Source organism: Bos taurus, chromosome 13 (assembly GCF_002263795.3).
Source record: "Bos taurus isolate L1 Dominette 01449 registration number 42190680 breed Hereford chromosome 13, ARS-UCD2.0, whole genome shotgun sequence".
Taxonomy (NCBI): domain Eukaryota; kingdom Metazoa; phylum Chordata; class Mammalia; order Artiodactyla; family Bovidae; genus Bos; species Bos taurus.
Window position 1 is genome coordinate 43,760,901 of NC_037340.1, and position 60,948 is coordinate 43,821,848.

Sequence of the window (60,948 nt, forward strand, 5' to 3'; positions counted from 1 at the left end):
CGGACACGACTGAGCGACTTCACTTTCACTTTTCACTTTCATGCATTGGAGAAGGAAATGGCAACCCACTCCAGTGTGCTTACCTGGAGAATCCCAGGGACAGCAAAGCCTGGTGGGCTGTCGTCTATGGGGTCGCAAAGTCTGACACGACTGAAGCGACTTAGCAGCAGCAGCAGCAGGAGGACTAGTTCAAGGTGTAAATCCAAATGCTCTTAGAAAATGATTTGAATTCAGTAGGGAAGAGAAATGGCGGTAGCCAAGACAAACTCAGAAAGAGTGAGGAAATAAAAACACTTTACATTTTGCATCACTAGGAAGGGATAATCAAAAGTTTAATTATGGACATATTAAGGAATAAAAAGTAAAGATCACCAAGAGACCTTGGTGAATCAAGCAATTTGAAAATAAGATTTTTAGGGTGTTTCCAGGAAGTTCCATGCTATTCAATTTTATTGGAAATGCAATTTGCAAAGTTTTTTTCCCCTTTCTGTGGATTGTCTTTTTAGTCTCTTGATAATTTCTTTGATACAAAAACATTCTGAATTTTGACAAAATTTATTTATCTACTCTTGCCTGTGCTTATTATGAAACATCAAATCTAATATCCTGAAGCCTTCCCTCTAGTTTTTCTCCCAGGAGTTTCATATTTGTGTCTTGTATGCTTAGATCTTTGATGCATTTTGGTGTGTGTGTGTGTGTGTGTTTGTGTGGTTTTGTGTGTGATATAAGTTAATGGGTAACTTCTTTATTTTGAATATAGATGTGAAGTTTATTCAGCATTGTTTGTTAAAAAGACTGAATTTCCCTTGTAAACGGTCTTTGCAACGTTGTCGATTATCATATATTATGTTTGTGTTTATTTCTGTATGAGTTCTATTTCATTAGTCTTTATATCTGTCTTTATGCCATTACCCACAGTTTTGATTATAGTAGCTTTGTAGTTAATTATGAAAGCTCAAATTGTGAGAAACCAAATTCTGTTCTCTGTTTTTTCTTTACTTTCTACTTTCCAAGATTTATTTCTTCGTTTTCAAATTGTTTTGTCCATTCAGGGTCCTTTGTAATTCCAGATGCATTTTAGGGTTAGTTTTTCTACTTCCCCTTCCTCCAAATAAATTTGGCATATATAAAGTTCAACTGAAGGTGTAGATCACTTTGATTAGTTTTTTCATCTTAATATTAAGTCTTTCATTCATGAAACATGGTTGCGTTCCATGTATTTTTGTCTTTACTTCCTTCAAACAAATTTTATATTACTAATCATTCTTTTTTTTTTTGCCTTTTTGGTTATTTCCAAATGCATTATTTTTTCATGTTTTTTTCCCAGTGGAATTGCTTTAAAGTTTTTCTTTTCAGATTGTTCATTATTAGTGTATAGAAATGTAACTGACTTTTCTGTTTTGAAATTGCATCCTACACCTCTGCTAAAATTATTTATTAGCTGTAACAGTTTTTTGTTTTATCTTTATGGTTATTACATACATGATCATGTCATCTCAGAACAGAGATAATTTTACTACTTTTAAATGCATATTATTTTTTTTTATTACTGTAGCTGAAACTGATGATTGTTTGTTTACCATGAGTGATGAAAATTGGTAAAATTTTATATTATTGATCTTAACCAAAAATGCTTTCAGTCTTTTATCACTGAGTCTGATGTTGTGGTTTTTCATGTATAGGCTTCATTATGTTGAGAAAGCTTCTTTCTCTTTCTGGTTTATTGAATTTTTTTTATCATAAAAGGATATTGAGTTGTGTCACAGTCTTTTTTCCACATCACTTGTTATTATCATGTGATTTTCCCCCTTCTTTTTGTTAATATGGTGTATTGCCTTTACTAAAATAAATATGTACACAGTTGCTGCCCAGGGAAGAGTCTCATTTGGTCATGGTGTATAATTTTTAGTATGCTCCTGAATTCAATTTTCGAGTATTTTATTGAGAATTTTTGTAGTGATCATCATGTGAAACATCTGTCTGTAGATGATTTTTCTGTAGTATCTTTGTCTGGGATTGGTCTCTGGCTAATGCTGGCCTGATAGAATGTGTTGGAAAGTATTCCTTCCTCTTCAATATTTTTTGGAGAATTTAAGAATGATTGCTGTTAATTCTGCTATAAATGCTCAGCAGAATTTACTAGTGTGGTCATCTGGCCCTGGGCTTCTCTTTCTTGAGAGTCTCCTAATTATTGATTCAATCTGCTTGGTAGGAATAAGTCTACTCAGGCTTTCTGTTCCTTCAGGATTTTGTCTTCATAGACTGTGTGTCTCTAGAAAATTTCCATTTCAACTACATTATTCAGTGTGTTGGCATACAGTTGTTCACAGCATCTCTTTCTATTTCCTCATTGGTCTTCTGTCTAGTTGTTTTATCGATTATTGAAAGTAGATATTGATGTCTCCAACTAGTGCTATAGTGCTGCCTATTTTTCCCTTCAATTCTATCTATCTTGGCTTCATATATTTTGGAACTCTGATGTTTGGCCCATCTATGTTTGTAATTTCTCTATATTCTTTTGGATTGACCATTTATCAGTATAGAATATCCTTCTTTGTCTTGTCTTCCCTGGTGGCTCAGAGGTTAAAGTGTCTGCCTCCAATGCAGGAGACCTGGGTTTGATCCCTGGGTGGGGAATATCCCCTGGAGAAGGAAATGGTAACCCACGCCAGTATTCTTGCGTGGAGAATTCCATGGATGGACAAGCCTGGTAGGCTACAGTCCATGGGGTCACAAAGAGTCAGACACGACTGAGCGACTTCACTTCACTTTCTTTGTCTTGTCACAAATTTTATTTTAAAACCTTTAAATTTTGTCTGTTATATACAGAATAATTATACAAAGAAAGATCTTCATGGCCCAGATAACCATGATGGTATGATCCCTCACCTAGAACCAGACAACCTGGAATGTGAAGTCAAGTAGGCCTTTTAGGAAGCATCAGTGTGAACAAAGCTAGTGGAGGTGATGGAATTCCACTTGAGCTATTTCAAATCCTAAAAGAATGTTGTTAAAGTGCTTCACTCAATACGCCAGCAAATTTGGAAAACTCAGCAGTGGCCACAGGACTGGAAAAGGTCAGTTTTCATTCCAATCCCAAAGAAGGGCAATGCCAAAGAATGTTCAAACTACCACACAAGTGCACTCATCTCACATGCTAGCAAAGTAACATTCAAAATTCTCCAAACCAAGCTTGAACAGTATGTGAAAGTGAACTTCCAGATCTTCAAGCTGGATTTAGAAAAGGCAGAGGAACCAGAGATCAAATTGCCAACATCCAATTTGCTCATCAAAAAAGCAGGAGAATTCCAGAAAAACATCTACTTCTGCTTTATTGGTAACACTAAAGCCTTTGACAGTGAAGATAACAACAAACTGTGGAAAATTCTTCAAGAGATAGGTATACAAGACCACCTTACCTGCCACCTGAAAAATCTGTATACAGGTCAAGAAACAACAGTTAAAACCAGACATGGAACAATGGACTAGTTCCAAATTGGGAAAGGAGTATGTCAACGCTGTATATTGTCACCTTGCTTATTTGACTTATATGCAGAGTATATCAGGCAAAATGCCAGGCTGGATGAAACACAAGCTGGAAACAAGACTGCTAGGAGAAATATCAATAATCTCAGATACACAGATGACACCACCCTTATGGCAGAAAGTGAAGAAGACCTAAAGAGCCTCTTGATGAAAGTAAAAGAGGAGAGTGAAAAAGCTGGCTTAAAACTCAACATTCAAAAAGCTAAGATGATGGCATCCGGTCCCATCACTTCATGGCAAATAGATGGGGAGAGAATGGAAACAGTGAGAGACTTCATTTTCTCGGGCTCCCAAGTCACTGCAGATGGTGACTGCAGCCATGAAATTAAGACACTTGTTCCTTGGAAGAAAAGCTATGGCCAACCTAAGTAGCATATTAAAAAGCAGAAACATTACTTTGCCAACAAAGGTCCGTCTAATTAAAGCTCTGATTTTTCCAATAATCATGTATAGATGTGAGAGTTGTAATATAAAGAAAGGTGAGGGCCAAAGAATTGATGCTTTTAAGCTGTGATGTTGGAGAAGACTCTTGAGAGTCCCTTGGACTGCAAGGAAATCCAACCAGGCCATCCTAAACAGTCCTGAATATTCATTGGAAGGACTGATGCTGAAGCTGAAACTCCAATCCTTGGGCCACCTGATGCAAAGAACTGACTCTTTGGAAAAGACCCTGATGCTGGGAAAGATTGAAGGCAGGAGGAGAAGGGGACCACAGAAGAAGAAAGCATCATTGGATGGCATCATCGACTCAATGGACTTGAGTTTGAGAAAGCTCTGGGAGTTGGTGGTGGACAGGGAAGCCAGGCGTGCTGCAGTTCATGGGGTTGCAAAGAGTCAGACATGACTGAGCAACTGAACTAAATTGAGTGTGGTCACACTAGCTCTCTTTCAGTTACTGTTTACATAGAATGTCTTTTGTCACTTTTTCCTTTCAAAGATTTGTGTCCTTAGATTTATAGTGAATCGCTTATAATGACAGAAATTTGATATATTTTTTAAAAATCTACTCTGACAATATATACTATTTGAACGTGGAGTTTATTTTATTTACATTAAAAGTAATAACTGATAGGAAAATACTTTTGTCTTTTCATATTTTTGGTGTGACTTAGTTCCTTATTTCCTCCATTACCACTTTCCTTAATGTTCAGATGATTTTTCATAGTGACATCTTTGGTTCTCATCTCTTTTATATTTATGTTCCATATACTCTATTTTATTTTCTTTGTTGTTACCATAGGAATTATATATAACATTGTTAAGTTATAATAATATATTTTGAAAAGAATAGAGAAACACAGTGAGAACTTCAACAAAGAGCTATAAAATATAAAAAAGACTCAATGAGAGCTGAATAACACAATAAATGAAATTAAAAGTACATTAGAAGGAGTTAACAACAGGTTAGCCAATACAGAATAATGCATAAGCAACCTAGAAGACACAATAATGGAAATCACTCAATCAGAACAGTAAAAAGAAAAATCAATTTTTCACAAGCATGGTCTCCTGGGACAACATCAAATGTAGTAACATTCACAGAATAGTAGTCCTAGGAGAAGAGTGAGAGAAAGGCACAGAAAAATGCATTTGATGAAATTATGACAGAGAATTTCCCAAACCTAAAGAAAGGAGAATACATCCAGGTGCCAGAAGTACAGAGAGTCCCAAACAAATTAAACCAAGGAGACCCACACCAAGACTTAAAACTGTCAAATATTAAAGAGAAAATTTCAAAGGGAGCAAGAGAAAAACAGTCTCATATAAAAGAATCCCCACAAGGCTCTCAATTGATTTGCAGCTGAAATATTATAGGCCAGAATGGAGTTACATAATATATTTAAAATACTGAAAGGATAAAAATATCTACAACCAAGGACCTTCTACCCAGTAATATTGTCATGCAGAACTGAAGAAGAGATAAAGAGTTTCCTAGAGAAGCACAGCTGAGATCCTCACTAAACTGACCCTACAGTAAATGATGTCAGTCTCTCAGTCATGTCTGATTCTTTGCAACCCACCCCATGGACTGTAGCCCACCAGGCTCCTCTGTCCATGGGATTTCCCAGTCAAGAATACTGGAGTGGGTTGCCATTCGCTTTTCCAGGGGATTTTCCCAACTCAGGTATCAAACCTAGGCCTCCTTCATTGCAGGCAGATTCTTTACCATCTGAGCCACCACGGAAGCCTGTTTTTTTCTTTGAAAATAAAAGGCTATTTCCTTATAGAAATAAGGAAATACAGAAAGGGGAAAAAAAACCCATAGCAAAAGCAAATATATGGCAAAAGAAGTGCATGCACCACTTAAATAAACTAATAAAAAGGATAGAAGACTTTTATATTTATATTCCAGTTAAGGGATAGACTTGAAGATATAAAACATGACATCCAAAACACAAAACACTTGGAAGTGATGTAGATCTTTTGGTGCGTGTGTGTTAGTCACTCAGTCGTGGCCGACTCTGCGACCCCATGGACTGCAGCCCACCAGGCTTCTAGGTCCATGAGATTTTCCAGACAAGGATACTGGAGTGGGTTGCCATTTCCTTCTCCAGGGGATCTTCCTGACCCAGGGATCAAACCCGGATCTCCTGCACTGCAGGCAGATTCTTTATCAACTGAGCTACAAGGGAAACCCAGATCTTTCAGGGTATGCATGAACTTAAATGACATCTGTTTTAAATAGATAGATACAGTTATAAAGGACAGTGTTTTCAACTATCAGTGGTGGAATAGCTAGATATCCACATGCAAAAAGAAGTTGGGAGTTGACCTTATAGAAAAAACAACTCCAAATGCTTCTGAGATCTAAACACACAAAATATAAATATGAAACTCGCAGAAGAAAACCTCTGGAAAAAGTTTCTCATTGTTGGATATGGTCACAATTTGGGGGATTTGACACCAAAAGTACAGGCAATAAAAGAAAAAAATTATCATTAGTCTTTATGCAAATTCAAAACTATTTCTCACTGAAACAAATTACCAGAGGGGGGAAAGACAAACCACAGGATGGAAAAAAAAAATCTTTCAAATCATATTTGTGATAAAGCTGAATAGAATAACATTTTCTGTCAACACTTTACCACACATTGTCTTTGCTCAACTGACAGATATTGCATGGTATCCCTTAGTCATTTTTGTTTACTATTTCCATAATATTATTCTTGGTTATGTCTCCCTATTGATACAACATTGGGATTTTTTATATCACTTTACTTGAGTTTATCTTGAATACCACCTCTTCTCTCCTAAACTCAGAATGTTTTCTATAGTGTTTGGATTTATGTCTTGAAATAATCCTTGAACTAATCTTCGGCCATCTAGGGTTTGGAGTTGAGGTTCTTGCAGATCTCCTGTGGGTCCCCCTGGGTTCACAGCAGCTATGGGGCCGTGACCTCATGGGGTTGTCCCAGGGCTGCAGTGCCAAGTGGATGATGTGCACGGGTCTCTCCAGGGAGGACCTCTGAGCCCCTGTCCCCATTCCTCATCTGGGCCCCTCCCGGGGACTCAGTCCTGATCTGACGGCTTCTCTTCCCTTCCCACCCAGCTCCGTGTGGACAGTTCTTTACAGCCTTGGTGTGGACAAGGCTTCCTGCTAGAGTCGTGTGTTTTCAGGAGATGGAACCCTGATGTGTTTCTGGGGGAGCTGAGCTCAGCGTCCTCTTGTCCACCTGGAGCTCCTCCCCAGGACAGTGTGTGACACTCACTGTTCACTAAGTGTGGCTCCTGTGACTGTTCAGGAAGAGTCAGTGCCGATTTATTTTCTTCCTTTCCTAGACCATGGTTTCTTTTTTCTTTTTTTCTTTCTTTCTCCTTCCTTCCTTCTTTTCTTTCTGCTGTGTGGTGTGTGCATTCCTGTGTGTGTGTATGTGTTCCTGGGTGTGTATGCATTCATCATTGGGTACTTGAAACAACAGGAAACTACTCACTCTTGGTTGATTTCCTCCACGTCATGACTGGCCTTCACTAGTTAACTTGGCACGCTCCTTGTCCTGGGATTAGTCCAAAGGAAAGCTAAGGGCTGCTCAGTTTATTTCTGAGCCAACATCTTGCCTGACCCATGGGTGGCTGTTTTATTCCCATGAATATATGTCTGTTTTTGAATGCCCTATGTCCCCCAAATCCACATGCCAGTTCTACTCAGGGTTTTACATGGTCTAGTCTATGTCGCCACCCTTAATCCTTTGTCCCTGGTCCCACATATGTATAGGCCCCCTGTAGCTGTAATGAGACACTCCAGCTGCTCTTCAGTTTAAGCTTGTTTAGGTAAAGCAGACATTCATCTTCAGGCTGTCCCCAAGTAGGTTGGAACATTGCATTAAGGTTTTCTGTGATCACTCTAGTTTGAGGGAGCTGAGTCACTGCTCTTTACAGATCAAGACTGCACTGCCCCAGGCAGGAGGATGGTACAGATGAGTAAAAACCCCACAAAATGTCCTTCCATCCTGTTCTGGATTTTTCATAACTGTGTGTTCACTTTGTTGCCATAGATTTTGTTTGACTGTTTTCTAGAGCTCATATGACATTTTTCACCTGGGTTCTGATTGTTTTCTCATGTTTCTAAGGGAGAATTCAATACATCCTAGCCCACCATTTTGCTCACATCACTCTGTTAAATTTTGTTTAGTTTCACAACATTTCACGATATCAGTGCCTCACATTTTCCGGTACTTATCCCAAAGTTGTTACAATTTAACTTGCTTACAAGTTTTTCTTTCATGGGTAGGGCTGAGCAAAATAGCAAAGTATGTAAAATATGTATAATTTATATTATGATAGCTTTCTAAAAGTTATATAACTAAGTTCAAGGTATAAACCCTCTAAGAGTCAGTTTGCACACTGCACATGGTATCCAAAAACTGGCCAGAATGTGTGGTTTTGGTGTCCTTTTCAGGATTTCACCACCGTCAGGTCTGTAAAGTAAAATAATTTTGCTGGTGGTAAAAATAAAAGGCAAATTTATTTTCATTACTCAGCCATTAAAAAGAATACATTTGAATCAGTTCTAATGAGATGGATGAAACTGGAGCCTATTATACAGAGTGAAGTAAGCCAGAAAGAAAAACACCAATGCAGTATACTAATGCATATATATGGAATTTAGAAAGATGGTAATGACAACCCTGTATGAGAGACAGCAAAAAAGACACAGATGTATAGAACAGTCTTTTGGACTCTGTGGGAGAGGGGAGGGGGGATGATTTGGGAGAATGGCATTAAAACATGTATAATATCATATAAGAAACAAATCGCCAGTCCAGGTTCGATGCAGGATACAGGATGCTTGGGGCTGGTGCACTGGGACGACCCAGAGGGATGGTATGGGGAGGGAGGTGGGAGGGGGGTTCAGGATGGGGAACACATGTACACCCATGGCAGATGCATGTTGTGTATGGCAAAACCAATACAATATTGTAAAGTAAAAAAATAAATAAATAAATTTAAAAAAAAAGAAGTTTTCATTCTTTATGAAGGGATATGAGTTTGAGTGAACTCTGGGAGTTGGTGATGGACAGGGAGGCCTGGCATGCTGAGATTCATGGGGTCGCAAAGAGTCGGACACGACTGAGCAACTCAACTGAACTGAACTGAAGATTTTTTAAAATGCTTATTGATCACTCCTTTAAATTGTGTGATTCTCTGTATGTGTGTATTTGTACTGTAAGATTCAGCTTCATACTTAGAAAAATGAAAAAAGATTGCTATGTGGAAGTTTCTAGTCTAACATACAGTTTATACTTGTTCAGCCAACCTCATCAAAATGTATCCTAAGATTATACTGATAAAAAAAACCAAGCAAGTTAACTGGCTTTAATTCTCTTCTTACTCCATGGGAACTGATTTACTCATGCTCCTCCTACAATGTATCTGCTAACATTGGACAGTGCAGCTGTGGCGTTACCTTCCTATTACATATAACCTGTGAAGGCAGAAGAAAAAAAAATCAGTCTGCTTACCCAGAGGAGCAACAGGCAATGGAAACCCAATGCCAGAGGGTGAAGCTTAATGATGGCCACTTCATTCCTATCCTGGGATTTGGAACCTATACACCTGAGGAGGTAAGAGTAGTGGTTTGGGGTTGAGATATAAATAGTAGTGGATGTAACATGAGAGGAAGGGGACTTTGGTTGTCAAGCACTGAGCTCCTGTGTGACTCTGGGAGGATCACGTGGTTCCACTAACCAGGCTAGAACCGTGCCCTGTGAAAGAGGAGAGAGCATCCAGTCTCTACCCTGCATCAGGGTCTGAGGCTGTGCTCACCTTCAGATTACTCTGGGTTCCCCTGAAGTTTCCATCTCTTTCCCAGCTTGGCGGAAGAGGTGAGACTCGGCTGTCAAGAATGCTGACTGTCAGCTGCTTTGCTTTGAGGAGCATTGTAATGGTGGGGTTTCTCTGTATGTTTCATTAATTCCAGAACCCTTTCCTTCTTCCAAAAACACATGACCCAGAGAAGTATTTGAGGTAGAAGATCCTGAAGATGAGGTGACTGAAAACTAATGGGAGAGAATTGCTTTTCTATTGTGAAATACCTGCTCGGTGCCAAGCAAGAAACACTCCAGTTGTGTTTTGACCTGTACTTCTGTTTCTGCTTGGAAGCTTATTCTAATGGAAAGTATAGCTTCATTAGAGGGGATAAGCTACACTCTTTCAGGAAAGATTTCAATTGTAGGGTTTGTATTTTATTTTTACTATACTCTTCAGCCCTTGTGCATAAGAGAGCCTAGTGGACAAGACTCTAGACTGGAAGCCAGAAAATTGGCTGCCCATCTTTTCCTTAAGAGTATGTGGTATGTGGTACCTCACTGTTTATCGCAGCACTGTTTATAATAGCCAGGACGTGGAAGCAACCTAGATGTCTATCAGCAGATGAATGGATAAGAAAGCTGTGGTACATATACACAATGGAGTATTACTCAGCCATTAAAAAGAATAAATTCGAATCTGTTCTAATGAGATGGATGACACTGGAGCCTATTATACAGAGTGAAGTAAGCCAGAAAGAAAAACACCAATACAGTATACTAACACATATATATGGAATTTAGAAAGTTGGTAATGATAACCCTGTATGCAAGACAGCAAAAGAGACACAGATGTATAGAACAGTCTTTTGGACTCTGTGGGAGAGGGCGAGGGTGGGATGATTTGGGAGAATGGCATTGAAACATGTATAATATCATATAAGAAACAAATTGCCAGTCCAGGTTCGATGCAGGATACAGGATGCTTGGGGCTGGTGCACTGGGATGACCCAGAGGGATGGTACGAGGAGGGAGGTGGGAGGGGGGTTCAGGATGGGGAACACATGTACACCTGTGGCAGATTCATGTTGATGTATGGCAAAACCAATACAATATTGTAATTAGCCTCCAATTAAAATAAATAAATTTAAATTTAAAAAAAAGAGTATGTGGTTGTGATGAGGAACTGGTCCTTAAACTTTGAGTCCCACTTTTTTCATCTACAAAACAGAAGGAAATATTCAGAAATACTTTGGAGATAGAAGACAGTGCTTGTTTGTTTTTTTTTGGCTTATGTGGCAACTTTATTGATTTGTCTCTACACAGTATCTTTTTTTTTTTTTTAACTTTACAATATTGTATTAGTTTTGCCAAATATCAAAATGAATCCACCACAGGTATACCTGTGTTCCCCATCCTGAACCCTCCTCCCTCCTCCCTCCCCATACCCTCCCTCTGGGTCGTCCCAGTGCACCAGCCCCAAGCATCCAGTATCGTGCATCAAACCTGGACTGGCGACTCGTTTCATACAAGATATTATACATGTTTCAATGCCATTCTCCCAAATCTCCCCACCCTCTCCCTCTCCCACAGAGTCCATAAGACTGATCTATACATCAGTGTCTCTTTTGCTGTCTCGTACACAGGGTTATTGTTACCATCTTTCTAAATTCCATATATATGCGTTAGTGTACTGTATTGGTGTTTTCCTTTCTGGCTTACTTCACTCTGTATAATAGGTTCCAGTTTCATCCACCTCATTAGAACTGATTCAAATGTATTCTTTTTAATGGCTGAGTAATACTCCATTGTGTATATGTACCACAGCTTTCTTATCCATTCATCTGCTGATGGACATCTAGGTTGCTTCCATGTCCTGGCTATTATAAACAGTGCTGCGATGAACATTGGGGTACATGTGTCTCTTTCCCTTCTGGTTTCCTCAGTGTGTATGCCCAGCAGTGGGATTGCTGGATCATAAGGCAGTTCTATTTCCAGTTTTTTAAGGAATCTCCACACTGTTCTCCATAGTGGCTGTACTAGTTTGCATTCCCACCAACAATGTAAGAGAGTTCCCTTTTCTCCACACCCTCTCCAGCATTTATTGCTTGTAGACTTTTGGATTGCAGCCATTCTGACTGGCGTGAAATGATACCTCATAGTGGTTTTGATTTGCATTTCTCTGATAATGAGGGATGTTGAGCATCTTTTCATGTGTTTGTTAGCCATCTGTATGTCTTCTTTGGAGAAATGTCTATGTAGTTCTTTGGCCCATTTTTTGATTGGGTCATTTATTTTTCTGGAGTTGAGCTGTAGGAGTTACTTGTATATTTTTGAGATTAGTTGTTTGTCAGTTGCTTCATACCATGTTCATGGATTTGAAGAATCAATATAGTGAAAATGAGTATACTACCCAAAGCAATTTATAGATTCAATGCAATCCCTATCAAGCTACCAAAGGTATTCTTCACAGAGCTAGGACAAATAATTTCACAATTTGTATGGAAATACAAAAAACCTCGAATAGCCAAAGCGATCTTGAGAAAGAAGAATGGAACTGGAGGAATCAACCTACCTGACTTCAGGCTCTACTACAAAGCCACAGTTATCAAGACAGTATGGTACTGGCACAAAGACAGAAATATTGATCAATGGAACAAAATAGAAAGCCCAGAGATAAATCCATGCACATATGGACACCTTATCTTTGACAAAGGAGGCAAGAATATACAATGGATTAAAGACAATCTCTTTAACAAGTGGTGCTGGGAAAACTGGTCAACCACTTGTAAAAGAATGAAACTAGAACACTTTCTAACACCATACACAAAAATAAACTCAAAATGGATTAATGATCTCAACGTAAGACCAGAAACTATAAAACTCCTAGAGGAGAACATAGGCAAAACACTCTCCGACATACATCACAGCAGGATCCTCTATGACCCACCTCCCAGAATACTGGAAATAAAAGCAAAAATAAACAAATGGGACCTAATTAAACTTAAAAGCTTCTGCACAACAAAGTAAACTATTAGCAAAGTGCTTGTTTACTTTGTAGAGCAAAGTGGACTGAGGGGAGGGAAGGGTTTAGGCTATTTTTGAAGCTCACTGGTTCATTACTCAGTACATCCCTGAATGCCCCTGCATTTAAGTTAAACAGGGACTAGAGCCAAAAGAGGGCAATTAGACCAAGGATCTACCTCCTTGAAAAAGGAAAGATTCTAAGTCACATAAAAACAAATGGAATATTATTCAGCCTTTATAAAAGAAGTTATCCTTTTGCCACTTGCAACAACATGGAGGAACCTGGAGAATATTAAACTAAGTGAAATAAGCCAGAAGTAGGAAGACAAATACTGCCTAATCTCTTTGTTGGTGGAATCTAAAAAAGTGAAACTCAGAAGCAGAGAGTAGAGGAATGGTGATCAGAAACTGAGTACATGCAGGGGGAAATGGCAAGATAATGGTCAAGGATACAGACCTTCAGTTATAAGATAAGTTCTGAGATGTAATGTAGAGCGTGGTAACTATAGTTTAAAAAATGGATTGTATTCATGAGATTTGCTAAGAAACTAGATATTAAGTATTCTCCCCACAGCCAAAAGTTATCCATATGAGGTGACAGAGCTGTTATTAGTTTGATTGTGTTAATCATTAACAATGGATAATTATATGAGAATATTGGTTTGTAAAACTTGAATACATACAGATTTTATTTGGTGTATTCTATGTGGCTTCACTGGTAGACAGAGGTCCCAGAAGATTTCACCTGGTTTCTTGATGCTTTTCAGCTCAGTTCAGTTGCTCAGTCGTGTCCAACTCTTTGGAACCCATGGACTGCAGCACGCCTGGCTTCCCTGTCCATCACCAACTCCTGGAGCTTACTCACACTCATGTCCATCAAGTCAGTGATGCCATCCAACTTTCTCATCCTCTGTTGTCCCCTTCTCCTCCTACCTTCAATCTTTCCCAGCATCAGGGTCTTTTCCAGTGAGTCTATTCTTCACATCAGGTGGCCAAAGTATTGGAGTTTCAGCTGCAACATCAGTCCTTCCAATGAATATTCAGGACTGATTTTCTTTAGGATGGACTGGTTTGATCTCCTTGCAGTCCAAGGGACTCAAGAGTCTTCTCCAACACCATAGTTCAAAAGCATCGATTCTTCTGCACTCAGCTTTCTTTACAGTCCAACTCTCACATCCATACATGACTACTGGAAAAACCAGAGCTTTGATTAGACAGACCTTTGCTGGCAAAGTAATGTCTCTGATTTTTAATATGTTATGTACATTGGTCATAGCTTTTCTTCCAAGAAGCAAGCTTTTTTTAAATTTCATGGCTGCAGTCACCATCTGCAGTGATTTTGGAGCCCGAGAAAATAAAGTCTCTGACTGTTTCCATTGTTTCTCCATCTATTTGCCATGCAGTGTTGGGATCAGATGCCATGATCTTGACTTTTTGAATGTTGAATTTTAAGCCAGCTTCTTCACTCTTCTCTTTCACTTTCATCAAGAGGTTCTTTAGTTCCTCTTCACTTTCTACCTTAAGAGTGGTGTCATCTGCATATCTGAGTTTATTGATATTTCTCCTGGCAATCTTGATTCCAGCTTGTGCTTCATGCAGGCCAGCATTTTGCATGATGTACTTTGCATATGTTACATAAGCAGGGTGACAATATACAGCCTCGACGTACTCCTTTCTTGATGCTTTTACCAGGTACTTTATACCTTTGTGGATTTTGCTTCAAGCATCTCACAGTGTGAATTGTATCCATGAATACCACTTTATGCTAAGTATTACAATTTTTTCCAGAAAATCACTGAATCTGGAGTTTTTCTTGGGGTCGTTTGATACCTGTGATCAACCACTGATCACCTGGGATTGAAGGGTTCCTGGTCATCCATTTAATCACCGACCAGGAAAGTTCAGGAAAACTGTCATGGGTTCATCACCACACATGCAGAATGAACCAAAAGCACAAAGAAAAGTTGATTATTGGAAAGATCAAAGCTTGTGGCTCAGCAATTTCTTAATCATGGGGATGTTTAATTCTACCTTTGTTGCTTATGTAGGTTCCTAAGAGTGAAGCTCTGGAGGTCACCAGATTCGCTATAGAGGTTGGGTTCCGCCACATTGACAGTGCTCATGCGTACAGAAATGAAGAGCAGGTTGGCCAAGCCATTCGAAGCAAGATTGCCGATGGCACTGTGAAGAGAGAAGACATATTCTACACTTCAAAGGTGATTTGTGTGTTGTGTGTGTGCACGTGTGTACAACTAGTTGTATGCAGGTGATAATTATGTAATAGGATCAGTAATTAGGTGAATGTTGTTTACTGATACAGCTTTCTTTCCACACATATTTATATGTTAAATGTAGTTTCCTCCTCCCCTGCCCAAAAATAGAAAGTGATACCAACTTTTTCTTTGCTGCTCTGTTCAAATTTTCAAGTCACTTTCCTTCTCTGAGCCTAGACCAGAGGAGTGTGATTTAGTATGGTCTAAGGATTCATACAGAAGTGTGAATAGATTATAGCTTTTCTTATCATCTGGGTGAGTTTCTCAAATTTCTTCACATTCTGAATTTCAGTTCTCAACTCTAAGAATAAGAGAGAACATTAGGAGAGGGATTTTGTATATTCCACAAGATCTAGCCAAAGTGTCTTGAATTATGTTCTGCTCATGTTAATATGTTCAAAATACTTTTTTTTCTACAGTTATGTAAACAAAATGCTAATTAATTCTGAGAGGACTGGTTGAATTAGACTAAGTTTGTGCTTTTACGCTGTATTAAACACAATTCAGATGATAGGCATGGTAATTATTTTATAATGTTATTTATCTTGATTAATTTTATTCTATTATGAATGATGTACTGATGATAAATTCAGTCAAATAAAGTTTGCATGGGTGGGTTAGATAAAAAATGGAACTCAAGAAAAAAAGGAGCATTTTTCCCAGTAGTCATCCATTTCTAAGCAATAAAAATGTTTAATCATTAAATGAAACAAGACAAACAAAATGACCTACTGCCTTCATTTAATATAACTTCTATTATTTAACCTCTGCAGCTTTGGTCCACATCCCTTCAACCAGAGTTGGTCCAATCAGCCTTGGAAAAGTCACTGAAAAGCCTTCAACTGGACTATGTTGATCTCTATCTTATTCATACTCCAGTGCCTCTGAAGGTTGGCAATTTGTATGATCACCTCTATCTTATTTCATGTGTCACAATGTCTATCAGCTTCCATGGATGGTTGGCTTAAGATTTTTCATAGTACTTTTTTCATAGTACTTAAGTATTTTTCATAGTACAGTGTAGGGTGTACTCTACACTGAGGAAAGTTGAGTTGTAGTATTCTTAGAAATGGGTCCATTTTTCTATCTCTTATCATGGCATTACTCTTGGTTTGTTTTATTTTCACTGAACATTTTTGATCGGTGGCAAATATGGCCTTTGGGGCCTCAAGACTCATGGTCATGAACATTTGAGAGCATGTCTAGATCTTCCACATTCCATATCAACCTAAGGAGAGCCTTGCTGGTTCATATGCCTGCCCTAGGGCACCTGATGCTCAAAGGGAAAAGGAAGTCTGATATTTAGCCCAGGTCAAGTTTGCAATTTTAATGCCAGAAGTAAGGCATAACTTACAGTCACTCCCAGTGCAATGGAGGTATTTTGCAAGAGGAAAGTAAAAGATGCAGAAAAAAATTCAAGTAAGTCATTGACAGTCCCCATTAGAATGGAGGAAAATTGTATTTATCAAAATGTAAGTGTAAGAGATTAGTGGAAAATTGCCTTCTAAACACATTTCTCAAAACTCCATTTGTAAAGCACTTTGCAAATATTAGTATCTAGAATGTTGTAAACCTATCTCATAGAGGTTTGATGCCCTGGTCCTAGATGTGCCTGGCTGTTTGGCTAAGTGTGGGGAAATCGTTTTGTAACACCTCTAAAATGACTGCTTCTATTCCAGCCAGGGGAGGAAATTTTGCCAACAGGTGAAGATGGAAAACTGATACTTGACTCAGTGGATCTCCGTCACACGTGGGAAGTGAGTCCAGGGAAGAGAAAACCAGGGGAGGAGCCAGGAGATAGGGAACCTCCTCATTTCTTCCACCTGTGAGAATGGGCTGTGGCCCATCAGACTCAGCAGTTCATGAATCTAAGGGCTGGGATGCTGGGGTTGTGGGGAGGAAACCATTGCTGAAATGTTCACAGAGAAGAACAGTGGAGAAGAATTTGGGATGGTAACATAGGCATCTATTGTTTTCCATGTATTATGTCTTCTCCAGGGTTTTTCTAACTGTAATTCTTCCTGTGTCATGAACTTTTCCATTTTTTCCTTCCTTATAATCAATGCTAATTTTTGACAAGAGACACTTTTAACAATTTTTTTTCAGCCATTAACCTTGTTTTATTGCCCATTCCAAGTGACTGTTCATGACTGTTCACCACCCCTCCCTCCCAGGCCCTGGAGAAGTGTAAGGATGCAGGGCTGACCAAGTCTATTGGGGTGTCCAACTTCAATCACAAGCAGCTGGAGAAGATCCTGAACAAGCCGGGGCTCAAGTACAAGCCCGTCTGCAACCAGGTGAGCAGACTTGACTCCTCTCCCTCCTGCTCTTCACAACCTCCTTCTTACACTGGAGCCAGATGTCTGTCTGGCCTTCCCTCCTGTTCATTTGACCTTTGTGGACATAGGATTCTAGAGAGCAGAGCCTCTGCCTGGACAGTGTAAATAGAATCCATAACAGTATCTCTGACTGATAAAGTCTGGGTGGAAAAGGCGGGGCGGGCTTCCTGCTAAATTGTGGGTAGGAACTGAGGGAAGTGAAAAGGAGTTAGACTCAACACCCAGAACTTAGAGAAAGGGGTTTTTCCCCTGAGCTTAAAGCATGACCAGAAATCAGATGTCACAAAGCATCTCAGAGGGAACTATGTACATTAATGAAACATGGAACAGGAAGTAAACAAAGAGAAAAATCAGCTGAGATGGGTGTTAAGAGTTTGTGTGGAGTTTGAATGCCTGAATCCTTTGTCTTGGTTTCTCTGCATTTATGGGTCTTCAACCAAGTTTGCTGGAGGCTATTAAAGTTCATCAAGTTTGATGGATGAAGTTAAAGGCTTATGGTGATACTAACCACTGATGAAATATTCATTCAGGAATACTTACTCAATCGTAGAGCACACCTTGTGATTTACTCAAGCTTGGACTGGTTGTCCCATCAATGTCCATCACGAAATTAACTGATTAAACTCACTTTTCTATGTCTGTTTCTGTTCTCGAACTTTTTTTGGTTCTATTTTTTACCTTATTGTGGTAAAAGAAGACCATGAGACCTAACCTCATAGCAAGTTTTGAAGTATTCATATAATACAATACAGTGTTGTTTATTATAGGGACAGTGTTGGAAGCAGATCTAAAATTCATTCATCTTGTATAATTGAGACTTCACATCATGCTTATCAGTTCCAGATTCCCCCCTCCTCCTAGCCCCTGGTGACCATCTCTCTGCTGTTTAATTCTAAGTTTGACAGATCTAGATATGCCGTATACCTGAGATGTGATACATATGTCATGTAATCTTCACCCTTCTGCAACAGTCTTATTTCATACGTACCATAATGTCTTTAAGTTACAAGTTGGAGTCAAAGAAAAAGAATCTTATATGGAAAGTGTAGCTTACACAATTCAAGAAATATATATATATATTTTAGTTATAAAAGTTAAGAAATTAATGTGATTCTGGTATCAGTTTTACTTCCATGTTTTTATTGTGAAAAATTTCAGATATTAGAACAGTTAAGGATACAATAGTGTGTGTGTATATATATATATATATTTAATTCTATGGATTTATATAATAAATATATATATTATGTTTTGACAACCTGGATCTGATATGGTTCACATGTCACTTTGAGTCATATTTTTCATGGTTTTTAACCTAGAATCGTCACTGAATCATTATGTCATGAAGATAGCGAGACAAGTTCTCAACAAACACACTGTATTTATCATCATTATTTTGTGACATTGATTAACTTGTTTGTCTGGTTCTAGTTTATGTAAATTAGTATTTAAATCTGAATTCCTTACTACATTTGACAAGAAAACGTCCTTTTACTTTTCCATTCTCCATAAATCTTTATTTTTTTTAACTTATTTTAACTGGAGGCTGATGATTACTTTACAGTATTATGGTGGTTTTTGCCATACATTCACATGAATCAGCCGTGGGTGTCCTTGTGTGCTGTGCCTCTCACATACACCTGAGTAGGAAGCATGTGATGACAAGTTGTCCTTCTGTGAATAGTGGTATTTTGTTCTCCTGGTAAAACTACTGGTAGCTAGATTTTTTGTTTGGAAGTGTGTACTTCCCTGTTGAAATTATCTAGTCATCTTTCGGATAATAACTTTCATCAGAGGAATTTCGATTTCCCCCAAATTTTCACAAAATGGTTGAGAATCCTTCAATGACTCCCATATGCATTAATTATTTAATTGGGATATTTTTCAATATTTTCAATTTTAAGCAATATTTTTAATCTCCTGACCTAACATTTTATTGTAAAGACAAAATTCCTTCATTAAGTCAACATAAAATGCACTTATTCCTGTAAGACAGGGTAAAAACTTAACTCCTTCCCATTAATTGTCAGTTTCTGAGAAAGGATTTATTGTACTACTCACCATCCATGGAAGAAAATAGTTTTGTTCTTTCTCCCGCTCTCATTACTAGAGCCTCAGGGATTTTTATTTATTCTGTGTGCTACATTTGTTTTCACTCATAATTCTTTTTGATGCTCAAGTTTACCCAAATGCCACCAGTGGGACCTCCCCCTTCCATCACACTAGATCCCCTCCCATCACACTAGGTCCTATAGTCCCAAGATTCTAACAGCTCTTTTTCTGTCTCCAGTCTGGAATTAGACATATGTCTTGGTGGTGTTCAGCGGTATTTAGTAACCAAGATCTGGTTCCTAGAGTTGCTTGTTCTCAGGAATTATTACTTTTTTTTTTTTAATCTTTTCAGGAAACAGAGATAAAATTTGTTTTTTTTTTTTAAATCATTATTGAGGTTGATGTTTCCAGTTGTAATTTGATTTGCACAGGTTTTTTTTTTTTTTCTTTAGCATATGTAATTTTTACTTTTATGCTTCCTCTGACATATTACCTTTTCATATAACTTGACAACTCTTCTCTGTTGGTGTTCTACAGGTGGAATGTCACCCTTATCTCAATCAGAGCAAGCTGCTGGAGTTCTGCAAGTCACACGATATTGTCCTGGTTGCCTATGGTGCTCTGGGGGCCCAGCGGTCATCAAAATGGTATGAACATTACTGAAGGCCACAGGCAGTTACTCTGAAAATCAATTTTTTTAAGTCTTTACTGAATTTGTTACAATACTGTTTCTGTTTTATGTTTTGGTTTTTGGGCTTCAAGGCATATGGGATCTTAGCTCCCTGACCAAAGATCAAACCCTCAACCCCTGAACTGGAAGATGAAGTCTTAACCACTGGTCAACCAGGGAAATCCATAAAACTCAAATTTTGAGAAAATATTTTTATAATAATATACACAGTGTTTTTTTCATACTGTTCATGGGGTTCCACGGGACTGGAAAAGGTCCGTTTTCATTCCAATCTCAAAGAAAGGCAATTCCAAAGAATGTTCAAACTACCTCACAATTGCACTCATTTCACATGCTAGCAAAGTAATGTTCAAAATTCTCCAAGCTAGGCTTCAACAGTACATGAACTTCCAGATGTTCAAGCTGGATTTAGAAAAGACAGAAGGAACCAGAGATCAAATTGCCAACATCCTCTGGATCATCAAAAAAGCAAGAGAATTCCAGAAAAACATCTACTTCTGCTTTACTGACTACACCAAAGCCTTTGACTGTGTGGATCACAACACTTGGAAAATTCTTAAAGAGATGGGAATACCAGACCACATGAGCTGCCTACTGAGAAATCTGTAAGCAGGTCAAGAAGCAACAGTTAGAGCTGTACATGGAACAAAAGAATGGTTCCAAATCAGTAAAAGAGTACATCAAGCCTGTATATTGTCACCCTGCTTATTTAATTTATATGCAGAGTACATCATGCAGAATGCTGGGTTGGATGAAGCACAAGCTGGAATCAAGATTGCTGGGGAAAATATCAATAACCTCAGATACACAGATGATACCACTCTTATGGCAGAAAGTGAAGAAGAACTAAAGAGCCTCTTGATGAAAGTGAAAGAGGAGAGTAAAAAAGTTGGCTTAAAGCTCAACATTCAAAAAACTAAGATCATGTCATCCAGTCCCATCACATCATGGCAAATAGATGGGGAAACAACAGAAACACTAAAAGTCTTTATTTTGGGGGGCTCCAAAATCACTGCAGATGGTGACTGCAGCCATGAAATTAAAAGACCCTTGCTCCTTGGAAGACAAGCTATGACCAACCTAGACAGAATGTTAAAAAGCAGAGACATTACTTCTCCAACAAAGGTCCATCTAGTTAAAGCTCTGGTTTTTCCCGTGGTGATGTATGGATGTGAGAGTTGGACTGTAAAGAAAGCTGAGCACCAAAGAATTGATACTTTTGAACTGTGGTGTTGGAGAAGACTCCTGAGAGTCCCTTGGACTGCAAGGAGATCCAACCAGTAAATCCTAAAGGAAATCAGTCCTGAATATTCATTGGAAGGACTAATGCTGAAGCTGAAACTCAAATCCTTTGGCCACCTGATTCAAAGAACTGACTTACTGGAAAAGACCCTGATGCTAGGAAAGATTGAAGACAGGAGGAGAAGGGGATGACAGAAGATGAGATGGTTGGATGGCATCAGTAACTCAATAGACATGAGTTTGAGTAAACTCCAGGAGTTGGTGATGGACACGGAGGAATGGCATGCTGCAGTCCATGGAGTCGCAAAGAGTCAGACACGACTGACTGACTGAACTGAACTGAGCTGAATGCAGTGCTCTGGAGATAACATTTAACTGATGGGAAGAGAAGAGAAATGGGACATAATCCTTCTGTTTTGTCTTACAATCACAAGCCAAATTGATTTTTTTTACATTTCATGTGTCTTGTTGTATGTAGATTTTAATGCAAGTGTCTCTGCATTGAACACTTAAGAGATAAGCTTAAGTCATGACTTACTTATTTTTTAACAAATGAACATGGTGCTAGTAATAAAAGTTTCAAGTCTCCCTCACCTTATATCTAAACTCAGGATAAGAAATGTACCTCCTAGGGACTGCAAGGAGATCAAACCAGTCAATCCTAAACGAACTCAGTCCTGAATATTCATTAGAAGGACTAATGCTGACTGAAGCTCCAATACTTTGGCCATATGATGTGAAGAACCAACTCATTAGAAAAGACCTTGATTCTGGGAAAGATTGAAAGCAGGAGGCGAATGGGATGACAGAAGATAGGATGGTGGGATGGATAACTGACTCAATGGACATAAGTTTGAGCAAGCTCCGGGAGATAGTGAAGGATAGATAAGCCTGGCATGCTGCAGTCCATGGGGCGCAAATAGGCAGACATGACTGAGTGACTGAATAACAACCCAGATCTATGATGATCAAAAAAATCACAAATTGAATCATTTTAGTGAAAATTTGTTTGTAGGAGTATTGCACAATGCAAATAATGATGAAATCTCATTTTTGGACTACTCAATTTTTATCAACACTTCAGAAAAGTGAAAATTAAAAACAAAAAAACATTTCCCTGTGTCCATCTCTTTTTATTTTCTTGCCTTTGTACTTATTTTAGAGCTATGATTATTAAGAAAAATAACCACTGAGAAGTAAAACAGAAAAAAGAAAAAACCCACAAGTTTGGCAGTACTGGTCTCAGCTCAAGCATGCATCCAAATGACTGGGAGAACTTTGTAAATGCAGATTGGGAAATGACACAGTTGAGATTCTGATTCAGTTTGTCTTCAGCTAAGCCATAGAATTTGTATTTCTAACAAGATTCCAGGTGATACTGATGCTTCTGGTCCCTGGACCACACTTTGAGAAACACTGGTCTAGAGTAGACCTACTTTATCTGTTTGAAAAGCCTCCTTAGAAACTGAGTATTCAATTTCAACTCCTCAGCATTTCTGAATTTCCTTCCAGGGTGAACCCAAACTACCCTATTCTTTTGGAGGACCCGGTTCTTTGTGCCATTGCCAAAAAGCACAAGCAGACCCCAGCTCTGGTTGCCCTTCGCTACCAGATACAACGTGGGGTTGTGGTTCTGGCCAAGAGTTACAACAAGAAGCGGATCAGAGAGAACATACAGGTGATGATAAGTGGGGCTGTGGGCAGAGGGCTCCTAAGCAGTATCCTTCACAAGGGTCATTCTTTGTCCAGCTCTCAGACTATCCTTGAATGAAGACAAGTTACCTGTTTTTCTTGGTGCATGAATGCCTTGTGTGTGTTTCTGATGGTTTTCTCCTCCTGCTGTGGCAACAAGAGAGGTGGCATGGCTGGAGAGGGTTCAGGTTGGACAGAAAATAGAGATTTTAGTTCCAGCACTCTGTCAATTTATTCCGTCACCTTGTACAAATATTTTCTTCATTCTCAATTGACAAAATTACATTATTTGATTTTTGTAGGCCATTTAGGCTGCTCTAACAAAATACTTAAGATCGGGTGACTTAGAAACAACTGAAATTTGTTTCTCACAGTTCTAAAGCTGGAGATCTGAGGTCAGGGTGCCTGTGTGATCAAGTGAGGGCCCTCCTCCAGGTCACAGGCTTTCCCTTGTATCTTAACATGGTGGAGGGGGCATCAGAGCTCTCCCAAGTATGTTATATGAATATGACATTGTTTAAAGCTCATTCTTGAGGGCTCCACCATCATGACCTAATCACCCTCAAAGGCTCTAATTTGTAATACCATCTCAGTGGGGTGAGGTCCCAACATGTGAATTTGGGGGCATACAAATTACAGCAGTGATCCTTAACTTAACAAATCATTGTGGTTTTGTTTTGCATTTTCCTAAATACTAATGTTTCACTTTCATGCATTTAATCTCCTTGAGTTTCTGCTTTTGCAAATTTCCTGTTCAAGACTGTGCCCATTTTTGCAGAGTTGTCTTTTGATTTGTGTGTAGGAGACCATCATTGTACCCTTAGTCATAGCTGTACATGAAACTCTCCCCAGTTTCAAGATTTAATGCAGAGATCAGTTATGTGTGTCTCTTGATTCTGTGCTTCGGTAAACAGCCTGCACTCAGCTGTTTGAGTCCTCTTGGCTGGGCTCTCGTGCATCTGCAGTTCAGTGCAGAACAGCTCAGCAGTTCTGCTCTAGCAGGTGGATGTGGCTCTTGTCAGAGGAGCCTGAACACTTCTCTGTATATATTTTCATATATATTTGGCTTAACTGTGGCAACTAACCTGTTCTTCATCTCAGCACAGCACTATGCCCCCTCATCAGTGAATGGGGAAAAATCTTCTTCATATCTGGGATCAGAACTGACTAACCATTTTTTCTGGGAGCAGGTTCTCAGTCTGGAGTGTCCAAAGACTGTGTATTTGGGAAAAGAGGATTTTAGTTTGTTTTCTGTCTCAAGTGATTCACTTAGAAAGACTGATGTACTGTAATGTTTGTAAGGTGGACAGAGAAGGAGAAGGTGTAGGAAGGAGAGATGAGAACTCAGCAGAGGCTCCCAGGCTTGTTCACCTGAAAGCTGAGGACAGACTCGGCTTCCCTGTTCCCTCTTCTTCTCCCCTTCATGGAAACTCCTCCAGTCCAGAGCGGGAGGCCAGCTCCTTGGAGGAGCAGTTAATGTTATTCTTCCTTCCTTCCAGGTGTTTGACTTTGAACTGACTCCAGAAGACATGGAAACAATTGATGGCATCAATAGAAACATGAGATATTATGAATTTCTACCGTAAGTGACTTGCTGATGTTTCACACACTGTTTACTATAACAGGCAGGTCAGCAGGGGAATGAGGATTTTTAAAAGCTTAATTCTAGGAAGACAGTTCTGATTTCCAGTGTAGGAGTAAACCAGATGCTTCCTGTAGACCTCAGAGGTTTCCCCCAGGGTTCTGTCTCTGACCAATAGAAATGTAATTGCGGCCCATGACAGCCCATCAGTAAAATCACCAGTTGACATTGTGGTGAATTCACTACTTTGTGCTCCTAATTACTGTGCCTGGTGTACCACCTCGCAGGGCTGAGGGACCCAGTAGACACATGGAGCACAGTGCCTTGCACTTTAAAGCTCTATGAAAAAATGTTCATATTTAATTCTTTTTAAAGTTGGGTGAAATGATCAGATTAATAGTGACTGTGTAATAATGAATCTGTCCTGGATTATATTCATGTTTGAAATTGAAAATGAAAGTGTTAGTTGTTCAGTTGTATCCGACTCTTTTGTGACCCCATAGACCGTAGCCCCCCCAGGTTCCTCTGTTCATGGAATTCTCCAAGCAAGAATATTGGAGTGAGTTGCCATTCCCTCCTCCAGGGGATCTTCCCAACCTAGGGATTGAACCCTGGTGTCCCATATTGCAGGCAGATTCTTTACAGTCTGAGATACCAGAGAAGCCCATATTCATTTTTATCCTAACACAATTGTAAAATGTCATGTCAATGTTTTTATGGAGGGAAGCCCTTGAAGGGCAACATGCATCAGTGCTGAGAACTCACACTGGACCTGCCTCCACCCCTTCCTTCTAATGTCTGGTAGATTTTCTCCCTAAAGGACATTTCTTTTCCATGACACCATCCATTTACGTCATGTTTATCTCTTCATTGGACTTTTCCCCCTATTACAACTCCCACGTCCTTATCCTTGTTGTCTCACAAAGCTGAATTACCAGTAGATCATGAGCTTAACTAACCCTCTAGTGAGTGACCACTGTGTCCTTAGCAGGACACACCCAGGTAAGATCATCTGGGTTTCTGGTTTCCTGAGTCAAGACTCAACCCATTGTAGCCTTTGTCCATCACGGTCCATCCCCTGGGGAGCCTCCACCTCCTGGACTTTGACTTATTTACTAATGCAGAATTCCAGCTAAAACTGCAGAAGGATCCCAGGATTGAAGAGCCTGAAGACTAATGAGAGAGAAGTTGGAAGGGAGTTTAGAGAGAAGGGAACACAAATTAGTGATAAAATGAAGACACTTTCAAATGAAAGATCTCAAAACTCCCCTTCTTGTTTGTAAAGCTATATCATAATTCTAAGAAAACAAATGATAAATGAATAACATGTGTAAAGCTACTTTTCTATACTCAAAAGATTTTAAGTATAAATCTATGTTCTCCCTCCTTAGTCTTGAATGCCTAGACTTATTTATCTTTGTGACTTTATGTCAACAACACAGCTCTTGGCACATGAATTTTCTCAGAATACACTTTTTAATGAATTGAATAGAAAAGGACAAATTTAGAAAGAAAAATCAGAACATGAGGAAAAAACAGAAAATAGCAGTAATACTAACAAATGAATAACAAGTGTTCTCATAAGTTATAAATTAAGAAAGCAGTTAATCATATTTAGTAGTTATGATTATTTAGGTGTACTTGGTATCTCTTCAATAAATTGGAAATTCATTAATGAAAGCACCCTGTATTGGGGGAGTGATGCTTGATATTTTCTTTTGATGGATGTATGAAAAAAAGAGCAACTAATTCTTTAACTGTGATTATTCTCATCGTATTGGGTCAAAAGTTACACCCAGGACTGAAATAACCTCCACAATAAACCATAAGTGTTGTGCTATCATATAAATTGTAACCTGAGTCAAACTACCTGTCACTGCAGAGTGAATATTACACATGAATGTGCCGTGTGCACATGGAGCAGATACCTGCATATGTGCTTGTTGGGGGAGAAGGAGGGACGTGTTTTGTAGATTTCAAGTTTTAGCCCATCGTGACCACATCACAGAGTAATACTCACTATGACAACATGACTGATTTAATAAATTAGTACTCCTCTTTCTCTTCCAGTGTTATCGATCACCCTGAGTATCCATATTCTGAAGAATATTAACTATGAGATATCTACCATGCATTCTACTAGAATTTCTTGCTTCTAGGGCTGTGAAGAGCATTTCTGTAGTTGGTGGAGGTGTTCAAATGAAGTGTGTGAACTTTTGAAAGCTTGTTTTTATTTAAAAAAACAACATTTTGTGAAATAATAAAGGCTTCAAATAAAGATATTAGTTTTTCCTGATAACAAAATATTTGGAAAATAAAAGGGAAATGATAGAAAATAAAGATAACCTCTGATTAACCCATTTAATAACTTTGGTGTGTTTTCCTTTGTGGAAAAATACATCAGTCGACCTAAGAAAGAAATGGAAAATTTTATTCGAGTCAAATTTGAGAACTGTAACCCAGGAAGCTCTGAGAACTGTTCTGTCCTCTAGAAGTCAGGCACAGGTATGGAAGGTTTTGAGAGAGAGGGTTCTGCATGAAAAGATGTTATTAACAGTATACATGATCCAGATCTAAGCATCATCATGGTGGGTCATATGAGCCCTTACAAGGTCAAGAAGGAATTAACTTTTTTTTTCTCTACTATTTACTGCAAGTTCTTGCAACCCAACCTGCCAAAATAAATACCATGCGATTAAGTACAGAATCTTAAATTGAACCCAAATCTCCTAACTGCGATGTCTATGTTATTTGCACTACATCCAGCTCCTTCCCAGAAATAATTCCATTTTACTTCACTTTGGCTTCACCTGGTGTTTTCATTATTTTAACGTGACCTCTGAGATGGAAAGGGCAGGTACTTACTCTACAAATAAGTAAAGCTAGGTTAAGAGAAGTTTAAATGACACACCAAAGATCACAGAGCTAGTAAAAGCTTACTTTCGAAAACACCCAGTATTCTTAAGACATTTTATTCACATGACATCATATATTTAAAAAATCAGACCAGATTTAAACTCAGATAGAATCTTTGTTCACACCAACACAAGGAGCAGCTTCATTTCAAATCTTTTGTTAAATTAAGCCAAATTTCTCGTTCCTCCTCCACTTCTCTTTGCTGGTCTCCATTGTAAAAATGGCATAGAAATCCGAAGAGGAGTCTGTCAGTGGGGATGTATCCCCAGGGGCTCGGGCAGCTCTTTGACAGTGATTGTCCGTAAATCTACATTCTGGGCCTGGATTCTCTTCATTTCTTTTTTTTTTTTTTTTTTAATATAAATTTATTTAGTTGGATGCTGATTACTTTACAATACTGTATTGGTTTTGCCACACATCAACATGAATCCGCCACGGGTGTACACGCGTTCCGCATCCTGAACCCCGCTCCCACCTCCCTCCATACCATCCCTCTGGGTCATCCCAGTGCACCAAACCTGAGCATCCTGTATCATGCAGCTAACCTGGACTGGCGATTCATCTCACATAGGATATTATATATGTTTCAATGCCATTCTCTCAAATCATCCCACCCTCGCCCTCTCCCACAGAGTCCAAAAGACTGTTCTATACATCTGTGTCTTTTTTGCTGTCTTGCATACAGGGTTATCATTACCATCTTTCTAAATTCCATGTATATGTGTTAGTATACTGTATTGGTATTTTTCTTTCTGGCTTACTTCACTCTGTATAATAGGCTCCAGTGTGGTACATATACACAATGGATATTACTCAGCCATTAAAAAGAATACATTTGAATCAGTTCTAATAAGGTGGATGAAACAGGAATTACCTTTTATGGAGCTGTCTTACTGATTCTGGGAGAAAGTTGCTCTTCATGGTTGAGCAGGTGTTCCCACTGATGGGAGAGGTCTGGTCCATGCATAATGCAGACACACAACTCACAGTGAGGAAGAGATGAGGTCAAAGGGCAGAGAATAATTTTTTATGCTTAAAAATTTTTGTCATGAAATAAATACATTTCATTTCATACTTTCATGACTTACCTATACAAATGTGTGTGTGCTTATTTACAGTTTGAAATCATCTTCAATATACAGGTTGTATACTTATTTTTATGACTATACAGTGGAAGTGAGAAATAGATTTAAGGGACTAGATCTGATAGACAGAGTGCCTGATGAACTATGGACAAAAGTTCATGACATTGGTACAGGAGACAGGAATCAAGAACATCCCCAAGAAAAAGAAATGCAAAAAAGCAAAATGGCTGTTTGAGGAGGACTTACAAATTGCTGTGAAAAGAAGGGAAGCAAAAAGCAAAGGAAAAAAGGAAAGATATACCCATTTGAATGCAGAGATCCAAAGAATAGCAAGGAGAGATAAGAAACCCTTCCTCAGCTATCAGTGCAAAGAAATAGAGGAAAACAATAGAATGGGAAAGACTAGAGATCTCTTCAAGAAAATTAGAGATACCAAGGGAACATTACATGCAAAGATGGGCTCAATGAAGAACAGAAATGGTAGGGATCTCACAGAAGCAGAAGATTTTAAGAAGAGGTGGCAAGAATACACAGGAGAACTGTACAAAAAAGCTCCTCACGACGCAGAAAATCACGACGGTGTGATCACTCACCTAGAGCCAGACATCCTGGAATGTGAAGTCAAGTGGGCCTTAGGAACCATCACTATGAACAAAGCTAATGGATATGGTGGAATTCCAGTTGAGCTCTTTCAAATCCTGAAAGATGATGCTGTGAAAGTGCTGCACTCAATATGCCAGCAAATCTGGAAAACTCATCAGTGGCCACAGGACTGGAAAAGGTCGGTTTTCATTCCAATCCCAAAGAAAGGCAATGCCAAAGAATGCTCAAACTACCGTATAATTGCACTCATCTCACACACTAGTAAAGTGATACTTAAAATTCTCCAAGCCAGGCTTCAGCAATACGTGAACTGTGAACTTCCAGATGTTCAAGCTGGTTTTAGAAAAGGCAGAAGAACCCAAGATCAAATTGCCAACATCTGCTGGATCATGGAAAAAGCAAGAGAGTCCCAGAAAAACATCTATTTCTGCTTTATGGGCTATGCCAAAGCCTTTGACTATGTGGATCATGATAAACTGTGGAAAATTCTGAAAGAGATGGGAATATCAGACCACCTGACCTGCCTCTTGAGAAACCTATATGCAGGTCAGGAAGCAACAGTTAGAACTGGTCATGGAACAACAGACTGGTTCCAAATAGGAAAAGGAGTACATCAAGGCTGTATATTGTCACCCTGCTTATTTAACTTATACACAGAGTACATCATGAGAAACTCTGGGCTGGAGCAAGCACAGCTGGAATCAAGATTGCTGGGAGAAATATCAGTAACCTCAGATATGCAGATGACACCACCCTTATGGCAGAAAGTGAAGAACTAAAGAGGCTCTTGCTGAAAGTGAAAGAAGAGAGTGAAAAAGTTGGCTTAAAGCTCAACATTCAGAAAACGAAGATCATGGCATCTGGTCCCATGACTTCATGGGAAATAGATGGGGAAACAGTGGAAACAGTGGCTGACTTTATTTTTGGGGGCTCCAAAATCACTGCAGATGGTGACTGCAGCCATGAAATTAAAAGACACTTACTCCTTGGAAGGAAAATTATGACCAACCTAGACAGCATATTAAAAAGCAGAGACATTACTTTGTCAACAAAGGTCTGTCTAGTCAAGGCTGTGGTTTTTCCAGTAGTCATGTATGGATGTGAGAGTTGGACTCTAAAGGAAGCTCAGCACTGAAGAATTGATGCTTTTGAACTATGATGTTGGAGAAGACTCTTGAGAATCCCTTGGACAGCTAGGAGATCCAACCAGTCCATCCTAAATCATATTGATCAGTCCTGGGTGTTCATTGGAAGGACTGATGTTGAAGCTGAAACTCCAAAACTTTGGCCGCCTGATGGGAAGAGCTGACTTATTGGAAAAGACCCTGATGCTGGGAAAGATTGAGGGCAGGAGAAGAAGGGGATGACAGAGGATGAGATAGTTGAATGGCATCACCGACTGAATGGACATGGGTTTGGGTGGACTTCGGGAATTGGTGATGGATAGGGAGGCCTGGCATGCTGAGGTTCATGGGGTCACAAAGGGTCAGACACGACTGAGCGACTGAACTATAACTATACTTATTTTTTACTTAATATAAGTATTTTACTAAGCTATCAAGTATTGCCTGGTGGTTTCCAAGGGGGAAGGGGGCAAGAGAGGGTTGGATTGGGAATTTGGGGTGAGCGGATGCAAATTGGTGTATGTAGAATGGATAAACAACAAAGTCCTACTGTTGTAAGAGCTATTATAATCACATAGGGAGCTATTACATATTCAATATCCTATGGTAAATATAAAGGAAAATAATATGAAAAAGAATATATATATTTGTATATATAACTGAATTACTTTGCTGAACAGCAGAAATTAACACAACATTGCAATTCAACTCTCTCACAAGCTGCAACTGAAGATCATGCATGCCCCAATGAAGACCCAGTGCAGCCAAATAAATATTAAAAAACAAAACCCCAGAATTATTAGAAGTTCTTTATTTATTTAAAAAAATTTATTGAAGTATAATTGACTTACAATGTGTTAATTTCTGCTGTACAGGAAAGTGATTCAGACATATGTGTGTGTATATATATATATATATTTTTTTTTTTTTTTTGCTCAGTATTTTAGTTAGTTCTTACATGTTTTGCCATTCATTGACTTAATCAGCAAACTTTATTGAACATTCTTTAGTAGGACATTGTTTTATCAATAAATATCAATAATTAAAATGAGAAATGTCTTTAGTTGATAGTCTAGTGGAGGATGAGACTATAAATGAAATCAGGAGTATTCAGCTGTTAGAGATGGGTAAGTGCTTGTTGGAGATAATTCTGCATAATCTCTCACATTTCTGTACATCTCTTAGGAATCAACTACCCTTCATCCCACACAACTTTTCATTTATACAAGAAACAGCCTTGAAACAGAGATAGTAGCTCCCTTCATTTCTCTGGAACAGAAAATGCAAAGTTCAGGAAGAAAGAGTGTTATATAGCATTTAAGGGCCAGCAAGTCAGCTGATGTGGGTGGAGTTTAGTGAGGTGGGGAGACAGGAGTTGAAGATAAGGCCAGAGGACCAGTGGGGCCCAGGGGCCTCTGTCATTAGGCTTTAGAAAGGAGTTTAGTCTCAGAGAAATGGAAAATAATACAGGTTTTGAGCAGAATAGCTACATGAGCTGACAGGTTAGAAGGACTTTAAGATAAAGAGTTAATTATCTTTATTTTATATAGATAAAGAAATTATCTGTAAAGATAATTAAAATAAAGAGATTGGAATGTTCCTGGATTACCTGGGTAATCCTAGTATCATCATGAATCTCTCATACATGGGACTTGGGAGGATTACAGTCACAGAGGAGGTGGTAATATAGGAGCTTTAGATGAGAGATTCAAAGAGGCTATCAGTTCAGTTCAGTCACTCAGTCGTGTCTGACTCTTTGCTACCCCATGGACTGCAGCACGCTAGGCTTCCCTATCCATCACCAACTTCCAGAGTTTACCTGAACTCATGTCCATTGAGTTGGTGATGCCATCCAACCATCTCATCCTCTGTCGACACCTTCTTCTCCTGCCCTCAATCTTTCCCAGCATCAGGGTCTTTTCTCAAATGAGTCAGCTCTTTGCAACAGGTGGCCAAAGGATTGGAGTTTCAGCTTCAACATCCGTCCTTCCAATGAACACTCAGGACTGATCTCCTTTAGGATGGGCTGGTTGGATCTCCTTGCAGTCCAAGGGACTCTCAAGAGTTTTATCCAACACCACAGTTCAAAAGCATCAGTTCTTCAGTGCTCAGCTTTCTTTATAGTCCAACTCTCACATGCTTACATTACTACTGGAAAAATCATAGCCTTAACTAGATGGTTTGTTGACAAAGTGATGTCTCTGATTTTTAATATGTTGTCTAGATTGGTCACAACTTTCCTTCCAAGGAGCAAGTGTCTTTTAATTTCATGGCTGCAATCACCATCTGCAGTGATTTTGGAGCCCCCCCAAAAAAGTCAGCCACTATTTCCACTGTTCCCCCATCTATTTGCCATAAAGTGATGGGACTGGATACCATGATCTTAGTTTTCTGAATGTTGAGCTTTAAGCCAACTAAGCCAAAGAGGCTATGCAGATGGCTTTGAAGATGGTAAAATAGTGCCCAAGGCAATAGATGAAGGAGTTCTCTAAGAGCTGGAAAAGGCAATCAAGTAGATTTTCCCCTAAGAACTTGAACGGATGTTGAATTTTTGACCTCCAGAAATGTAGCAGTATTGTTGTTTCAGGCCACAAAGCTTTTGGTCATTTGTTGGACCAGCAACAGTAACTGATACGGATGTGGTTCAAGTCAGCCCGCCTCTGTCTGCTGCATCATAGGTTTTCCCCTCTCTGGGGACTGTTCCTCTGATCACAGAGGCAGGCAGTCTTCTCCCCCAATAGGAACCTCATCTCTTGATTCCACTTTCTTCTTCAGCAACTGCCAACACAGTATCAGCCTACTCACACCACTGATAACTCACTAAACGAGACCACCTCCTAGAGACAAATAATACTGGCCTCAAATTTTTATTTTTTAAAAAAATCCACATCAATATACCATGTGATGAGCAAATATTTGCTGTCTATGTACACTGATGAGTCTCTTCAAGGAAGTGATTGAGGAGAAATAAAAGTAATTATTTACTTGTGGCACAAGAGGATGCTTGTGTATAATTCAAGATTCCTCTTTTCTCCCTGCCTTCCTCTTGTCCTCTTTCTTCATTCTGAAAGCATTTCTTAAGATGAATAATATGAAAATTTACTTGCATGTGCCTTGTCTAGTCAACATAGAATTTCAACTAAAATAAGAAAATAAACAAAAAAGAAATACTATACTTCAAAATAACTAAAATTATCTCTGTTCTGAGATGACATAATCATGTGTGTAGAAATCCATAAAGATAAAATTAAAAAAAAAAACTGCTTATAGCTAAAGAACAATTACAGCAAAAGTGTAGGATAAAATGTCAATACAGAAAAATCATTTCCATTCTATATACAAATGATGAACAGTCTGAGAAGAAAATTTAAAAAGCTATTTCATTGAAAATATTATCAAAAATATTCAGAAATAACCAAAAGAGAAAAGAAATGTATCATTTAAAAATTTTGTTTGAAGACAATAAAGACACAAACATTAGCAAGTTAACCATGTTCATCGGAGAAGGCAATGGCACCCCACTCCAGTACTCTTGCCTGGAAAATCCCATGGATGGAGGAGCCTGGTGGGCTGCAGTCCATGGGTTCGCTAAGAGTCGGACACGACTGAGTGACTTCACTTTCACTTTTCACTTTCATGCATTGGAGAAGGAAATGGCAACCCACTCCAGCGTTCTTGCCTGGAGAATCCCAGGGACAGAAGAGCCTAGTGGGCTGCCATCTATGGGGTTGCACAGAGTCGGACACAACTGAAGCGACTTAGCAGCAGTAGCAGCAGCAACCATGTTCATGAATATTAAAATGACAATACTAACCAAATTGATCTATACATTTGATAGAACTTTATATACACCCCAACAAGTCTTGGAAAAGAAAAAATAAAAAGAGAGCACATTTAGGTTTCTCACAATTACAGATTTCATAACTTACAACGAAGCTATTATCATCAAAATAATGTGAATAATGGGAGATATAAAGTCAGATATAAAAACCAGTGAAATAGAACAGAATATGAAAAGTAACACAAATTAATGTTGTTTGACAAGGTTGCCTAAGACCATTTACGGGAAAAGTGCAGTCTTTTCAACAAACAATGCTGATAAAACTACACATCAATCTACAAAAGAATAAAGTTAGACCTCTCTATCTTAAACCACACAGACACACGTACACATAGAAACCTCAAAACATGTCCAAGACCCAAATTTGCAAGCTACAAGTATGAAGCCCTTAGAAGAAAACATTGAGGAATGATTTCAATACATTGGATTTGGCTATGATTTCTTGGGTATGTCACCAAAGGAAAAACTAAATAAATTAACATTTGTCAAAATTCAAAAATTCTTCATGTCAAAGGAAATTATGAAGAAAGTGAGAAGTCAATCCACAGAATGAGATGAAAAATCTTTGCCAATTATATTTCTGATAGAGCTGAATGGAGTGGAACTTCCTGGAAACACACCCTAAAACTTTATCTCAAATTGCTTGGCTCAGTTGCCAAGGCCACCTGGTGATCTTTGTTCATCAATACTTAATATTTCCAAAATTAATCTTTTGATTATCCCAGCTGGTGGTGCAAAATTTAAAGTTTTTTACATTTCCTCACTCTGAGTTTGTCTTGACTACCACCATTTCTCTTCCCTGCTGAATTCAAAGTGTTTTGTAAGAGCATTTGGATTTATATCTTGAACTGGCAGACTTGGACATGGTAAAAATTTGAACAGCCGACACACAGGAATGGAAACACATTGTTCCACAAACATCACACCAAGCACTCTAGTGTATTCTCTCCACACCGTCCAGTAGCCACTTCTGTTTCTCTTTGACTCCGGTTTTCTACACAGTGCCTCCCAAACCATAGTAACTGTGGGGACAGATTGATGGTAAGCTCCAGATGATGGTGGCCCAGGGGCTTTGGTCATGTTCCCCCAATCCTGCTTCTGTTCCTCTCCTCCACATCTCAGAACTATCACCTGTTCTTCTTCATCTTTGTATTCTTGCACTTACCAGATCTCAATGTTTGAGAGAACTTGAAGGCCAGTCACAGTCACAGAATAATTGTGATCAGATCGCAACAGGAATAAAGTGTTACATTAATAAATATCATATTTGTTATAGAAAGTGAAAGTGAAAGTTGCTCAGTTGTGTCTGACTCTTTGTGTCCCTATGGACTATACAGTCCATGGAATTCTCCAGGCTGGAATGCTGGAGTGGGTAGCCTTTCCCTTCTCCAGGGGATAGTCTCAACCCAGGGATCGAACCCAGGTCTCCCACATTGTGGGCAGATTCTTTACCAGCTGAGCCACAAGGGAAACCCAAGAATACTGGAGTGGGTAGCCTACCCCTTCTTCAGCAGATCTTCCTGACCCAGGAATCAAACTGGGGTCTCTTGCCTTGCAGGCAGATTCTTTACCAACTGAACTAGAAGGGGTTGAAAATAATGTATAGGAAATGCTCAGATTCACAAGCGTTCAAGGAGCTCTTCTTAGGTTACGTGCACTCTAACATCTGCTGGATGTTCATCCACTCCATCTTCAATCAGAACAATTTCTTCCAAGTCCTGGAGCAAGTACACCTATTGTTCTGATAACTAGGAAAGTCTTCTCAATATAGTGTTCATGATTTCCACCTACAAATTCAGATGAATAAGAAAAAAACACAGTTATTCGTTCTACTTCAAATTGATCTTTCTTGGAAAATTGTAGCTGAAGAACATACTCTAGTCTAGATACAGAACCAAGACTTGGGAGTACCCTCATCATCAGGGACTAGCTCCACAGCATTGCCCCCAGTCCTTTGTGCATTCAGATCCAGCTGCCTGCATGGTGATCAGCTCAACTCCGGAGGGCAAAGAGAGGGTTACTGCTTTGAGGTCTTGATGTCTAATTGTTGATACAAAACAGAAACAAACAAACAAAAAGCTTAACATAATGGCCTATTGTGGATGGAGGACATCTTGGATCTGTGCTGGGAGAAAAGACCTCCACATAAGAAGACCTTTTGCTTATTCTCCAGACCACAGAGAGTCTCTGTCAGACAGTATCTGTAAAATTTCACACGTGAATTTTGGCATTCACAGTAGAAACAGATATCAAGGACTATTGCTCAAATGCACAGAAATTCAGGGTCATTTATCTTACTTATTATTTGGTCACAAACTTTTGAAATTGCTTCTAATCAAGTCTATGTTCCTTATCTCTAAAACATCTTTAGTTCTCTCTTACAAGGAAGAACCCTGACCTCATGGTTACACAACATGTCTAAGGTACCCAACACAACTGGTGGATCCAAGGGAGACAGCTCATTCATTACTCACCACCCAGCAAACACCAGATTTACTGTCACACGTATGCAACATAATAAAAAAGAGATGTCCCGAGGACTCGGGACAATGGTTGTCTCTGTGGAGCTAGTCCCCAATGATGGGGTACTCCCAAGTCTTGGTTTTGTATCAAGAATAGAGTATGTTCTTCAGCTACCATTTTCCAAGAAAGATCAATTCCAAGAAGTACGAATAACTGTGTTTTTCTTTTCTGTACCTCAGCATTTATTTGCCACAGAAACTGTATATTCTACAGAAAATGAGAATCAGATATTTTGATTTTCTATCTCTTCAGAAAGTAATTAAAATTACAACTACTGTCCCTTCACAAAGCATGGAAAACTGCTCTCCTCATACCTTAGATCCGTGAAGCAGAAAAAAAAAATAAACAAAAATAATTTTAATCACAGACACACTGGAGCAGAAATGTTGTGTTGATGGAGCAACAGCACCAATTATATTACCCAATAGTTTGAGTGATTGTTGTTTTCCTGGCAGCAGTCTCAACGACTCAAACACCCTATGAAGTAAGTTCAACTATTAGCTCATTTTACAGATAAAGAAACCACAGAGGTTATTGACTTGTCCAAGGCCACATGGAAGGTGATTGTTTTTATGTTTGTAAACCTGAAGAGGCACTGTATTATATAAATGGTTATAAATTTCCCCTCCTTTTCTACTTCTTGCTTCCCCCCTTATCTGATAACAGTGTGGATAAGGTGGATAATTTTGAGAAGGGGCAAGGGGAACATTGGCAGAAATTTTCTTGCCTTACATTTGAACTTTATAGAAAATGGGCAGCTACTTGGAAGAAGGGAGACGGCTCAAGCTCTGACTTTCCAAGTTTGCCCAAGGGCACCTCATGGTTAAGGTGTGCACACCCATTCCAGCAGCACATCTGGATTGACACTGCAAGTTGAGCAAGATGGGCTTGGCGTTTGACACATATGTGCATCATGCCAGATATAACTCCACTCTTCTCCCAATGGACCACCTGCACCAGCATTTAATGACCCTATGGAGAGTCACCATGTCCGGCGAAGAAGTTATAGAGAACTAGGTGGTCCTAGTGTCTCCCTCCTATGGAGGACGGTCAGAATTTGTCCCATGATCTCAGTTATAGAGACTACAAATGGATGTGGGTAGGGTAAAGAATGCATTCGTTGGTGTCCCACAGTCTGACCTTCCCTTGTGTGCTCTCTGATCCTGGAAGTTGTTTGGATTGCAGCTGATGACTTTTCTTCTCTGGTCAGTCCTCTGAGTATTCAGCTCCCTTGCCTCTGTATCACTGAAGTTACTCATTCAAATGGCAGGTGTCTGGTTAGAATGTTGTGGAATTTTAATATCCAGACACACTCACCAGCTATTACAGGGTTGCTGGTAGCGGTTTGGGGCTGCCCAATTCTCTCTTTGTAAGGAAGTTAACATTCCCTAATGTAATGCTATTTTCTAACCTTTGTCCTGTTCTAGCCTTTGGCTCAGTCATATTGTGTTATGTCAAGAATCATGAAGAATATAAGATTTCAACCTAATTTGTGAGCTAACAAATAAGCTTGCCCTGGTTTCACAGATGCTGGTAAAGGAAAGAATGTTTATTATTCATAACAAATGCTGTAGCCAAATAAGAGTACCAGCTTTGTTGAGCCATAATTGACATATTTTCCAGCTTTGTTGAGCCATAATTGACATAGAACATTGTATAGGATTAAGGTTTACAGGGTAATGAGTTCGTGTACAGAGTATATTACAGAAATGTTCTCCACAACAAGGTGTGTTGTGCTAGTTCCTTGGGTTCCCATTTCTAAAGTTGGAGTGAAGGTACCAGGTGATGCCTGAATATTCAGTGAGTTGAGGGACAGGAAAAAAACCTTGCCTCTAGGGATCCTGGGTCAATGACAGTATGCTCTCAGCATCCCTCCTTTTCTCATGAGGGAGAGGTTTTTTTTACGTTACTGCGCAGCAAACATGCCCTCCATGTCTCTGCAGGGAGCCACTGTCTCTATATTGCAAGGATGTTCACTGTACAAATGTCTTGAAAACTTAGTGTGGGATGAAATGTGGTCAGAGTCTCTGCTTATCAGGTGCACAGAAATGTGAGAAACTGCAGGGTTATCTCTCAAGGGGAACTCTCCCACTCCTAACAGCTACATACTTCTGATTTTATCCATAGTCTTTATCCTCCACTAGACTATCAAGTCATTTAAAAATTTTATTTCCTATTTTCATTACTTGTGGATAAAAGTGTCTGGGCACATAAAATATTTTCAATAAAGTTTTGCCGTATGAATCTATGAATGAGTGGCAAAATATGCAAGAACTAATCAAAATGCTAAAGCAAACCCAAATGATGAAAGAATAAAGTAAATTAAGACAACACACTACTCAAAACAAGCAAAATATAATACTGGATTTTGAAAATAATATTTGAGAGCTTCAGAAGATACTTAAGTCAAAAGGAAAGCATACAGTTTGCATGTTGCAGATTATCTGATTTGTAAATAAAATACAAATTCACACATTTGTAAAGGAAAATCACGACAAAAAATATGTACCAAATGTTAAAATTTTTCTAACAGGCTAATTGGGCTTCCCGTGTGGCTCAGATGGTAAGGAATATGTCTGCAATGCAGGAGACCCAGGTTTTATCCCTGGGTTGGGAAGATACCCTGGAGAAGGGTATGGCAACCCACTCCAGTATTCTTGCCTGGAGAATCCCAAGAACAGAGGAGCCTGGTGGGCTACAGTCCATGGGGTCGCAAAGAGTTGGACACGACTGAGTGACTAAGCACAAGCACAACAGGCTAATTATAGGTTATATTTATTCTCTAACCTCTCCTTTCTTCCCCTAAATTCTGTAATTTGTATGTATGATTTTAATGAGCAGGAAAGCAAACATTCTTGTCTTTTTCACTGAAATATAGTTGACAAAATATTATATTATTTCAGATATACAACTGAGTGATTCATTATTTTATAGATTATACTCCATTTAGGGTTATTATACATTATTGGATCTATTTCCTAGTATCCTAGGTTGTAGGTTTTTCCCTTTCAGCACTTTAGAAACATCATGCCACACTGTTGTGCCTAATTTCTGCAGAATAATCAGCCAACAGCCTGGTGTCTTTTTCCTCGTATGTGACTCATCATTTTTCTCTTGCTGCCTTTAGAATCCTCTCTTTATCTTTAACTTCTGCCTTTTTAATTTTGATGTGTCTTGGTGTGGGCCTCTTTGGTTTTATCTTATTTGGGGTCCTCTGTGCATCTTGCACCTGGATAGCTTTTCCCTTCTGCAGGTTCAGAATATTTTTAGCCATAATTTCATCAAATGCCTTTTCTGCCCTTCTCTCTCTCTCTTTCTTCTAGGACTCTTATCATGAGGATGTTAGTACACCTGATGCTGTCCAAGAGGCTTTTTAAACTGTTCTCTTTTTTAAAGTTTGTTTCCCTTTTTGCTGTTTTTAATGCTAACGCATGATTCACATAAATCTGTCTTCCAGGTCACTTATAAATTTTTCTGTATCACCTAATCTGCTATTAATTCCTTCTAGAGTGTTTTTTTAATCTGAGTTATTGCGTTATTCAGTTCTGACTGGTTATTTTTTAAAATATTTTTTAGTTACTTGTTAACAGTCTCACTGTATTCATTTACTCTTTTCCCTAGTTCAGTTAGCATTCTTATTACTGACACTTTGAATTCTGGTAAAGTACTTTGGTAAGCAATGCATCTGTTTCATTAGTTGATTTTTCAGGTGTTATTTTCTTATTCTTTCATTTGAGACGAATTCCTCTGTCTTTTCAATTTGTTTAACTTTCTCCATTTCCACGAAACTAGTTATCCGTCCATGTCTTGCAGGTGTGTCCTTGTATGGGCACTACCCACTCTGCCCAGCATGGGTGGCCCTCGCCCCAGGGGGCGTGAACCGGATCCAGAGGCGCTGAGGGGGCATCTGTGGGCTGGAGGCACACAGGCTGCCCAGTAAATCAGCCCGAGTCTGAGCAGTGTTCTGCCGCCCCCTCAGCCTGTTCCAGGAGCAGGAGTGGGTGTGTGTCTCAGGAGAGGAGTCAGGTTCCCAGGCCTCCTGTGGGTCCCCCTGGGTTCACAGCAGCTGTGGGGCTGCGACCTCATGGGGTCGTCCCAGGGCTGTGGTGCCCAGTACATGGTGTTCACAGGTCTCTCCAGGGAGGACCTCTGAGCCCTTGTTCCTCCTTCTCGTCTGGGGCCCTCCCGGGGGCTCAGTCCTGATCTGACGGCTTCTCTTCCCTTCCCACCCAGCTTCATGTGGACAGTTCTTTACAGCCCTGGTGTGGACAAGGCTTTCTGCTGGTGTCGTGTGTTTTCAGGAGATGGAGCCCTGATGTGCTCCTGGGGAAGCTGAGCTCAGCATCCTACCTGGAGCTCCTCCCCAGGACAGTGTGTGACACTCACTGTGTGCTAAGTGTGGCTCCTGTGACTGTTCAGGAAGAGTCGGTGCCAATTTATTTTCTTCCTTTCCTGGACCATGGTTTCCTTTTTCTTTTTTTCTTTCTTTCTCCTTTCCTTTCTCTCTTTATGTCATGTGTGTGTATGTGTTCCTGTGTGTGTTCACAGTTGGGTACTTGAAACAACAGGCAAACACTCACTGCTGGTAGATTTGTTTCATGTCCTGACAGTCCTTCACTAGTTTGCTTGGCATACTCCTAGTCCTGGGATCAGCTCAAAGGAAAACTGAGGACAACTTGGTTCATTTCTGAGTCATAATCTTGTCTGGCATATGTGAATCTTTTTGATTCTCCTGAGTTTATGATTGTTTTTGAAATGCCCTACTATCCCCCAAATCCACACTCCAGTTCTACTCAGGGTTTTACATGGTCTAGTCTATGTCTCCACCCTTATCCTTTGTCCCTGGCCCCACATATGTATAGTCCGCCTACAGCTGTAATGAGATACTCCAGCTGCTCTTCAGTTTAAGGTTAGAATACTGCGTGAAACAGACACCAGTCTCCAGGCAGCCCCTAAGTAGGTTGGAACATTGCAGATAAGGTTTTCTGTGATCATTCTGGTTTGAGGGAGGCAACTGGGAGCTGAACAAGACTGCATTGCCCCAAGCAGAAGGGTACAGGTGAGTAAATACATGATGAAATTTCCTGCCATTCTGTTCTGAATTTTTCTCAATTGGGTGTTCATTTGTTGTTGTTGTTTGGTCACTGAGTTGTGTCTGACTCTTTTGAGACCCTATGGAACTATAGCCTGCCAGGCTCCACTGTCCATGAAATTCCCCAGGCAAGAATACTGGAATGGGTTTTCATTTCCTTCTCCAGGATATCTTCCTAACCCAGGGATTGAACTTGTGTCTCCTGCATTGCAGGCGGATTCTTTACCACTCCATCACCTGGGCAGCTGGTTCATTTTTCACTCTAGGTGTTCCTCTGACTCTTTCCCAGGGCTCCTATGAGGTTGTATAGCTAGTTTCTTTAATTTTCCTTATGCTTCCATGGGAAAATCCAACAGTTCATAGCTCACTCTTTAGCTAACTTTAATTTCCATTTTAATTATTGAATTTTAATTGGCTTCACAACATTCCGTTGTAGCAATGCTTGATGATTTCCCTCACTCTTCCAGATATAATATAATTTAACTTGTTTACAGGTCTTCCTTTTGTGAATAATGTTGAGCAAGATAACAGATTATATAAAATATCATTTACGTCATGGCAATTTTAAAAGTTCTCTAACTAGCCGACTCATTAGAAAAGACCAGGATGTTGGGAAATATTGAAGGCAGGAGGAGAACAGGATGACAAAGGAAGAGATGGTTGAATGGCATCAGTGACTCAATGGACATGAGTTTGAGCAAGCTCCGGGAGATGGTGAAGGACAGGGAAGCCTGACGTGCTACAGTCCATGGGGTCGGAGAGTCAGACGTGACTAAGCAACTGAACAACAAAACTAGCTAAAAGACTTGAACAGAGAGTCTGTTAACATATCGCACACAGTAAAAACCATTAATAACTAACCTCTAATAAGACCTTTGCCAGAATGTCTGATTTTCATATCATTTTCAGGATTTCACCACCATCTATAAGCAAAATAATTTTGCTGGTAGGCTATATAAAAAGGCAAATTTATATTCATTTGATGTTTTCATTCTTTATTAAGTGTTAGTGTTTTGAGAAATCCTTATTAGTCATTACATTAAATTCTGTGATTGTGTGTATAAGTATGTGTGTGTATGCACTGTAATATAGATAATTGTTTCAATTGATGTTTGCTCAAGTTGGGCTTCATAATTAGAAAATTTAAAAAATTGGTACATGTGGTTTCTAGTCTAACATATGGTCAATAATTATTCAGCAAATCCCATGAAATAATTTACAATAATGTAAGTGGATCCAGAATTTAAAATTTGCTTATTAAAAAAATAAAGTAAAATTTTCCAAGAAATTAATGGTTTATATCATTGTGCACTGTGAATATTATTCTGATAAAAAAGCAAACAAGTTAAAACCCTTTGTTTATTTCTTACTCCATGGGTATTGGTTTAATCATGCTCCTCCTACAATGTATCTACTAACATTGGATGGTGCAGTTGGGGCGTTACCTTCATATTATTTATAACCTGTGAAGGCAGAAGGAAAAAAAAAAAAAAAAACAGAGTCTGCTTACTCAGAAGAGCAACAGGCAATGGATCCCAAATACCAGAGGGTGAAGCTTAATGATGGCCACTTCATTCCTATCCTGGGATTTGGAACCTATGCCCCTGAGGAGGTAAGAGTAGTGGTTGTGGGTTGACATAAATTCTAGTGGATGTGACGTGAGTAGAAGGGACTTCAGTTGTCAAGCACTGAGTTCCTGTGTGACTCTGGGAGAATCATGTGGTTCTACTAACCAGGCTAGAACCATGCCCTGTGAAAGGGGAGAGAATATCCAGTCTCCACTCTGCATCAGGGTCTGAGGCTGTGCTCACCTGCAGATTACTCTGGATTCCCCTCCAGTTTCCATCTCTCTCCCAGCTTGGCACAAGAGGTGAGACTCAGCTGTCAAGAACACTGACTGTCAGCCACTTTGCTTTGAGGGTGATTGTAATGGCTAGGTTTCTCTATATTTCATTAATTCCAGAACCATTTCCTCCTTCCAAAAAGACATGACCCAGAGAAGTATTAGAGGTAAAAATTCCTAAAGATGAGATGACTTAAAACTAATGGGAGAGAATTGCTTTTCTACTGTGGAATACCTACTAGGTCACAGGGAAGAAACATTTCAATTGTGTTTTGGCCTGTACTTCTGTTTATGTGTGGAAACTTCTTCTAATGGAAAGTTCAGTGCCATTTGAGGAGACAAGTTATAGTCTTATAGGGAAAGCTTTCAATTCTTGGCTTTTGTAATATATTTTTATCTAACTATGGTCTTCAGTGCTTGAGTGTAAGAGGGACAAAGAGGATAATTTACTAGACTGGAATCCAGAAAATTTGCTACCCCTCTTGTCTTTAGAGTATATATTGAATAGTTGTATGGCAAGATTCTGGTCCTTAAACTTTGAATATCACTTCTTTTATGTATGAAACAGAAGGAAATATTCATAAAAAATTTCAAGACAGAAGACAGGACTTTGTGGTACAAACTGGGATGAGGAGAGGGAAGAGTTCAGCTATTACTGAAGCTCACTAATTCATTCCTCAGCACATCCCTGAATGCCCCTGCATTTAAGGAAAGCCAGAACTAGACCCAACAGATGAAAGTTAGACAAGCACCTCCTTGAAAAAGAAAAGATTACAAGTCACATAAAAAGAAGCAAAATATTATTCAGGCTTATAAAAGAAATTATCCATAATTTGCAACAACATGGATGAACTTAGATAACATTAAGCTGAGTAAAATAAGTCAGACGTAAAGAACAAACACTGCATGATCTGTCTATGAGTAGGATCTATAAAAAAAAGTTGAACTCATAGAAGCAGAGAGTAGAATCACAGTGACCAGAAGCTGGGGATGAAGTTGGGGAAAATGGAAAGATGCTGCTCAAATGGTAAAGGCCTTCAGTTGTAAGATAAATAAGTCTGGAGACCTGATGCACAGCACAGTGGCTACTGTTAATAATAATGGGTTATATTCTTGAGATTTGCCAGGAGAGTAGACCTTAAATGTCTCACAAACACCTATAAAAGTTAACTATGTGAGGTGATGGAACTGTTAACCAGCTTGGTTGTTACTGATATCCCTTGATAGCATTACACAGGGAAAGAAAGCAAAAGTGGTAGTCCATCAGTTGTGTCCAGCTCTTTGCAAACCCAAGGACTGTAACCTGGTAACCTCCTCTCTCCATGGGATTTTCCAGACATGAATACTGGAGTGGGTTGCTATTCCCTTCTCTAAGGGATGTTCCTGACCCAGAGATCGAACCCACATCTCCTGCATTGCAGGCAGATTCTTTACCATCTGAGCCACCAGGATAGGCAATTAAAAAATCACTTAGTACACTTTGAATAGGTATAGTTTTTATTTTGTGTATTCTGCATGACTACATTGGTAGATAGAGCACTCTTACAAGATTTCACCTTGTTTCTTGGTGCTTTATATCATGAACCTTTACCCTTGTTGACTTTGCTTAGAATATCTCACTGTATAAATCATATCCATGGCTCAGATGGTAAAGAATTGCTTGCAACTCAGGAGACACAGGTTTGATACCTGTGTCAGGAAGATCCCCTGGAGAAGGGGATCTTCCTTTCTTGCCTGGAGAATTCCATGGACAGAGGAGCCTAGCAGACTACAGTCCATGAAGTCACAAAGAGTCAGACATAACTGAACAACTAACACATTCACTTTTTTCACTTTTATGAGTTCCTCCAGCACATCACTGAACCTGGAAGTGGCCTTTAGGGTCCTCTGATGCCTTTAATCAATCACTGATCACCTGGGATTGAAGACTTCCTGGGTATTCATTTAATAACTTTGCAGGAAATTTCAGGTAAACTATCATGTGTTCAACACCACACATGCAGAACTAACCAAAGGCACAAAGAAACATTAAAGCTTTTGTTTGTTTATTTTTCTTGGGAAAAATCAAAGCTTGTGCATCATCAGTTTCATTATTGTGTGAATATTCAACTACCACATTTGTTGCTTATGTAGGTTCCTAAGAGTGAAGCTCTGGAGATCACCCAATTGGCTATAGAGGTTGGGTTCCGCCATATTGACTGCGCTCATTTGTACCAAAATGAAAGGCAAGTTGGACAAGCCATTCGGAGCAAGATTGCAGATGGCACTGTGAAGAGAGAAGACATATTCTACACTTCAAAGGTTCTGTGTGTGTTGTGTGTGCACATGTGTGCAAGTCATTGTGTGCAGGTGATAATTATGTAGTCAGATAAGTAGCTGTTTGGTGAACACTGCTTATTGGTACAACTTTTTTCACACATACTTGTGTATTAAATCTGGTGTCCAAAAAGAAAGTGAGAGTGATGATGGCTTTCTCATCATTGGTTCAAATTTTAATTTTAAATTAAAGTCACTTTGTTTTTCTGAGCCTAGACCAGAGTAGTGTGATTTAATATGGGCTAATGAATCAGACAGAAATAATTAGATTATAACTTTCCTTATCATCTAGGGAACTTTCTAAATTTTCTTCAAATTCTAAATCTCAGTTCTTCCATCTAAGAGGTGGAAATAGAGGAGCTATTTTTTATTACATAAGATCTAACTAAATGTCTTGAATTATGTTCTGTATGTAATAATATGTTCAAAACACTTCCTACAGTTACATAAACAAAAAGATTCTAATTACTCCTAAGAGGATTTATTCTTTGATACAATTAGATTGACTTTGTGAACTAATTTTAAACTTTATTAAACATAATTCAGATGATGGGTATATTAGTTATTTGATAATGCTTTTTATTTCTTGGATCATTTTCTTCCATTGTGAATGATGTACTAATGATAAATTCAATCAAATAACAAAGTTTACATGGGTTGGTTAGATAAAAAATGGAACTGAAAAAGAAACAGGGTGGTTTTCCTCTCTGATCATCCATTTCTAATCAGGAAAAATCTCTGATTTTTAGATGAAAGCATAAAAACAAAATTACCCACAATGTTAATTTCATGCAGCTTCCTTTCTTTAATCTCTGCAGCTTTGGTCCACTTGCCTTCAACCAGAGTTGGTCCGACCAGCCTTGGAAAAGTCACTGAAAAATCTTCAACTGGACTATGTCGATCTCTACATTATTCATTTTCCACTGGCTCTGAAGGTTGGCAATTTATATGATTCAGATCAGATCAGATCAGGTCACTCAGTCGTGTCCGACTCTTTGCGATTCTCATGAATCGCAGCACGCCAGGCCTCCCTGTCCATCACCAACTCCCGGAGTTCACTGAGACTCACGTCCATGGAGTCAGTGATGCCATCCAGCCATCTCATCCTCTGTCATCCCCTTCTCCTCCTGCCCCCAATCCCTCCCAGCATCAGAGTCTTTTCCAATGAGTCAACTCGATCACAACTATTTTATTTCTTATGTCAGAATGTCTATCATCCTGCATGGATGATTGACTTCAGATTTTTCATAGTAGGATATGCTCTTCACTAGAGTAGAATTCCCAAACATTTATGATTATCTTTTTACTGAGTTTTTTTAAATTTTTAATTTCTTTGTCATTCCTCCCAGAGAAAAAAGCTCAACAATCTCATGTTCTCTGCTAAAAAACTTGAGGGAATAGAAATAGGTGAGTTCTGCACAGTACTGAGTATGACTCCTGAGTCCCTTGGGGATTTTAAGAACACAGAGTTTGGTATAGCCTTGGTGAGCATGACATTGCCTTACACTTGAACAAGATGAGTTTATCTCATCTTTCACCCCTTCAAGTTGAGCAGATTTGATGGTGCTCTCTCTAGGTGAGTCTAAATCTTTACTGGGACTTAGGAGACCTTGTCTACACTGTTGCCTGTCTTCATGATGAGGTCTGTGGACTGCACTTAGCCATTAAGAACTGTATTACTTAGAACTATTTTTAAAAATTATTTATTTATTTTAATTGAAGGTTTATTACTTTATAATATTGTGATGCTTTTGCCATAGCCATAGGTATACATGTGTCCCTCCCATTCTGAACCCCCCTCCCACCTCTCTCCCCAACCTATCCTTCTAGATTGTCTCAGAGTTCTAGGTTGATTTTAAGTTGCACAAATCAACCCAAGCCGAGCCATCCTATCCTATGCAGAAGAGTTTATTGGTTTATGTAGATGGCAAGGCCCAGCTATGGAAGATATCAGGATTTGCAGTACTCTTCAGAAGTGTCTCCTTTTCCCCCATACCACCTAACTTTCCATTATTCTTGGTTGGCTTTATTTTTATATCAACATTTTCCATCAATGGTAAATTAACCTTGATTAGTTCAAGGCTCATGGTCATGAACATTTGAGAGCATATCTGGACCTTTCACATCCCATATCAACCTAAGGAGAGTCTTGGTTCATGTGTCTGCCCTAGGGCTATCAGATGCTCAGAGAGAAAAGAAACTCTATCATATCTAAGTCAAGATTGTAATCTTTATTCTGGAAATAAAGCCATGTAACATTGCCATTCTTTACATCAGTCACAATGAGTCCCCTTTAGGACCTAGGAAAGTTCTATTTATTAAAACATATGGTAAGTGTAAGAGATCTTGAATGTTGTAAACCTATCTTATGGAGGTTAGTGTCCTGGTCGTAGATGTGCCTGGCAGGCTGACTATATGGAGAAATTATTTTGTGACATTTCTAAAATGACTGCTTCTATTCCAGCCAGGAGAGGAACTTTTTCCAAAAGATGAAAATGGAAAAATTATATATGACTCAGTGGATTTCTGTCGCACGTGGGAGGTGAGTCCAGGGAGGAGAGAACCAGGGGAGGAGTCAGGAGAGGGGGAACCTCCTTCATTTCTTCCACCTGTGAGAATGGGCTCTGGACCATCAGAGTCAGCAGTTCATGAATCTAAGGACTGGGATGCTGGGGTTGTGGGGAGGAAACCATTGCTGAAATGCTCACAGAAAAGGACAGAATCTGGGACGGTGAAGCCAGGCATCTGTTTCTTTCCATGTGATAGGTCTTCTCCAGGGTTTTCTAAGGAGGAGATGGTTAATTCTTCTTCTTGTGTCATGACCTTCTTCTCCTTTTTTCTTTCTTAAAATCAATGTCAATTCTTGACATGAGACACTTTTTACAGATTTTTTTCCATCATTTATTCTTGTTCTATCACTCATTTCAAATGACTGCTCACCACCCCTCCTTCCCAGGCCCTGGAGAAGTGTAAGGATGCAGGGCTGACCAAGTCCATCGGGGTGTCCAACTTCAACCACAAGCAGCTGGAGAAGATCCTGAACAAGCCGGGGCTCAAGTACAAGCCCGTCTGTAACCAGGTGAGCAGCTCGGCTCCTCTCCCTCCTGCTCTTCAGAACCTCCTTCTTGGACTTCAGCCTGATGTCTGTCTGTCCTCCCCTCCTGTTCATCCGACCTTTGTGGACAGAGGATTCTAGAGATCAGAGCCCCTGTCTGGATGGTGTAAATAGAACCCAAAAAGGTATCTCTGTCTGATAAAGTCTGGGCGGAAAATCTGCTAAATTGTGATGAGGACAGGGCGAAGGTAATGGAGGTGAAGGGAGTTAGGCTAGTCCCCCAGAACGTAGAGGAAGGAGGTGTTTCCCTGAGCTGAAAGGATCTCCAGAAATCAGATGATAAAAGTGCTTCAGAGGGAACTGTGTACCAGAAGACCATTAAAACATGGAATAGGAAGTAAATAGAGATAAATCAGCTGAGACAAGTGTTAAGAGTTTGTGTGGGGTTTGGCTACCCAAATCCTTAGTCTTGGTGTCTCTGTGCTTATAGGGTTTTCAACAGGAAGCATAGTACAAAAAATTTTACTGGAGGTTATGAAAATCATTCAGGTTATAGAGTGAAATCAGCATTTTACAGTGATACTAACAGTAGATGAAATAGTCAGGAATTAGAGCACACCCTGTGATTTACTCAGTCTTGATCTTTTTCTCCCATTGATGTCTATCATAAAATTAACTGTTTAAATACATTTTTATTTGTTTGATTCTGTACTCTTATATTTTTGTTATATTTTTACTTTATCGCTGTAAGAAAAGTTAAAATGCTTTATTTAAAAACATTTTAAGTATATAACACTGCACAATACAATGTACTTTAAGTTCATTGTATTGTATTGTATAATACAATAACTTTAAGCATAGGGACGATGCTGTACAGTAAGACTCTAGAATTTATTCACCTTGCATAATTGAGACCTTGTACCTATGCATAGGAAATACTGATTTCTCCCTACTCCCCCTGACCCCATGGTAACCATCACATTACTCTTAAATTCTGTGAGTTTGACCAATTTAGATATTAACATCTGTCTTTCTGCAACTGTTGTATTTCATATAACGTAATGTCCACAAGCTCCCCTGGTAGTGCAGTGTAAAGAATCTGCCTACCAATGCAGGAGACTCTGGTTCAATCCCTGGGTTGGTAAGATGCCCTGGAGAAGGAAATGGCAACCCACTCCAGTATTCTTGCCTGGGAAGTCCATGGGGCCACTAAAAAATCAAACATGATTTAATGACTAAACAACAACAATAACGTCTATAAGGTACAACCTGAAGTCAAGGAGTAAGAGTCTTCTACAGAAAAATGTAGCTTGTGAAATTCAGGATAAATATATGTATGTATATATATCAGTTCAGTCACTCAGTCATGTCCGACTCTTTGTGACCCCACGAATCACAGCACACCAGCCTCCCTGTCCATAACTAACTCCCGGAATTCACTCAAACTCATGTCCATCAAGTTGGTGATGCCATCCAGCCATCTCATCCTCTATCGTCCCCTTCTTCTCCTGCCCCCAATCCCTCCCAGCATCGGTATTTTCCAATAAGTCAACTCTTCGCATGAGGTGGCCAAAAAGTACTGGAGTTTAAGCTTTAGCATCAGTCCTTCCAATGAACACCCAGACTGATTTCCTTTAGGATGGACTGGTTGGATCTCCTAGCTGTCCAAGGGACTCTCAAGAGTCTTCTCCAACACTACAGTTCAAAAGCATCAATTCTTCAGCACTCAGCTTTGTTCACAGTCCAACTCTCACATCCATACAGGACCACTGGAAAAACCATAGCCTTGACTAGACGAACCTTTGTTGGCAAAGTAATGTCTCTACTTTTTAACATGCTGCCTAGATTGATCATAACTTTCCTTCCAAGGAGTAAGTGTGTTTTAATTTCATGGCTGCAATCACCATCTGCAGTGATTTCGAAGCCCCAAAAAATAAAGTCTGACACAGTTTCCACTGTTTCCCCATCTATTTCCCATGAAGTGATGGGACCAGATGCCAGGATCATCGTTTTCTGAATGTTGAGCTTTAAGCCAACTTTTTCACTCTCCTCTTTCACCTTCATTAAGAGGCTTTTTAGTTCCTCTTCACTTTCTGTCATAAGGGTGGTGTCATCTGAATGTCTGAGGTTATTGATATTTCTCACAGCAATCTTGATTCCAGCTTGTGCTTCTTCCAGCCCAGAGTTCCTCATGATGTACTCTGTGTATAAGTTAAATAAGCAGGGTGACAATATACAGCCTTGACGTACTCCTTTTCCTATTTGGAACCAGTCTGTTGTTCCATGTCCAGTTCTAACTGTTGCTTCCTGACCTCCATACAGGTTTCTCAAGAGGCAGGTCTGGTGGTCTGATATTCCCAACTCTTTCAGAATCTTCCATAGTTTATTGTGATCCACACAGTCAAAGGCTTTGGCATAGTCAATAAAGCAGAAATAGATGTTTTTCTGGAACTCTCTTGCTTTTTCCATGGTCCATCAGATGTTGGCAATTTGATCTCTGGTTCCTCTGCCTTTTCTAAAACCAGCTTGAACATCAGGAAGTTCACGGTTCATGTACTGCTAAAGCCTGGCTTGGAGAATTTTGAGCATTACTTTACTAGCGTGTGAGATGAGTGCAATTGTGCGGTAGTTTGAGCATTCTTTGGCATTGCCTTTCTTTGAGACTGGAATGAAAACTGACCTTTTCCAGTCCTGTGGCCACTGCTGAGTTTTCCAAATTTGCTGGCATATTGAGTGCAAGCACTTTCACAGCATCATCTTTCAGGATTTGAAAGAGCTCAACTGGAATTCCATCACCTCTACTAGCTTTGTTTGTAGTGATGCTTTCTAAGGCCCACTTGACTTCACATTCCAGGATGTCTGGCTCTAGGTGAGTGATCACACCATCGTGATCATCTGGGTCAGAAGCTCTTTTTTGTACAGTTCTTCTGTGTATTCTTGCCACCTCTTCTTAATATCTTCTGCTTCTGTTAGGTCCATACCATTTCTGTTCTTTATCGAGCCCAACTTTGCATGAAATGTCCCCTTGATATCTCTAATTTTCTTGAAGAGATCTCTAGTCTTTCCCATTCTGTTGTTTTCCTCTATTTCTTTGCACTGATCACTGAGGAAGGCTTTCTTATCTCTCCTTGCTCTTCTTTGGAACTCTGCATTCAGATGCTTATATCTTTCCTTTTCTACATTGCTTTTTGCTTTTCTTCTTTTCACAGCTATTTGTAAGGCCTCCTCAGACAACCATTTTGCTTTTTTGCATTTCTTTTCCATGGGGATGGTCTTGATCCCTGTCTCCTATACAATGTCACGAACCTCTCTCCATAGTTCATCAGGCACTCTGTCTGTCATATCTAGGCCCTTAAATCTATTTCTCACCTCCACTGTATAATCATAAGGGATTTGATTTAGGTCATACCTGAATGATCTTGTCTAATTCAGTGAAACTAAGCCATGCTGTGTGGGACCACCCAGGATGGGTGGGTCATGGTGGAGACGTCTGACAGAATGTGGTCCACTGGAGAAGGGAATGGCAAACCACTTCAGTATTCTTGCCTATAGAACAGTATGAAAAGGCAAAATGATAGGATACTGAAAGAGGAACTCCCCGGGTTAGTAGGTGCCCAATATGCTACTGGACATCAGTGGAGAAATAACTGCAGAAAGAATGAAGGGATGGAGCCAAAGCAAAAACAATACCCAGTGGTGGATGTGACTGGTAATAGAAGCAAGGTCCCTGGAGAAAGGATAGGCTACCCATTCCAATATTCTTGGGCTTCCCTGGTGGCTCAGATGATAAAGAATCTGCCTGCAATGCGGGAGACCTGGGTTTGATCCCTGAGTTGGGAAGATCCCCTGGAGGAGGGCATGGCAACCCACTCCAGTATTCTTGTCTGGAGAATCCCCATGGACAGAGGAGCCTGGCAAGTCACAGTCCATGGGGTCACAAGGGGTTGGACATGACTGCACAACATATATGTATAATTGATATTCTAAATTAAAAAGGCTTCAAAACTATTGTGATTTTAGCATTAATTTTGCCTCCAAGTTCTCATTGTGAAAATTTTCAGATATTAGAAAAGTTAAGAGTACCATCAAGTACGCTCATATTTTCCCTTTTGTATGCAAAATGTTTCACATTTTGCCACATTGGCAGGTGTGTGTGTGTGTGTGTGTGTGTATTTACATGTGTAACATTAGGTTGAACTGATCTCATTGTGGCTCACATGTCACTTTGAGTCATGTATCTCAAGCTTTTTTAACCTGTCATGGTCACTCAATTATATTTTCTAACTATGATATCCAAACAGTTTTTTGACAAATATAATAGATTTATCAGACTATCATCTTGTATTGTTAATTTATTTCTCAATTCCTGTAAATTAACAGATAGTCCTGAACCCCTTACTCATGCTCATAAATTTATACATTTTGGGAATATGTCCTTTACATGCTGTGCCCCTCACATGGCACCCAGCAGGAAGCACATGATAACCAGCTATCCCACTGTGATGATGGTTATTTTGTTCTCCTATTAAAGCTACTGGTAGCTAGATTTTAAATTTGGAAATGTGTATTTCCCATGTTGAAATTGCCTAGTCATCTACTGGATAATAATTGTCCTCAGAGGAATTTCAATTTCCCCCAAGTTTTCATATAATTGTTGAGAATCCATCAATGATGTTCACCTGAATTAATTATTTCGTTGGGACAGTTTTCAATATTTTCAATGTAAGCACTTTTTAATCTTCTTACCTGACATTTTATTGTAAAAATAAAATTCCCTCATTAAGTCAGGATAAAATACACCTATTCCTATAAGACAGAAGGCAATGGCACCCCACTCCAGTTCTCTTTTGTCTGGAAAATCCCATGGACAGCAGAGCCTGGTGGGCTGCTGTCTATGGGGTCCCATAGAGTCGGACACAACTGAAGCAACTTAGCAGCAACAGCAGCAGCAGCAGCAGCATTTCTATGAGACAAATCAAACACTTTCCTTCTTCCCTTTAATTGTCAGTTTCTGAGAAAGGAGTTTTCATAATAATCATCCGTGGAGGGAAACGTTTTTGCTCTTTCTCTCTCAGGGATTTTTGTTGACCCTGTGTGCTATATTTGCTCTCACTCATGATTCCCTTTGGTGTTAAAATGTACTCAGATGTTACCAATGGGAACCCATCAATCTGGTTCTTTTGTCCTGCAGACATTTATTCACGTATCTTGGAGCAAATTCTTGCTTTTTGCAAGAATTGATGTCCAAGACTCAAACAGTTGTTTTCTTGTCCCAGATCTGGAGTTAGGTATGTCACCTGGTAATGTATTTAGAAACTGAGTTCTGCTCCCTGGGGTTGCTTGTTCTCGGGAATGTTATTACTTTTTCTGTTTTTGGGAATAGAGATATAATATGTATTTCTTTTAAAAATTACTTTATATTGATATTTTCAGTTCCAATTTAGTGTTCCATAGTTTATTTTTTCTTTAGATGTTTTAAACTTTTTGCCTTTCTCTGTCATATTGGTATCACCTTCCTATATAACCTGACACTCTTTTATGTTGGCATTCTACAGGTGGAATGTCACCCTTATCTCAATCAGAACAAACTGTTGGAGTTCTGCAAGTCACATGATATTGTTCTTGTTGCCTATGGTGCTCTGGGATCCCAACGATTGAAAAATTGGTAATGAACACTAAGGAAGACAACAGAGTTTACCTAAAATTCAATTTTTCATGGAATATGTTTTTTTATGTTGTACTCAGTGCTCTCAACTGGCAGAGGGTAGAGAGGGAAAATGGAAGAGCCTTCTCTTTTGTCTTCTCATCACCTACCCAATTATTTTTTACATTATATGTGTCTTGTAGATTAATCAATAACAAGTGACTGAATTGAAATCTATATATAATCCCCCAGTTGAAATCTAAGACATAAGCTTAAGTCATGATTTACTTGCTTAGTAACTAATGAACACGTTGCTAGTAAAAGACTCTGAGCTTCCCTTGCTATGCTAAGTCACTTCAGTCGTGTCCGACTCTGTGTGACCCCATAGACGGCAGCCACCAGGCTCCCCCATCCCTGGGATTCTCCAGGCAAGAACACTGGAGTGGGTTGCCATTTCCTTCTCCAATGCATGAAAGTGAAAAGTGAAACCGAAGTTGCTCAGTCGTGTCCAACTCTTAGCGACCCCACGGATTGCAGCCTACCAGGGTCCTCCATCCATGGGATTTTCCAGGCAAAAGTGCTGGAGTGGGGTGCCATTGCCTTCTCCTTACCTTATGCCAAAAGTCAGGATAATAAACCTCCCAGGTCAATGATGATCAAAAAAAATGATAATTTGAACCATTTTTGTAAACATCTGTATAAGTAGTGCACACTGTAAATAGTGATGAAAAGAATAGTTACTATGAGACTACTCAATTTTTATCAATACTGAGAAAGTTAAACAAAAAGTATCCGTCTTTTCCTTCTGCTTTTATGCTCTTGTACTTACTTTGGGGCTATGATTGGAGAGGAAAAACAACCCCTGAAATGTACAAGAACAAAACCACAGCTGTGGAAACATTGATCTCAACTCAGCATACACCCAGGTGACCAGGAGAGCTTTGTAAACACAGATTGGGAGGTGACAGAGTCAAGTTTCTGATTCAGTTTGTCTTCAGCTAAGCCATGGGATTTGTATTTCTAACAAGACTCCAGGTGAAACCAATGCTGCTGGTCCCTGGACCACACTTTGAGAAGCACTGGTCTAGAGTGGACCTACTTGGTCTGTTTGAGAATCCTCTTAGAAACTGAGTACTCACTCTCAGCTCCTCAGGATTTCTTGATTTCCTTCCAGGGTGAACCCGAACTACCCTATTCTTTTGGAGGACCCGGTTCTTTGTGCCATTGCCAAAAAGCACAAGCAGACCCCAGCTCTGGTTGCCCTTCGCTACCAGATACAACGTGGGGTTGTGGTTCTAGCCAAGAGTTACAACAGGAAGCGGATCAAAGAGAACATGCAGGTGATGAGTGGGGCTGTAGGCAGAGGGCTTCTAAGGAATATCCTTCACAAGGGTCATTTTTGTCCAGCTCTCAGATTATTTTTGAGTCAAAATGAGTTACCTGTTCTTTCCTGTGCATGAATGCCATGTGTGTATTGCCAGTGGTTTTCTCCTCCTGATGTGGCAACAGGAGAGGTGACATGGCTGGAGAGGGTTAAGGTTGGACAGAAAATAGAGATTTTAGATCCAGCATTACGTCTGCAACTTATTCTGTCACCTTGTGCAAATGACATCTTATTTTCTTTGTTTTCAATTGACAAAGTTGCATTATGTGATTTTCTTAAATTGTTTAGGCTGCTCTAACAAAATACCACAGATTGAGTGGCTTAGGGAAAAAATTGAACTTTATTCCTCACAGTTCTAAAGCTGAAAGACTGGAGTCAGGGTGCCCGGGTGATCAGGTGAGGGCTCTCCTCCAGGTCACAGGCTTCTCCTTGTACCTTAACATGGTGGAGGGGGCAACAGAGCTCTCTCAAGTCTCTTATATGAATATGATACTGTTCAAATCTCATTCATAAAAGCTCCACTATCATGATATAATCACCCCTCAAAAGCTCCATTTCTAGCACCATCACAGGGCGGGTAAGGTTAACAACATATGAGTTTGGGGACACGCGAGTGAAAGCAGTCATCCTGAACCAATTCATCATATTTTATTTTACATTTCTCTGAATATTAATGTAGTTTCATTTTCATGCATTTCAGTTTCTGCCTTTGTGAAGTTCCTATTTATGACTTTGTACATTTTTATTAGATTATATGTCTTTTTATTTTTATATTATACCATTAGCCATAGCTGTACAGGAAATCTCCCCCATTTAGGGGTTTAAGGCAGAGATCGTTTATGTGTCTCTTGATTCTGTGGTTTCACAATCAACCTGCACTCAGCTAAGCTGTTGTCTTCTTGGCTGAACTCTGTTGGGTATTTGTAGTTCAATGGCACCCCACTTCAGTACTCTTGCCTGGAAAAATCTCATGGATGGAGCAGCCTGGTAGGCTGTAGTCCATGAGGTCGCTAAGAGTCGGACACGACCGAGCAACATCACTTTCACCTTTCACTTTCATGCATTGGAGAAGGAAATGGCAACCCACTCCAGTGTTCTTGCCTGGGGAATCCCAGGGACGGGGAAGCCTGGTGGGCTGCTGTCTATGGGGTTGCACAGAGTCAGACATGACTGAAGCGACTTAGCAGCAGCAGCAGCTGTTCAGTGCAGAGCTGCTTGGCAGTTCTGCTTTAGCAGGTGGATGAGCCTATTGTTAGAGAAGACTGCATGCTTCTCTGTATATATTGTCATATATATTTGGCTAGACTGTTGTCAACCTACTTGGTCTTTATCTCATCACAGCACAATTAACCCCAGTCAGTGAGTGGGAAAAAAATCCTCTTCCTGTCTGGGCTCAGATCTGACTCACCACTTCTGGGAAATATCACTGTCCAGTGGAAGTTACAGGTCAAACTAATTCAAGGGTAAGGGAAATGTTCCCTAATAAACTGGTTTTTTGTTTCCACCCAAATCTCAATCTGTAATACACTTAAACTGATTTTTGAATATGACATGAAAAGGTATATACATATAGTTAAACAGAAATCTATGTGTCAGTATTTTCCCACAGATTTTCACTGTCAACTCTGTCATGTATCAAATGTCCATAAGTACATTTCTGGCCTCTCTCTGTTACTTTATTATAGTGGAAAATAATCTTGTTTTAAATAGCATTCTTTTTTTCCCTTTAAGTATGTCGTCACTGCTCTTGACTAGCTGTTCTTTTATATAAAATTTAGTATCAATCTACCAACTTCCACAAAATAATAACTGTTTAAGACTTTGGTGCACATTGCATTTCTCACTTTGGAGAAAACTGATTTGTATATGAAATTGACATTTCCATTTTGTGACTATGATATGCATTTTTTAATTATTTAAGTATTCTTTAATATTTTAAATGCATCTCATAACTTTGTCACAGAGACATGTACATAATCAATGTTTTAGATTTATTCATAGGTAATGAATAAGTTTGCTATCAGATTCTTGATTAGGTTTTCACAGGGGGATCCTCTTTTCCATACTTGCTTAAGCTCTATGCTGTGTCATATTTTAGGGGATGTTGAGAAGGAAGAAAACAGTCTAGTGTTCGGTCAAGTGCATGTATTTTGTCCAGGTTGTCCAACAGTGTCTTTGTTTGCAAAAAAAGTTGATTTTTTGTTTGCTTTTCTTCTGTCAAAAGAAATTCACGTAGAAAGATAGGGGATTGATGCCTTGCAACCTGTGTGTGTGTGTCTGTCTGAGAACTGGAGCAGAAAAGTAGAAGTTGTAGAAAGGAGAAGTGAGAACTCTGCAGAGGGTCCCAAGTTGTTCACCTGGAAGCTGAAGACAGACACGGCTTCCCTGTCCCCTCTTCTTGTCTCCATCCAGCTGGAAGGTCCTGCAGTCCTCAGGGGGAGGCCAGCTCCTTAGGGGAGAAGTCAATGTGATTCTTCCTTTATTCCAGGTTCTTGACTTTGAATTGACTCCGGAAGACATGAAAGCAATTGATGGCCTCAACAGTAACATACGATATTATGATTTAGTCTTGTAAGTGACTTGTGTATATTTCACACATACACTGTTTTCTGTAGCAGGCAGGTCAGTAGGGGAACTAAGCTTTTTAAAAACTTAATTCTCAGAAGACAATCCTGGTTTCCAGAATAGCTGTCAACCTTGGGCTTCATGCAGACCTCAGACCAAAGGTCCTCCAGGGCTCCATCTCTAACCAACAGAAATGTGAATGGGGAACAGGACAGCCCATAAATAAAATCCCCAGATTTGACATGGTGGTGAATTCACTACTTTGTGCCCCTAATCCCTGTGACTGATGTATCTCCTCTCAGGGCCCAGGAATCCAGTAGACACAGAGGGGACAGTGCCTGCAGCCCGCTATTCTTTTAGGGACCTGTGAACATATTTTATCTTTAAACTTTTTATAAAATTGGGAGGAAATGATTAATAATGACTAATAATGAATCCAGCTTGGACTACATTTGTGTTTATCCTAACACAATTGTAAAATATATTGTTGATATTTTTAATGGAGGAAAGTTTCATGAAAGGCAAAATGCATCAGTACTGAGAGGTCACATGGCCTGGCCTCCACTCCCTTCCCTAAGTGTCTGGTGAATTTTCTCCCTAATGGGCCTTTCTTTACCAAGACACCATCCATTTCTTCCAAATAGATCTCTTCATTGGCCTTTTCCCCCTATTAAAAATCCCATGTCCTCATCCTTATAATCTCACAAAACTGAATTACAAGCTGATCATAAGCTTGACTGACCCTCAAGTGAGTGATGGCTGTGTCTTAGCAGGACACACCCAGGTAAGATCGTCTGGGTCTCTCTGGTTTCTTGAGTCAAGACTCACTCCAGTGTTGCCTTTGTTCATCAGGGATCATCCCCTAGGGAACTCCTAACTCCTTGACTTTGACTTAGTCACTAACATGAAATTCCAGCTGCCTAATTACTGCAGGAGGATGTCAGGATTGAAGAGAAAGAAGGCTAATCAAACAGAGAGATATTAGAAGAGAGTTTAGAGAGAAGGTAATACAAATTATTAGTAAAAGGAAGACTTAGTTTTACATGAAAGATGTCAAAACTTTGTCTCCTGTTTGTAAAGCTATATCATGATTCTGAAAAAGGATATTACAAATGAAAACAAAAAGATGGAAATTTACTTTTCTGTACTCAAAAACTTTTCAGTGTATTTCTCTGTTCACCTTCATCAGGCTGTCTGTGCCTGGACTTTCTCATGTTTGTGGGTTTAAGTCAACAGCATAACTCTTGGCATATGGAATCACTCAGAATGTACTCTTTAATGAAATAAATTGAAAGGAATGAATTTAGGAAGAAAAGTAAAAACATAGGGAAAAAAGGAAAGCAGCAGTAATACTAATTATTAATTAGCCACTGTTTTAATCCTTTGTAAATTAAGAAAATAGTCATCTCACTTTATCGGTATTGTTGCTTGTGCGTCCATGACATCTCAAGAGATCAGAAGGTTCTTAATGGAATGCCTTCTATTTTGAGGGGTGCTCAGTACTTACTTGTTGAATGGATGTGTTAAAAAGATCTGCACAATTGTTACTGAGATCATCATCATCACCACCCAGGACCAAATGTTCCACCTAGGGCTGAAATGACCTTCATGTTTTAGCTGTAGTTCTCAGACCTTCTTATAAACTGTAATTCCAAACAAGGGAAATATCACTGTGATGTTTATATTGCTTGTGACTGTGGGAATCAGACACGCAGGCACTGTTCACACATGGACTGGGTGCCTGGGGTAGAAAGTGGGATGTGGTTGTGGACTGAGATGTTTAGGCTGTCCTGGCTACATCCACAGAGAAGCACTCTCCTTGGCCATGTGATACAGAATTAATAAATTAACATCCCTCCTTCTCTTTCAGCCTTGCTGATCACCCTGACTATCCGTTTTCCGAAGAATACTGATTGTGAGCGATCCATCATGGTTCTATCAGAATTTACTGATTTTTGGGGTGTGGAGAGAGTTGTTATGATTGGTGGAGCTAATTAAAAACTGTGTCTCTAGTTTAAGGCTTCTTGCTTTTTGTGTATGTGAAATAATAAAGACTTCAAAGCGAGGATACTTGGGAAGGGATTAAAAAGCAGAGTTGGAGACTTCCCTGGTGGTCCAGTGGTTAAGAATCCATGCTTCCACTGCAGGGGGCATAGGTTTGATCCCTGGTTGGGTAACTAGATTCCCCAAGCTGAGCTGTGCAACAAAAAAAGAAAAAAATACCACTATATATAAAGTAAGTCTTGCTGCAAAAAATTTGAAGAGTAG

The 60,948-nt window shown here is 39.5% G+C and overlaps 2 protein-coding genes across 2 annotated transcripts; both read left to right on the forward strand.

The window, feature by feature from the left end:
* Positions 1 to 9,312: 9,312 nt before the first annotated feature.
* LOC506594 (prostaglandin F synthase 1-like) lies at positions 9,313 to 23,186 on the forward strand. Its single transcript, XM_025001370.2, has 7 exons — positions 9,313 to 9,608; positions 14,867 to 15,034; positions 15,865 to 15,981; positions 16,771 to 16,848; positions 17,266 to 17,388; positions 20,020 to 20,129; positions 22,928 to 23,186. The coding sequence occupies exons 1-7, from the start codon at positions 9,525 to 9,527 to the stop codon at positions 23,184 to 23,186; spliced, it is 939 nt and encodes a 312-aa protein (XP_024857138.2). The 5' UTR covers positions 9,313 to 9,524.
* A 20,183-nt stretch (positions 23,187 to 43,369) lies between these two features.
* On the forward strand, positions 43,370 to 60,692 carry 20ALPHA-HSD (placental and ovary 20alpha hydroxysteroid dehydrogenase protein). Its single transcript, NM_001167660.1, is given in 9 exon segments — positions 43,370 to 43,485; positions 45,850 to 46,017; positions 46,851 to 46,967; positions 48,497 to 48,574; positions 48,989 to 49,111; positions 54,643 to 54,752; positions 55,906 to 56,071; positions 58,604 to 58,686; positions 60,551 to 60,692. Coding segments are annotated over 9 exon segments (972 nt in total). The 5' UTR covers positions 43,370 to 43,401; the 3' UTR covers positions 60,594 to 60,692.
* The last annotated feature ends 256 nt before the right edge of the window (positions 60,693 to 60,948 follow it).

Excerpts from the sequence above, each read along its gene's own strand:
- LOC506594 (XM_025001370.2), top strand. The coding sequence starts at position 9,525 with ATGGAAACCCAATGCCAGAGGGTGAAGCTTAATGATGGCCACTTCATT. Across the intron at positions 15,035-15,864 it reads ACATATTCTACACTTCAAAG|CTTTGGTCCACATCCCTTCA; the intron begins GTGATTTGTGTG and ends TAACCTCTGCAG. Across the intron at positions 20,130-22,927 it reads GCCCAGCGGTCATCAAAATG|GGTGAACCCAAACTACCCTA; the intron begins GTATGAACATTA and ends ATTTCCTTCCAG.